Source organism: Malus domestica, chromosome 16 (genome assembly GCF_042453785.1).
Source record: "Malus domestica chromosome 16, GDT2T_hap1".
NCBI classification, from domain to species: Eukaryota; Viridiplantae; Streptophyta; class Magnoliopsida; order Rosales; family Rosaceae; genus Malus; species Malus domestica.
The window spans coordinates 33,882,189-33,953,646 of NC_091676.1; the positions used below are offsets into that span (position 1 = coordinate 33,882,189).

Here is a 71,458-nt window from a genome sequence, read left to right on the forward strand (position 1 = left end):
CTTAGAGACACCAAACTTTTGGTGTTTTGGAGATCCTTTCCTTACATCCACAAAGTCCAAAGGAGCACAAAAGGAGAAGGAAATCACAAGCAATATCCAAGTAGCTAGGAGGTGACTTGAAGGCCCTCCACTTGGGTGAATCTCTTGTGTAAACAAGGATGAGCTTCAAGGGTAAAGAAACTCTAAATCTTTACTTCTCTTTAATGTTGTTAAAGAGTTTATTGGTTCACCATATACTAGGCTTTGAAAGTCATGGGTTTAATGAATTGTTTTTGAATGCATGCCTACTTTAAAGTGTTAATAGTTTGCATATGTATTCAAATGTTCTTACTTGTTCTTAGCTAGGACAAAATTTTTCCTTCAATAAGTACGCGCCCAATGTCCATTGCCACCACACCTATAGCAAACTCTTTCAGGATTTCTAGGAGTGTTCATATAAGCTTTTCCTTTCTGGGCATTTTTAAAGCTCGGCCTAGATTATGCCTTGGAACCTGGTTGTGAAACTGGACACCATGGTTCTTGCCTTTCCCATTACACCGGCCTCGCTTGTGGCCACGTCCTCGTTTGTAATTATTGCCACGGGAGGATATGGTATTCCCTTCAAGGGAAGCAGCATTCATTTCTGGGAACGGTGCTGATCGGGTCGGTCGGGACTAATGATTTTTCATCAGGAGCTCATTGTTTTGTTCAGCTACCAAGAGCACATATATCAACTGGTTGTATTCAATGAAGCCTCGCGCTCTATACTGCTGCTGCATGAGCACATTAGAGGCATGAAATGTGTTAAACGTCTTTTCCAGCAAATCTTCCTCAGTAATAGTATCCCCACAAAGCTTCATCTGAGATGTAATTCTGAACAATGCGAATTGTACCCTACCACTGACTTGAAATCCTGGATCCTTAGGTGAGTCCATTCATAGCGAGCTCTTGGAAGAATCACCGTTGTCTGGTGATTGTATCTGTTTCTCAAGGCCTTCCAGAGGGCTAACGAATCTTCAATTGTTAAGTACTCGCTCTTTAGTCCCTCATCAAGATGGCAACGAATAAAAATCATGGCCTTCGCTCGATCTTGAGAGGATGAGATGTTTTCTTCCCTAATGGTATCTCCAAGATTCGCTGCTTCTAGTACCCATGTAAGGTTATTCTTCCCAGTAATGCTCAGGGCAGCAAAATCAAGCTTCGCCACGTTTGCCATTTTCTTTTCTAAAAGAAAATACGTTGTATTTAAACGTGGTAATTGGTAAAAGCAAGAGGGATCTAAGGAAATACAGAGATGAAAAAATACCCATGAGAATAAGCGGAGGAGATGCTGCCTAATGGAGGAGGAGGAAGGAGGAAGGAGATGCTGTCGAACAAAGAAGGCTGTTGTGGTTCGTGGTTTGTGGTTCGCAGTTCTGAGAAAGAACATGAGAGATCCTTCCGGAAACAAATGGAAAAGCCAAGCTTTTCCCTTCCCACAATAACCAACACGTGTAGACGTTCTTTATCATTGTTTATCATTTTTGTGCCATAATTCTGTGGCTGGGTTTAACTTCTAATATTTTTTAATCATATTTTCGTCCTACAACCGATATTTTATCAATTTTTATCTTTTTCTGTACCACAAACCATGTGAGCAGGTTTAAACAATCAAGAACAGGTTAAAAGAAAGGCTTCACAGATGGTGGACACGTGGTGTAGAAGAGCACCAAACCGGGCGCTCATGATTTTTAATCATTTTCTTTCCCTACATCTAATTTTTTATAGTTTTTTATTGTTTATCGTGCCAGAAAACCATGTGGCCACATTTAATTCACATTTTAAAATAATTTTGTCCTAGCACCCATTTTTTATCATTATTTTATCTTTTTCTGGACTAAAGAAGTAAAGAGGGGCAAAACGGCAAATCAAGTAAAAAATTAGGGGCATTTCTGTCCGCACACTATAGATCAATAGTGCCACTTGAAAACTCAGTTTTAGTATACATTAGCAACTGCGTCCGTGCGATGTTGCGAGTTTTTAAATAGCATATAACATGTAGAAAGTTATATTTGCAACTTTGCTTAACTCAATCTATTTACAACTCTACGTAACTCAAGGAATAGATAAAAGTTTGTTTCGAATAGATCAACGCTTGAAGTTGCAAGAAAAATAAAAGAATCAATTTATAAGCAGTTGGAAGAATCATTATTTGTAAAAAAAATTGTTGATTCAAATATAAACAAATGAAACCGACTGTAAAAGAAAGGCTTACCGAATGTTGCTCCAAACTGAGTTCAAAATGAGTGTAGTTGTGGAAATTTTGTGCAACATTCTATTGAAGAGATGTAAAAAGTAGATCACAGAATATTTACGTCACCGTAAACAAAGATGTTCGAAGTTGTTTATACATAAAATATTAAACTTGTACAATCCAAATACAAAAGATTAAAACCTGTTTACAAATGGACAAAAAATAATACAGTGATTGATTGGATTCTACCACTTGCATCTACCTCTCAAGTGGAACTAGCATTTATATACAAAAAATTAATGAATGCTGGTTTATGTACATGCAAAAAATATTATGAAGTTTAGACCAAAGAGACATTTACATGGCAGGCAAATATTATCAATATTGTTTGATACATATTAAAAAAAAACGGTTAATGCGTTTCTATATTGGAGATAGAGTTTTGGCACTGTATCGTTCATCCTTAAGCAAGCAAGCTAGGGAAAAGAAAGAAAATAATATAGTTAGATGGATATTAGATATATATATATCAAAATAAATGTAGAGCAAAAAAGGAAGCCATGTTTAACATATAGCAACCTAGTTGGTTTTTTCAGGAGTGGTATCAGGTTTTCTGCTAGTTGGTGACGATTTCTTTTTGAGCAACTTGATTGGAACTTGATCAAACTCACCGGGAACTGGGAAAACACAAAAATCTTCATATCTCGTCCAATTCTTAACCAAAATCAGTAAAACTTGCACCAATTTAAAGCTTAGGAGGAGTAGAACACAACCATACCTGTTTTGGGACCTAAAATCCACAGAAATTTGTTGTAGATCCTTCGATAATCCGACCAAACTTTGAACTCGTCGATCTCGACTTCCCAACGTCCAATTCACCTTGTTTTTCTTCTCCGAGCTTTGTGGAGAAGTCCTAAAGCTTCCTAGAAGCTCAAAAACCACTGAAACCTTAACATTTACGTGTGCATGAACAGTGCACCAAAACTGGGTATCTCGGGTTCTCGGGTTTTGAAGGTTTCATGACCAGAAAAGGGTATGGTTCAGCTTGTGACGATGAGATGAAGATGATGATGATAACTACGAGCTCGATTCGTGATGGGAAGTGAAGCTTCAAGGTTGTCAATACGACTTGTATGGAAGATAGAAGAAATCCGAGAGTGAAGAGAGAGAGAGAGAGTCAGCGGGAGAGAGAGAGAAAAGGTATGGGTGTTTGTGTGTGTGGTCCTAGTTGGTCACAAACCAAACAAAACTAAGTCCTTTTTAGTTCCCTTAGTTCTAAAAACTTAGGAAAATAATGGATGGATCCAAAACCTAAGTACACAATACACACAACACACTTTAACATCCAAGGGTATATAAGTAATGTCACGCTATCGAAAATAAATATTTCGGGACGGGTTGTCACACAACAACTGGGAGAACGAACAATACCGTTTCCTGAAAATACAAAACACAACCAAATCATACACTCATAATCACAACCACTACATAGAAGCACAAAAAAAAAAAAAAAAAAAAACAACAGAACACCGTTTGCTAAAAATAAAATGAGAATCAAACCACACAGTCACACTTAGAATCCCAACACAGAAAAAAAAAACCCTACTATTCTATAAGTCTCACCCCCATAAAAAATCCAAAGGAAATAGTTTACTCTAAACCTTCAAAATCAAGTAAACCCAAATTCAAACAAAAAACCTAACTATAAATACAAAAATAAAAACAAAAAAGGGCAACCAACTCGAAACCTTCAAAATCAAATAAACCCAAATTCAAACAAAAGACCTACCTCTAAATCCAAAATTAAGAAAAAGAGGCGAAAGAGAGAAGCAGAAAAACGAAAGGAAAAAGTGAATAAAGAGAGGAGTGAAAACGAAACAAAAAGGGTAAAATCCTCTCAACAGAAACATATCGATGATCAATACGTGGAAATCATGTACTGAAAAAGCAGAGCGTAACCCAAAAAAAAAAAAAGAGAGAGCAAACGTGGGGGAAAGAAAAAAAAATAGAAAACAAGAGCTGAAAACCCAAATGCAATAGAGAATCAACACGTGGTCTGCTCTACCCAATATATGTATATGTACATTTATTTTTCTCCCACTTTGCACTTCGCATTTATTATCTTTTTTTCGAGGAATGGGCCTTCGTTACTACCACCACGCAAGTGCAATCACACCCCTCTTTTCTGTTGTCTTTCTCTGAAATGGAAGAGGACGATCAACGCGTTGGTCTTCGTATTTATTATCTCTTTGTAGTTAGCTTTTTTCTTTTGGCTTTTTATTAAAGGCTTCGGATGTAGCAATAGAGGGGAGTACACATTTTTTAATATTTTTTTGGTCTTCCCACTAGCTATACATGGGTTTAAAAAATTAAGAAGGTATAAATTTTTATTGTTTGTTGTGCCACAAACTATGTGGCCCGATTTTAATCACATTTTTTAAATATTTTTTTTTGTCTTCCCTGTGACAGCCTGTCCTGAAATATAATTTTCAATGGTGTTAATTGCCTAAAATACCCTTAGACGTTGTGGTGTTGTGTGGTTTAAGTTGTGTTGTGGACCAATTATTTTCTTTCTAACCTTTTTGGACCCAATAAGAACTAAAGGTTCTAATTGTTTTGGTTGGTTGTAAGAGGATCAGGACCACACACACTCACACACTCTATCTCTCTTCCCTCTCGATTTTCTCCATTTTCGTACCATACGTGCAGATGAACCTCAACCAAACCATTTCTTCACGGATCAAGGTTATGGAGACCATTTTCAAATTCCTTAAGGGTTCTAATTGTTTTTGCTTGCAAGTGGTACAACTTGTACATGTGAACTCCTAGCATTCACAAATAATCAAAAACCCTCAAGCTTTACAACTCAACTAAGAGAGCACTTATGCCTAACAAGAGTTATAGGAACCAACAAAGTCTTATTGCAAGCCAACAACAACTTTAGTACATGGTATACGAAGATCAAGCTATTCAGCCCTCTTACATCTGCTTCACACATTTCTTCTCTATAACAATGCAAACACTACAACTCATAGAAAGCTTCACATACTCTTCATCAAGACTATTCGAAGCAAATTCAATTTATATGGTTCATCCAAACCTTCGACTATTACAAGGTGTGGCTTGTATATGTTGTCTCTCCTACATTTTCAAATTTCCAGTTGTCCCAAAAAAAATCAAAATAAAAAAAATCAAAAAAGGGAAATTGGGAAATTCAACAGAGCTTCATCAATGGAGGGCAACCACAATTCTCAAAAGCTTCACACACTCTTGATCAAGACAGTGTGAAGCAAAACCAATTTATGGTGCCAACAAGAGCTTCATCAATGTAGGGCAACCACAATTCTCAAAAGCTTCACACACTTTTGATCAAGACAATGTGAAAAGCTTCACCCAATTCTCAAAAGCTTCACACACTCTTGATCAAGACAATGTGAAGCAAAACCAATTTATGGTGCCAACAAGAGCTTCATCAATGGAGGGCAACCACAATTCTTAAAAGCTTCACACACTCTTGATGAAGACAGTGTGAAGCAAAACCAATTTATGGTGCCAACAAGAGCTTCATCAATGGAGGGCAACCACAATTCTCAAAAGCTTCACACACTCTTGATCAAGACAATGTGAAGCAAAACCAATTTATGGTGCCAACAAGAGCTTCATCAATGGAGGGCAACTACAATTCTCAAAAGCTTCACACACTCTTGATCAAGATAGTGTGAAGCAAAACCAATTTATGATGCCAACAAGAGCTTTATCAATGGAGGACAACTACAATTCTCAAAAGCTTCACACACTCTTAATCAAGACAGTGTGAAGCAAAACCAATTTATGGTGCCAACAAAAGCTTCAACTTCAAAGCTTCACCTACAAAAGCTTCAACTCCGAAGCTAACCTGCAAAGCTTCAACATAAAAGCTTCACCTACAAAGCTTCACCTACAAAGCTTCACGCTTCACCTACAAAGCTTCACCTATAAAGCTTCACTTACAAAGCTTCAACACAAAAGCTTCACCTACAAAGCTTCAACTCCAAAGCTTCACCTACAAAGCTTCAACTCCAAAGCTTCACCTACAAAGCTTCAACTCCAAAGCTTCACCTACAAAGCTTCAACACCAAAGCTTCAACTACAAATGCCAAAAGCTTCACACACTCTTGATCAAGATAGTGTGAAGCAAAATAAATTCATGGTACCCAACAAAGCTTCAACCTCAAAGCTTCACCTACAAAGCTTCAACACCAAAGCTTCACTTACAAAGCTTTTATATATATATATATATATATATATATATATATATATATTCGGCAATTTGAAAATTCGGAAATTCGGAAACTTAAAAAAAAATCGAAAAAAAAAATGGCCTAGGCCTCCTCTTCTTTGGGTCTAACAACTTTCATAACAAATATATATAAAGGAGGAGTTTTGGGCTACGACTTAGAAAGGAAAACGGTGAAGTTTTGTTACTTTGGAAACTTGGCTACTAGCAAGACACCTCTTTCGTCAACTCCCTCAACCAGAGACTTGGGGGACTCCTACCATATGCTACTGCACCTTGATACTCGGAAGTCTCACGACCACTCAGTGACTTGAATTTTTCAAGTCTCCAACCAAGAAGTTTTCCTCACTCGGGAAATTAAGGGAGCATTACCTCAACCTACATGCTTCACTCACAAAGCTTCAACATACAAGCTTCAACAAAAAAAAAAAATTCAAAGAACTTAGTGAATGAGGCCTTGGTGTATTTAACACAATACATTGAAATGAAGCAAAGCTTATTTATTGATATCTCTGATAAGTTGCAAATATGTACATATACATGAATCAAAGTAAACAAACAAGATGGAACCTTCACAAAGGCTGCTCATGAGAAGTCTCAGCAATCGGCAGAGCCCCAGAAAGAGAAGGCACCAGAGGGTGATCATTCCGAGCCTCAGTACTAGGCAAAACCCCAAAAGAAGGAGGCACCGAAGGTTGATCATTTAGAGCTTCATTACGAGGTACAGCCCCAGAAGACGAAGGCAATAAATGCATTTAGAACAAACCCACAGACCTCTGATGATCAAGTAAAATCTGACCATCAGATTCCTGTAACTGGTCAAGCTTCCTTTTCATGTTTGTAGTATAGTCATGTGCGAGCCTGTGCAACTGTTTATTCTCATGCTTGAGCCCTCTGATCTCCTGTTTGAGACTTATCACTTCAGCCGCCAATGATTCAACTTGGCGGGTTCGAGCAAATAGGCGTTAGGCCATATTAGACACAGAACCTGCACACTGAACACTGAGAGCTAGAGAATCCTTAACAGCCAACTCATCAGACCGTTTGGAAAGTAGTCTATTATCTTTGGGAGTGATAAGGTTCTTGGCCACCACTGCAGCGGTCATATCATTCTTCATCACAGAATCCCCAACGGTAAGAGAACCAGTAGGGGATAAGAAGGATGGGCACCATATGTTGTCTTGAGAAGGCATGGTTTCCTCTTCGCCAAAGTCCAAGTCAAAACGACGGTCGAATGGGCCAGACATTTTCAGAAATGATGAAGGAGAAATGAGGTCTAATAAATCTCTGAAGTACAAAAATAAGGGGAAAATTCCTACAAGCAATAACTCTTTGAACGTACTTCTTGCACATAATTGGTGCCCCTATAAAAGAAAGGGTAGTAGGGCAATTTGTTCAAAAATCGAAGAGGCACTACTCTCTAGATTTCGACAATCTCCACACGCAACATTAGCTTCTTGGGTACCACAGATAACTTTGCCAAAGATCTCTGACAAAGTTTACACACATAAATTTTGAAGGTCCAGCTACCCTACCATTACCCACAAGGGTAAAGGAATAGCACCACTGCTTGATAATTGGAAAGTCCCTATGTGTGTCAACCTCTGTGCTCCGTGGCTTACTCACATCGAGAAAACATTCCCAACAGGATTGCTTTCTCAAAAATCGAAGAGGCATCGCTATCCGAATCTCAAGAGCCAAACTCCCACCAGGATTGCTTTTTCAAAAATCGAAGAGGCACCGCTATCTGAATCTCGAGAACCAGACTCCACCAGGATCACTTTCTCAAAAATCAAAGAGGCATCGCTCTCTAAATCTCCGAGCCAGATCACCAATAGGATAATCGAAGAGGCAACGCTCTCTAAATCTCCGAGCCAGATCCCCAACATGATTGCTTATTCGAAAACCGAAGAGGCACCACTTTCCAAACTTCGAGAGCCAGATTTCCTTGGATAAAATTTGTCTGCAATCTTCACACGCAACATCAGCTTTCCAGATACCACATACTACTTTTTCAAAGTGCTCTGACAAAGTTAAAACACGTGAAGCTTGCAGCTCCCACTACATTGCTATGACCAAGAAGGGTAAAGGAATAGCATTACTACTTGTTGTTGGGGAAACTCCTATATATGTCGACCTCCATCCTCCACGGACATGTAGACCTGCAAAAATGCTCAACCATTCCTCATATCTGAGAGGGCACTCCCAACGAAGCCTCTCGAAATACTCAGCTTTCTTCCCCCCCCAATAATACCTCTACAAACCAGCCATACCAAACCAAGAGTATCTCATATCATCAGGGTCAAAAGCAAGAGTATCCCATATCATGCTTTTTCCCTTTTTTTTCCTTTGTCTTTGCTCTTACCTGAAAGACAAGGAGAAAGAAAGCAATCAGTCGGAACCTGAAATCAAACTTTCAATCTGGAACTGATTGCCCGGAACCTTTGCCTGGTTGCTCACCTAGCATTGCTCTTGAGTACTCATCTTCAACTGTTGTCAAGGTCGTGAATTCTTTAAAAAAATACCTCATAACAGTTTATACAATATTGGCTCTTTACATTGAAGCTGCCAAGCATGGATGAGTCGCTGAGAAGTAGTACTCTGAAGGACCATTTAAATGCAAAGGTTGTGTACCACTTCTGCGATGCAAAAGAATGAAGCAAAAGGTTCAACAATGAGCTGGAACAGATCACTATAGCACGACGCCCTCCCTATAGAACCGCATAATCCAGACAGATGAGTCTAAGTCAAATCCAAGCTCGTCATCGTTACCCTATTCGAATAGCTCGAAAAGCTTCAACAACCTTTCGCTGATACCATCGCCAAAGAGCACAGCCTCGCCATGCCACATCCACTACTTTGTCAACAACAAAAGTATCCCATATCATCAGGGTCGAACGTACTATAGATTTGATGGACTTGTTTTGACCCTCAAATTCTTGAGTTGGCCTTATACTCTAGAGGAAACCAGAAAACCCTGCAGCCTAGTTCAAGAATAAGCATGTGGAAAGTTACTTCTTCAAAAACAAAAGTATCTCATATCATCTCTTCTCATTTTTCTTCTTTTTATCCTTCTTGCTGCCTGCAAGATAGGGAGAATGAGAACAATCAGCCGGAACTCGAAATCAAACTTCTAATCTGGGACTAATTGCTTAGAACTCTAATTGCTTACCTTGTTTGTCACCTTTTTCGGCAGATCTCTTAGCTCGGCGACTTGGGGGACTCTTACTACATGGTTTGTATTGCGCTTGACCAAGCCTGAAACTACAAGTAAGCTTCAAATGAAATTGATACATTACCTTGTGCATCTCCACTGGTTACAGATACCACTCCTGAATGGAGGAAAAGTACTTCTAGAGAAGATGCCACATCTACCTATGAGACAGATAAGGCAAGTGAAAACGATACCACACTTCGATACTTAGAAATTTCGTGATTACTCAGCGGGTTGGATCTTGCAAGTTCCCAACCGAGGAACTTCCATCACTCGGGAACTTAGGGGAACACTGTTTGTACCATACTTGACCAATCCCGAAACTACTGAGCACCTGTCAACATTATACCGTCAAGGACCCAGAAGAGTTTCCCTCTAACCAAGAGGCCAATCACAACGTGACACGTGTCAACATCAGAAGCCAATCATAGTGCAACACGTGTCAACATTAGAAGCTAATCACAACACGACACGTGTCAATGTCAGAACAAAGCTAAAAACTCTATAAAAGGAGATCATTCTCTCATAATATTTCCTAATGTCATTTGTACTAAATCATTCACTAGTACTTACTAAAGAAGAGCTTGAACCTATGTACTTGTGTAAACCCTTCACAATTAATAAGAACTCCTTTACTCCATGGATGTAGCCAATCTGGGTGAACCACGTACATCTTGTGTTTGCTTCTTTGTTTCTGTCCATTTACATACCTATCCATACTAGTGACCGGAACAATCTAGCGAAGGTCACAAACTTGACACTTTCTGTTGTACCAAAGTTCTCGCTGATTTTGTGCATCAACATACCTGACCCAAAAAGGGCTTGCAAGCTCACAGAATAAAACCCTAAAATTCGAAGACGAATATTTCCTGCAACCAAAAAATGAAATCAAAAGAAAGAACCAGATGTAAAACACGAAGAAATAAAGAAAACATTGAGCAAAATAGGTGAAGAGCCGAACTTTACAACAATCAATTAAAAAAATTCCTTCCTAACCAAACAGAAAATAAAGCAACGCATGAACAAACACACCTGAACCAGAGCGATTCGTTCGTGGAAAACAGCGACAATAACAGGCCAAACACCGTTCCACACGATCCGATCGGAATCGAAACCGAAAGACAAACGGGGAAATCGATAGAAACAAAAAGACAGAAAGAAGAAAAGAAGAGGAAAGTGAAAATTGGAAGGCACAAAACGCACACACGGGAACAAAAATAAGAGAGGGGCAAAGTGGCCAATTCACCATACAACCCCACTAAAGCCTAAAAAACTTGAAGAGAATGAGGGGCAAAACTGGGTGGGCACTGTTAGTGAGCAGTAGTTTTCATCGGGTTTTAGTATATAGATAATAATTTGCGAGCAGGCATGTCCGTGGGTATAGAAGTTGCAGCAATAGAAAGCCCAGCCCAAATGATGGGCACCGGCGAAAAGGCAACAGAATGTTAGTTGTGGGTACACGTGGTTGATGGTGCACTTCTTATTTTTGTGTTACGCACTGACAGTTGCCAATCAAGCTCACGAACCAAAGTAACCTCTCTCTCTCAGTTCTTCTTCCCTTCCCTTCCCTTCACACTGCAAACCTCCTCAGTCTGATTCACTTTTTTCAACCAACCGCTCCCTCAAATTGTAAGCTCTCCCGTCTCCCTCTACCGATTTAGTTTTCTTCTGGATTATTTGTTTGGCTTTCATTTGGGTTGTTGATGCTTTTGCTGTTTTCCCTCAACTGATTTGATATTCCATTTTTGTTGATTTTAGAATAATTGTTGATGTTTTTGGCTATTTAGTTTGCAATTTTGCATTGATTTGAATGGGTTTACTTTTTTGAAGCTGCAGTGCACCCAATTTGATTGGATATTGAAGACAAGGGCGGAAGGAGAGGCATTCCTTCCTTGTTTAAGATTATTCTTGCTTGCAGGTTGCACCACTGGTTGGTTGGTAATTTCAAGCACTCAAATTTGTTTTTGTTTTTTTTTAATTTTTTGTGTGAATATGTTTGGTACCCTGCAACTGGGGAACTGGGTTACTGGGGTGGGGGTTTTATGTTCGAGTTCCGGGTGCTTGATTTTATAACTTATAAGCATGCTTAAATTCTCATGTGTAATACATGTGCTTGCTTGTTTCTGAGTTGACAGAAGAAATATATGTAACAGTTTTGATGTATATTCCCCGGAGAGGGGAGTAGTGGACCACTACTAGTGGTCAACCGGGGCTCAAGCAAAAGTTTAGAGGGTGAAAGAATGGAGGAGTGCTCGACCGGGGCTCTAGTCCCGGCAGTGAAACCCGAACCAAAAGCGTCAAGCATCACGGATTTGGCAGATCCAGGTAGCGGTGAGGTGGGTCGTCTGGTGCATGAGAAAGAACTGGCAGAGGTAGACAAGGACTTGTTATGCCCAATTTGTATGCAAATGATAAAGGACGCCTTCCTCACAGCGTGTGGTCATAGCTTCTGCTACATGTGCATCATCACCCACCTCCGCAACAAGAGCGACTGCCCTTGCTGCGCCCAGTTCCTCAGCGCCAAACAATTGTTCCCTAATTTTTTGCTGGACAAGGTTTCCTCTCAAATTCCCACTCCTTAAAGATGAAAAATGATATACTTAGAACTGCAGCTTACTGTTATATGTAATGTACTGTAGCTTCTGAAGAAGACTTCTGCTCGTCAAATTTCCAAAAGTGCATCTCCTGTAGAGCATTTTCGCCAGGCATTGCAGCAGGTGAGTCTGGCTGTACGAGTCAAGTAAAATAACATATGAATTTTCGTTTGCTGTCTGAATGTGGTGTTGTGCTGTGATAGGGATGTGAAGTGTCAATCAAGGAACTAGACACCCTGTTGGCACTCCTGGCAGAGAAGAAGAGGAAAATGGAACAAGAAGAGGCGGAGAGAAATATGCAAATACTGCTTGACTTCTTGAATTGCCTAAGGAAGCAAAAAGTTGACGAGCTTAATGAGGTTTCTTTGTATACTCTTGGCGTTATTTGAAATATTTGATTGAACTGAATTAAATGGTATCTGTTACTAATTCAATTGATTTTATGTTGCAGGTGCAAACCCATCTCCAATTTATCAAAGAGGACATAGGTGCAGTAGAGAGATGCAGAATGGACTTGTACCGTGCCAGGGACAGATACTCTGTCAAGCTGCGGATGCTTGGAGTGGATGATTCTATTTCTGGGACAAGAAAGCAATGGCATTCCTCTCCAGATAACAACGCCTGTGCGCTTAGTGGACGAGGAGGGATGTCATCTTGGAATCTTCCGAGAAGGGATGCTTTAAGTGCATCAGACTCCCAGTATCTAACTCAAACTGGTCTTGCTGTAGCCAGAAAAAAGCGGGTCCATGCACAGGTCAGTGACAGTCCTGTAATGATTATAGACTTTTGCACTTTGTGTGCTTCTATCTTATGATGAATACACTTGTCCCGGGGGATCATTGCTATTATTTAGACATTAGATGGTGGTTAATATGGGCAACCCCCTCAATCATTCCAAACCTGTTTCTCATTTGGTCCTCAACAAAAGCCACCTCAATTGTACTCAACAAATGCATTAATATAGCTCTCTGTCAATTTGGCATGAAATCAATACTTACACTGGGTTTTGGTTTATGGGGTTTCTGGACTTTAGTTGAGTTTACTTTTATTTTTGGGTAATTGTTATTAGAACTCCAAAATAGTCACTCCGCACCCCTCCCTACCTTATTTTTTTTCATTGGAGTGGAGAATGAATTTTTTTGGAGTGCCAGCACCTGTATTGATCAAGTTAATTGAATTTAAGGTAAGCTAGACCCTCCTCGTTTTTATGGTTGTCTTGGTTTGTTCTCATTCCATCCCTGGCTTGTAGTTTGATGAACTTCAAGAGTGTTACCTGCGAAAGCGGCGTCAGATGGCGAACCAACCGTACTCCCAGCAAGAACGGGACAAAAGTGTAATACAGAGAGAAGGTTATACTGCAGGTCTTGCTGATTTTCAAACAGTGCTCACTACATTAACACAGTACAGGTATGATATCAGATATTGGATCCCTTACAGAAATTTACTTTTCATTTGGGTCAACATGCAGATATACAGTTTTATTTACTATAATCACTATTCTGTTTTGTTTGCTATGAAACAGTCGAATGAGGGTCATGGCTGAACTTAGGCATGGGGATCTATTTCACTCAGCCAATATAGTATCCAGGTGATTAATTATGTTGCATATCATGTCTAACTTTCAGAATTAAATGTCTTGATTCATTATAGATGAACTATGTTCTGGAGACGTTGTTGCTGGTATTGTTAACCTCATACAGTTGTTCACATTCATTGCAGCATTGAATTTGATTGTGATTACGAGTTATTTGCTACTGCTGGAGTTTCACGGTGCATAAAAGTTTTTGACTTCTCTTCGGTATGATTTTGATTTTAAGATTGTTTTTACCGTTAATTCCAGCAACATTAATTTTCTGTCGACAGTCAGTATTGTTAACTTCTAAAAGAAAGGGTGTTCAGATACTTCTGGTTGCTTGAGTGCATTGCCTAGTCAACTACTAAAAGAAAGGGTTTTAAGATATTTTCAACAAAGACAAATTGCTTTATTTTTTGATTGTTTGAATGCCTTCCTCTAATATAACAATAGAGTATTGACTCAATACAAAAGTTGATTTTACTCGGTATATTTGAACAAATAGAATTAGATTAACCATTGAACAATTAGCCAATTTAAAGAAAATTACATAAATAATAAACATTCATGTATGGTTTTGCAAAAAATCTATCATAATTTTTTTCTTTTCCGGGAGTATGAAGAATATTTGTTGGTGAGACACAAAATCCTTATACCAAAATTCCATATGCTCCTACTTCCGTCTTTCTGGTAAAAGAAGTACTCTAGTCTATGATTAAGCTCATAAAACTCAAAAGTATTGTCCATGCATTAAAAGAGAACTCAAACATCAAATATGAATATTAATTAGTACTGAGCATTAAAAGTATAGATCAGACTAAGACATTCTCTTAGCCTTAGCTGAAAGATTAGAACCTTATGACAGAAGAGAAAATGGTTTTTTGTATGAAGAACCTGTATGAAACCACGAACACAAGCCTGTGGGAATCTACCATCTCTCTTTAGGTCTATCTGCCATCTCTCTTCAAATAGGATATCTCATGCAGTAGGTTTGCTTTTCATTTGTTAAGTCCCATGTCACTCTCCAATCCCTACGTCAAATTCAAGCCAGTGTCCAGTCCCTATTATAGAAAGTTCATTTTCTCTCCCAATTGAATTAGAAAATTCACATGCAGCTGTACAGTTTACCTACGGATAATGTAGATTTCCAGACTCCTGGTCTTCAACTTAAATGTGTAAAGCATTCATAGGATTGAAACTAAGAGATATGAACACAAAAAGTTAGAGATACGCAAAAGAATCATTTTTTTTTTTCAGCCCAAGTTGATTCTTGAAGTTTACGTTGACTGATTTACTTTATAAGTTACTAGCCTCTAGTCTCTCAGCACGCGCTGACGCACGCGCAAGAGGCATTTTTTCAATTACGCGCTACGCACAACATACAAACTTTTAATCATGCACAAAGACTTAACAAAACATTATTCTTGCGCCCGTTACGCAGATTTTACAAAGAAAACTAGTGAATCTTATATTTAATCATGGTTTAGATATAATTGAATAATGTATAAAAGAGATTGAACAAACCCTATTACTGGTTTTTGTCAAGAGACTTTAACCTATAACTTTGGTTGACAGAAATTGTTTTGAAATGCACTCGAGTCTAAAGGCCGAGCCACCAAAAGATTTTGTGATATTTGATATAACACAAGCAAAAACGTGTGAGAAACAAAGTCCTAAAACAAATAAATCCCTTCACCACTGCTTGCAAGCATCTTAAATATAATATTATTATATTACAATTAAATCTATTAGGTGAACTTTGAAGAAGCAACAATTGACATTACATTCCAAGGCTTTTCAAATTTGGCAACAAAAACATATGCTTCCCAGCAACTTCGGGATGAAGGCCTGACAAATTCCTTAAGTTTCTAATTTCTTCCAAATGATTGGCTGTGATTAGATAGGTTTGAGTGCGTCATGCGCCCTTCTGTAAACACAAACAGATAAGTTGTCACGGTATAGTTGAATAAAACATGTATCAAGGGAACATAATTAACCACAATTATTTGTCAAAAAAAGCACTTTAGTGCCTATCTACAAGAATACGGCGATATACAAATTGCATGAACTATAGGTGTTAGTTTAATGAGTCAACAATGAAGCTCTAGAAGAGAGTAATTGAGCATAGACTAAGGTAAGAGACATGGGTCTCAGCCAATCAATTCGGGCTCATGCCAGGAACTATGGAAGAAATCTATCTTGTATGGACATCGATGGATAGATATAGAGATATGCAAAAGGATTTGAAAATCGTTGTTGTAGATTTGGAAAAAGTGTACGATAGGGTCTCTAGAGAATTTTTTTGGAGCATTCCAAAGAAAGAAAGGAGTATGAGTAGCATATATCTAAGCAATAAAGGATATGTATGATGGAGCAAAGATTGTTGTAAGAACTCATGAAGGACAAACTGAAAGCTTTCCTATAACCATAAGGTTGCACAAGGCTCAACTTTAAGTCCATTTGATTGGTAATGGATGAGTTAACGAGATATATTCAAGATGATATCCTTTAGTGTATACTTTTCGCAGATAATATAGTGATGATAGATAAAACACAGGAATGAGTGAATGCGAAGCTTAACCTTTGGCAGGAAGTGTCGGAATTTAAAGGTCTTCGCCTAAGTAGGTCAAACACATAGTATATGGAGTGCAAGTTCAGTGAGAATGGGGATACAAATGAGATAGGGGTGATGATCGAAGATTAGGAAGTACCAAATAGTGAACTCTTTTGTTATCTTGGATCATTCTTGCAAAATAACAAAGAATTGAATGGAGATCTCAATCATAGAATACAAGATGGATGGATGAAGTGGAAGAGTGCATCAAGTGTGTTGTGCGATCATGGTATGCCACTAAAGCTCAATGAAAAATTTGGCAAGTAATGCTTTATGACATAGAATATTGGGTGGTCAAGCATGTGCAAAAAATAAGTGTAGCGGAGATGAGAATGCTTTGTTGGATGTGTGGCCAGTGTTTTCAAAGGCTCGCCTCAGGGCGTCCGGGGCGTTCATCTAGGCGTTTTTTTCTTCAAAATCCAAGTTTTTTGCCGTTCAAGTTTAAACAAAGAAGTAGAGACTCTCCAAATCCCATAAATTTCCATAATAATTGCTCTACTGAGCCTTTATTTCATTTTAAATACCCTATAAATACTCCACTCAACCCTTTATTTTCGCCATTTATTTCATTTTAAATACCCTATAAATACTCCACCCCATTTATTTCATTTTAAATACCCTATAAATACTCCACTCAACCCTTTATTTGCCTTTAAATTCCCATAATTATTGCTTAATATCATTTTAAATACCCTATACTACTCTTCTCAGCCTTTATTTCCTTTTAAATTACTTATAATTCCAACATTAAGCCTGTATTTTACTTGAAATTTTCCTATAATTGTGATCATTCATCCTTATTTTCCTTGAAGTTCTCTATAATTGCTTACAATAAAATAAATAATTATAACATTTTGAGACTATATGACATAGTTTCCAAGTACAACTAGACTTGGTACTAAAGAAGATGATATTATCTTTGATTTAGTTATAGTTATATTTGTTTTTACAAGGTATTATATTGTTATAAATATACTTTATATATAGTATATATTAAAATTTTAGGTTCCGTGAGGCTTCGCCTCACGCCTCACGCCTAGGCTGGGCCCATTGGACGCCTCAGCCACGCCCTCGGCTTTTAATACATTGGTGTGGGCACACAAAAAAGGACAGGATTGAAAACATGGATATCTCAGGTAGAGTAAGAGTGGCCACAGTAGAAGAAAAGATTAGAGAAAATCAGTTAAGGTGGTTTGGACATGTGAAATGAAGACCTACAAATACTTCGGCTAGAAAATGTGATTACCAGACAGAGGTTTGGGGCAAAAGAGGTAGAGAAAGACCTAGGGAGACTTGGAAAAGATACTTTAAGAAAAGACATGGAGCACTTGGAACTAACTGAAACTTGGTGCAAAACTGAGCTCAGTGGCGTTCTAGAATTCATACAACCAACCCCCCACTTAGTGGGATAAGGCTTTGTTGTTGTTGTTGTTGTTGTTTTTGTCCAAGGGTAATGCTAGTGAGATTAAATTTTCCGGCAAAATTTTAGAAACTAAGTGACATGATACTTAAGTGTTAATTAATGTGCTTATTTCTTATTGGTGACACATCATTTAGTTGGAAAATTTAGTTTACATACTCTTTGGTCTAAAAGACCAAAAACAAATAACCATCATCAAACCAATACCTCTTGGTTCAATCCCTGATGATTGCACACAGAGAAACATTCTTGAAACACCAAAAATTAGAACATGCACCTGTAAATGGCATAATGGCTAATGGGGTACAACCTTAAATCCCTTACTAACCAAAACTAATAGGTATACCGAAACAACCTCAACCAATGGCATATTCCAGCATTTACACGGTGGAATTGTTCGACACAAAAATGTCATTGTCTTCCCCTCTCTCTAATTGAAACAACATAACTTCATCACGTTAAAATTAAGTATATACCAAATACGAAGAAATAACATTGAATTGCTGATAAAAGAGAATGCTAAAAATTGAACAACCCAACAAAATTGAGCGAAGAATCAAACCAAAAAGTCGAATTTATGCTTGAGTTTTTGGGATATGGAGGCTTGGAGAGCTTCTTCTGAAGTGGAAGAGGCGACAATGATCCATTCCCAAAATGGCAAAATCAAAGATCAAATACCTAACAAAGCAGTGAAATACCTTCGCAAATTCTTGGAGCTTTGACAATTTCAATTGCCAAAAGCAATATTCTTTCAAGGTTGGACAATATGCAGTTTTCACCAAGCAGTTTGGATTTTATTTCTGTACTTTTGCGAAACTGTTTCCATTTACACATTCGTGTTTTTCCATCCTCAGTTTAGTCGTCTGCACCGTGTGTCGGACTTGCATTTGCTTTTCCTTTCTCTGTTTTCTTACTTGATTTTTTACTATATTGTCCCCATCTTATGAATTTTTTGTCTTTTCAATTCACTATAATCAAAGGGCAGTTTAGGTACTTTCTGAAAATCTAACCACAAGGCCTTCTGCCTTAATAATATAGATAAACAAACGTAAAAATGTCCTTCCAAATATCTAAATTTTACTTGAGTTGGGTTGAAGGAGGTACGTGTATCAACTTAACCTGTGACATCAGATCAATGCTAGCCCCAATTTAACTTTAAGTTAAGAGAGGTGATTTCACACCCCCGTTTAGCTTCTCACAAACCCCTCTTTATTTCTTTGCATCCGATTGAATACATCAAACGGAAACATCCATTCAATTGACATCTCATTGACTACTGTTTATGGGCTTTTGGAAATTTTGATATTAATTGTATGATACTTCTTCCCAGGTTCTGAATGATCCAGCTGACATGCACTGTCCTGTTGTGGAGATGCCTACACGTTCAAAACTTAGTTGCTTGAGCTGGAACAAGTTTACTAAAAACCATATAGCCAGTACTGACTATGAAGGAATAGTAACAGTTTGGGATGTAAATACTCGGCAGGTATATGATTTTACTTATTCTGATAGATTTGTCATGCGTGATTTGAATTTTTATACTTGTTGCATCACTTTCAGTTTTTTTTGCTCATGCTTAAACTTTTTCGACAGAGTGTCATGGAATATGAAGAGCATGAAAAACGTGCTTGGAGTGTTGATTTTTCATGCATAGACCCCACGATGCTTGTATCTGGTAGTGATGATTGTAAGGTACTCCGAAAATCTTTATAATCTTGAACCAAGTATTTTTTTTATGATTAGGTGACTGGAAATGTAGTACCTCTCTCTTTTTCGATAAGCAAAGAAGTATTATTCTATGTGCACCATTTTTTGCTTATAAAATCATTAGTAAGAAATTTCCGAGAACACCCAAAGGGGGCAAAATACTATATTTTAGTGTGGTAGTAATTATTGTTGCGAGTGACTAGGCAAAATGCTATATTTGCCATGCTTGTCCTAAGGTTGCCTTGGTTGGTTTACGCTTACAAAATAGTTGATGTATGCTTGTATCTAATTTATTCACTATATACAGGAGGCTAAATTGATGTGTTGTGTGTGTACAATGTTGATGTGTCCTTTGTGTGCTTTGGCGGTGCATATTGGTTGTGGAACTGTTTCCTATGTTTTAACTTTTAAAAGTACCAGTAAATAATTTTTTATAACAATGCCAAAACAATTGTATGTTTGCTTAAAATTGGCTTGGTTCAGGCTAACATGACTACAATATTTGATCCCCCCCCCCCTCCTCCTCCTCCTCCTCCTCCTCCTCCTCCTCCTCATACACAGCTTACCATCCGACCGTCAGAATTTAAGTGAGCAATTTTGAGTGACACGTACGTTTGCTTTCACCATTTTTGATGCTCAAGGAAGTGTGCATTATAAACTAACCACATCCTCTGTTCTTTGTATAAAAACCAGGTAAAACTTTGGTGCACAAGGCAGGAAGCTAGTGTTATTGATATTGACATGAAAGCCAACATATGTTCCGTCAAGTATAATCCGGGATCTAGCAACTTCATTGCGGTATGCACCTTTCATTGCCAATATTGGAGAAAAGTTATGGCACGCTATCTGCTTCATTGTTTGATCTTGTTTAGTTCTTAGATGATTTGAGTGCAAACTTGTGCTTTGCTGACTTAATTCGCAGTAATATACTGTGCCTGAGCAATGCACTGGACTTACATGTACATACGCTAATGTGTGCATGCACACATCTATTGAGTTTTACTTCGACATCCCGTTATGGGTGGGGTATGTCGTGTATAAAAGAGTCATACATGATATGTCCTGTTATTTACCATAAAGTAAAGCTGAAACCTTTTCCTCCTGCCTTTTCCAGGTTGGTTCAGCAGACCATCACATCCACTATTATGATTTAAGAAATCCGAGCGAACCACTCCACGTGTTCACTGGGCATGGGAAAACCGTGTCTTATGTAAAATTCTTGTCAAACTATGAGCTTGCCTCTGCATCCACTGATAGCACGCTGCGGTTATGGAATGTGAGGGATAATATTCCAGTAAGTGATTATGCCTTGAAGCAAACTCACTTTGGTACACTTAACATAGTTAATGGGTTATTATATGCTCTAATCTACATGGAAAATAAAACTAATTGAGAAAATGAGAATAGAATGGACTTGTTGACATCTTGTTATGAAACTTATTTATCGATTAGCTAAGTTGTACTCTTCATCTGTGTTTTGTTTGAAGGTTCGTACTTTTAAAGGTCACACAAATGAGAAGAACTTTGTCGGTCTTACAGTAAACAGCGAGTACATTGCGTGTGGCAGCGAAACAAATGAAGTGTTTGTGTATCATAAGGTTAGTGGCATTAAAAAAAAATACTCCATTCCTGCATTTTGTTAACTTGTGATTAACTAAAAGTTTCCGGTATAATTTGTCAGGAGATCTCTAAACCTGTGACTTGGCATAAATTTGGGTCGCCTGATTTGGATGACACAGAGGATGATGCGGGGTCGTACTTCATCAGTGCTGTATGTTGGAAGAGTGATAGCCCTACCATGTTAACTGCAAACAGTCAAGGAACCATTAAAGTGTTGGTTCTTGCGGCATAGACAACAACTAAATGGAAACTAAAAGAAGGATTCACGAGAAAGAAAGTTGATGCTGCGATTGTTTTGTAAGCGATATTCGGATGTTGAAGTGTAAATGCTAGGATTGAGTTGAGATGCAATGTCAGTGGAAAGTTTTATTATTTGTTATACAGAAGATACTAAATGTGCCAAAGAAAGTGAAAATATATAGCAATAATATCATTGATTACCGAGTGTCCTTGTGTATTATGAGCCTGTGTGCCCGGCTTTTCTTGAGTTCTACAGATTTATTCGTCCTCAACAGATTCATGAATATTTGCAGTAAAACTTTAGTTTTTTCAACTTCAGTGTAATTTTTATTATTTTGTTTTATCAAATGATTTCGTGTTGTAGTTAGGTTGATTAAGCAAACAAAAGCTAATACCGTTGGTGTTTTTAAGGTGCGCACCTTCAGTGTGGATGGGAATCTAACCGTTGTGAGTTGTTGAGCTCGTGCGTAGAGCCGAGTCTTTGTGACCCAGTGTCATTCATACTTTTTTTTTTCACTGGGTGTGTTTTTGTCAGAGAGAGGGAAACCTAAGGGTTTATTGAGAGGGAGCTGGTGTGAGTAGTCAAATTGAGGTGGTGTAGACAACGAAATTTCGGTAAATAAACCAACGCATTAAAGTTTCGATGTGTCATGACATACATGGGATGCACCACGTGTCGCACAATTGTACACATGGCATGTGACTCAATAAATTGGAAGAAATAGCCTTGGAGGATTAAACAAGTTTTTCTTCTCATTTTTAGGCAATGACAAAGGCAAGCACACTTCAATCCATTATGGATGAACACAAGTTTTTCTTCTCATTTTGGGCAATGACAAGGTAAGCACATTTCAATCCACTACGGATCAAAACAAGTTTTTCTCATTTGGGCAATGACAAAACAAGCACACTTTAGGAAATTAGGTCAAATATTAGACCACTTCAATTTCAATATTGCATTAAGTGGGAAAATTAGGTAATGGTGCTTGGGTGGGAAAATTTTGTGGTGATGATTCATTCTCAAAGCCTATAAATAGGCTTCTCCATCAAGGTATCAAGCATCATAAAATTCACAAATACATTTCTCTACTCCCAAAGTGGAAGAGAATTCCCCAAAACCTTCAAGCTTTGAAACTTTAAAGCTTTCAAGCATCCAACCTCCAAAATTCCCAAGAATCCCGAAGGATCGAGAAAGCTCTCTTCGTTCTTCGTCAAACCCTTGAAGAAATCCACACAAACGTTCATCAAGATCAAGCCTCGAAGGCCCTTGAAGAAACTTCCAACCGTTCATCCAAGATCAAGCATCGACGGCCCTTGAATCAACAACATCCACAGATCAACATCTTACGAAGATCTAATCAGAGGGTCAAATTTGAGAGAGATTGTAACCCCAAAAATCATTAACACCAAAATATTATTTTGTACACGTGTTCTTGTTTCGTTCAATTTCCGTGTTCACTGGTGGATTGAAGCTCCATTTCAATTGTGACTCGGTAACCTTATACCTTTTTTTTTTTTAATTTGGTTCACTGGGTGTGGCTTTGTCAAAGAAAGAGGGAGAATTGAGGGTTGTACTTGCGTGAAAGAGAGACAGAGAGGGAACTGGTGAAGGGTATGAGTGCTCGATTTCAGGTGGATTGAAGCTCAGTTTGGATTGTAGTTGACAAGGGTGGTTCGTCTACAACCTCCAAAGAAACGCAGATTGTGAAGGGCAGTTTTATGGCGTAAGTTCATCCAAATCCCACATATGCGAAGACGTTGTGCGAAGAAACTGTGATCAGAGTGTTGTCGTCGTCATGTTCGCTGTGACGGCAGCTAGTTCAGTCAATTGGTTGAAGTGTTGCAGGTTGTACATTTCACTTCCATTTTCGTTCTATTTTGGTTCTAAAAACCAACTTCGGGTACGTTTGTAAGATATTTATAATTTTGGGTTTTAATCCATAATATTGTGATGAGTTGTGGTAAATTGTGTAGATTTGTAACAGGTAGTTATTGAATTGTAATTTAAAATTAGTACCAAGCGGAATATCATGTATATGAAAATTATAATCCGCTGGACTGACTAATCAAGCCCGCCAGTCAACTAAGATAGATTCGTTAATCAATAAATCAAAGATTCAATAACCAATTTCAAATACCAAAAACTATCCTAGTCAGCAAGGCCTAAGTTCGTTTCAAGTTATTAATGTGTCAAGTTAGCATGTTGTGAGCATATACCAATTAAATATTCAAGTGATACATGTATCATGTATATGTACGAGAGATATGTGACACAATATAAATAACTTTGGACACAAGATATTTTTGGCCAGACATACCCACCTCTAAGTTAAAAAACCAGGGACTCTCCACTAAGTCCAATCCACTACTGTAAACAAGATTCTTACAAAGTAACACGTAAAGCCCAATTCCTAGACCTAGTCTACGGAAATGGAGTCATCTCCAGTCTTCCCAAGATGGCAGCTCTTCCTGAACTCTTCACCTTGTGGCACTGAGATCAACACCAACAAATGCTATGATGTTATGATATGCTTACAAAAATCTAGATTCAAACGACCAGTCATATTCTCCAGTCAAACAATTGAAGGAAGAACCTAATGTGAATCCAAATGCATGGTCTAAGAAGGATTTAAAACTTAAATCTAGACCAAGAATTTAATGCAAAACCTTAAAACAACGCAGCCCTAATATGCAATGATTTGGTATTTAATGCGTGAACTTGGTTTTGCAACTAGGGTTTCATAAATGGGGAGGAAGAAGGTAGAAGCATAAATGCTCTCTCTAACTTCTCTCTAGATAGAAATGTACTAGGAAACCCCAAAAATCAAAGAACCCTAGTTGGGGATCTTAAACCCAAAAGCATCAGTTTTTTTTTTTCACCTACCAAGGACACTTGTCAAACTACAAACTGATCAAAAATGATCAAGGGCTAATATTTGACCATCAGCAAAAAGCTATCAAAAAGCCCATGTGGGTAGACCTTAAATTGTGTGCCCAGCAGCTAGAAATTGGTGTGCAAAACAGATGAGACAACTAAGTTAGTCAGGAAGTAACAAGAATTTAAACATGAAATGCACATGCATGACCAAACCTTTTGAAGTAAGATGTGCCACAAACTTGAACGTTTATTCCCAGCAGTAGTAACCCATAATCAAAGAATAGCCTAAAGCAAGATTGAGCATCGGGTACGATTACAATGTTGATATGCAAAGCCATACCTAAAATTCTAGACTTCACATAATTCGATGAGGGATGAGTTAGAAATAGACGAAATCATCAAGGAAGGAGAAGATGTAGATGTAGGAGATCAATTTGCTGCATGGAGGGTTGTATTTGCGGTACCAAATATAAACGATGAGTTGAAACTCAAATTGAAAATAGTGTTTGATTCGTTGGATGAAGGGTATATTGTTTACAATAATTATGCACTTGCAGTTGGGTTTGCAATTTGGAAGTATAGTAATAAAAAGTGTAGTGATGTTAATTGTTTGGTTAGAAAGAATTTGTTTGTTGCAAACAAGGAAAAAAGAGAATGGATGCTAATCCCAAAATACAATAAATAAAAAAATGGTAGAAGGGGAGATACTAGAAGTAACTGCAAGCCGAAAATTGTGTTATATAAGAAAATTGGTTGTGATAAGTTTATTATTTAAAGCAGCCACATCCCTTTTGGTTATGAAAGCTGAATGGATTAACAGAGAATTGACAAAATGTTAATTTTGAGTTTCAATCCTAATGGATGTCAAGGTTTAAATCCTAATTTTTTTAGTACAGGACTATCTTCCAATTTCGTTATCAACACGCGGATCATTAATTCAATTTAGCCTAAATATTATTATTCAAGAAATGAGACGTGTGTTCTTACTTGGAGATGCAAGTATTATTATCCTAATTGTATTTAACATCATTTTTCAACTTGCATATAACTCGTAATATTAGGACACTAGCGAATATCCATCTTTCGTTTTTGTCTCTCTTCCTCTTCCTCTCTCTTTCCAAACCCATAATAAAATAGCAGAGGCGAGAGAAGAAAGAAGAGAAAAGGAGCTCCTTGATTTTCATTCTCTTAACTTTTCCCCAGAAATTGCAGAAATAGAAAAAGGAAAACGAAAACTTAGAGAGGGATGGGGAAAAGAGCCGACAGTTGGGGACGATATGAAGGTGGTTGGTGCAGAAGTGGTATTCGACAATAGTAAGTTCCCGTTGATCTTTTGGGAGGTGGCCGTGTCTACCACCGTCGTAGTGGGCTTCTTGTTTGGCCTTTGAGATGTTGGTATTCTACTTGAATCTAATTTTTTTAACTTAAAATTAATTTTTAAGTTTTAGGCTTTAAAAACTTGTTTGATATGACTATTTTCAAAAATTGAACTCAAGACTAACTCAAAAATATAGTATATCTTCTAAAAACATAAAAAGTGAGTTTTTAGATATTTTAAACTTAAACTTACTTCTTTCTTTTCTCTCCCTCCTCCTCCCTCACTCCAAATCTATCTCTCTTTTATTCTTTCTCTCTCCTCTTTTTTTACCTTTTTCTTCTCTCCTCCAATCCTCTTTCGTCGTTCTCTAAATTCTTTCTCTCACTCATCTTCCTCTTTATCTCGTCCGATCCTCTCTCTTCTTTCTCTTTTCTTCAATCATCTCTTACCTTTTTTTCCTCCTTTCTCCTATTTTTCCCTCTCATGCGACCCCCTCTTTTTAGATCTCTTTGTCTAGTTTAAGTTGTAAGATTTAAAATTTTTAAATCGCAAACCAATCAAGTTTTTTAGTCTTAAAGAAAATTGTTTTCAAGAAATATTCTTAAGAAGTGTTTTGAGAAATGATAAAAAACTTCAAATAGGATACCAAACAGGCCCTAAGAGGGGTATAGTTTTCATCGTTATGGTCACCAACCATTTCTTCTTAAGTTACGGTGCAAGGGCTCGATTGAAACAAATGATTAATTAAACCAAAGAGAGATTCCTATGCACATTTAGGCAGAAAAAGCATGCTTACAAATATATGGAACTAAATTTGCACGCAAGTCATAAGAGTTCCTCAATCCAAGATTTATCAACCAATTCATGTGGTTCTACCAACCCCTTCCATCTTGCCTAAAATTCTTTTTTATTTTCAATATCCCATATGCAGTCATGCAAATCCTTGAAAATGCCCTCAACCCAACCCTTGTCATTGAATTTGTTTATAATATGCCATATGCAGTACAGATGAAAAGTTGTTAGTTTGCTGCCAATCGCCTTTGCTGTGGCTCCATCTTGATCTGTAATTATGATTTTCGAAAGCTTACCCGTCATAGCTTTAATGAATTCTTCAAACAATCTCTCAAAGCTCTCGGTTTTTTCATTTTTCAGGAATGCACAACCTAATATCGTGGTTTGACTTGGCTATTAACTCCTAACAAATGAGCAAAATCATCTTGTACACATTGGTGTTGAACGTGGTCTCAAACACAATCACATCACCAAAATGACCAAAACATGTTGTGAATTAGAATCTGTCCACTAGAAATTGTCAAGTGTTCTGCCTTCCTCAATCTCCATCTTGAAATGAATGACTCATTTTTCTCTTTCTCATCCTCAAAATGCTCTTTGAGCAATCCTACATCATGCCCCAATTAAATGAGCTTGCAATTACTCTTGAGCATTATACATATCCTTGGAGGTGCAACCAATATTTTCAATTCCTCCACTTTGCACCTCCAATAAACCCACTTGTTTACTAATGAAATTTTTTGTATGCACACATTTCCAATCATTGCCTTCTTTGCCTCCGAAACTCGGCAATGAGATCTAAATAAGTGTGAGGCACTTGTCATAAGGTGGTAGTGTCATTCGTTAAAAACTATTACAACAAATTTTTCATGGCTAATTCCCTTATACAGCTCAATTTTCGCCTTACAGTCACTTCTAGCACCTCCCCTCCTACCTTGCCGATTGGGTTTGAGATTAGCATCCACCCTCTTTTTGCTTTGTTTGCAACAAACAAATTCTTTACTTACCAAACAATCACCATCATTGCATTTTTTTTTTAATATGCTCCCAAATCCCAAACTCAGCTTCAAGTGCATAATAATTGTAAAAAAAATACATCTTTCATCCAACGGATCAAACTCCAATTTCAATTTAGGTTTCTAGTCATTGTCTACATTTGGTACCACAAATACAACCCTCCATGCACCCACTTGATCTCCTACATCTACAACCTCTCATTCCTCGATAATTTCATCTATTTCTAACTCATCCCCAATCGAATTACAATTCAACAAATACCTGCTACAAATCTACACAACTACAACATAAATTATCACATCTTAGCACAAGTTTTACCCGTATATATGTAAAATCGATTCAAATCCCAGAATTATATATCTTACACACATACCCTAAGTTGGTTTTCAGAACCAAAATGGAAAGGAAATGGAAGAATGAGGGAAATGTACAACTTAACACGCTTTGACCAAATGAGTGAACTAGTTGCCGCCACGGCGAACGCGACGGTGACAAAGCACTGACCACAGTTTCTTCACACGTCTTCGCAGATGTGGGATTTGGATGAACTACTGAGCTTCACAATCTGGGTTTCTTCAGAGGTTGTGGACGAACCACCTTTGTCAACTTCAATCCACTTGAAATCAAGCTCTCACAACCTTCACCAGCTCCCTCTCTCTACCTCTCTTTGCCCGCGAATATAACCCTCAACTCTCCCTTTCTCTAAAAATAAAAATAAAAAATATGAAAAAAATAAAAAACCACTCAGTGAACCAAAAAAATTAAAAGGAAGCTTCAATCCACCTCTATTCGACTCATCCCTTTCTCTGCCTCTATTTCCCTCTCAAAGGCACGAATAAACCTTCAGCTCTCCCTCTCTCTGTGACAAAAACACACCTGGTGAACAAAAGAAAAGTAGGAATTACACTGAGTCAGTATGACTGGGTCCTACGCGTGAGATCGACAGCTCACAACCGTTGGATTCTCTTCCACGCGGTTGCAAGGTGAAGACTCATCCTGTGACAGCAGTCAAATCAATAACTTGGGTTAGAAAATGAACGATCTGAAAATGAAAGGTCTGCTCTATTCAAATAATGGATAATCTGGGAAATGGCAAAATTTTCTTCGCTTTGTGAGAAGAGTTTAGTTGTTGTATTTTTTTTTTTCAAATAATAGATATAGATATATATATGTAGGAATTGCTTAAGGGGAGGGATCCCCATTTTTTCAAAAAAATGGGGACACGCTCCCCACCGTTGGATTTGAATTAAATGAAATTCTGTGGTTGAGATTCTATGGCCTGTGTTTTAATCTCAACCACACAATTTCATTAAAGTCAATCTAACGGTGGGGAGCGTGTCCCCATTTTTTTAAAAAAAATGGGGATCCCTCCCCTTAAGCTCCCTGTTGATCCTGTATATATGTATATATATATATATATATATATATATGTTATGATCAGGAAACATCTATTTTTGGACATATATTTTAACGCCCATTTTGTAGGGATTTTTTTTCAAAATATTTACTCAAGGATTCAAACCTTTTATATTTCAATCATCTTTCTTGCAAAAATTTAGCAAAATTCAAAAACATTAATACATTAATTTGTTGCGAAGAAATTGACGAATAAGGTTTGACAAAAGAACTAAAATGACTATGATTTAATCCAAAGGTCATTTAGTTTTGGGTATTTTTTGGTAAATATGATCTTTGAGGGAAGACCTGATAGATGGTTCCTACAAAATAAGTGTCAAAATGGATGTCCTCAATTGAAAAGAAAAATATACTTGTGAGGAATGTAGAATGATTTTTAAAGTACTAATAATATATTCCTAAAATAAAAAAAATAAAAAAAGTCCATGTCATATTTCCATTCTTTTCTACGGATCCGTCTTGGCAAATCCTGCAGAGATCAATCAATTATTTTAAAATTTTAATTCATTTTCTCAGTTTATTCCTAGTGAAAATAATCTTTGTTCTTCTAATTCCTTTTTCAAGTAATCGGTGTGAACATCCCTTCCATTCTTCCATGGATCCATGGCTCCTTCCAGCTATCTGTAACTCGTAGAGTGATGCCTTGGTGTCATCGGATTTCTTCAGGAGGTTCTGTTATAGGGACGAAAGTGGTCGTAGAGCTTCTTCGAACTAGAGGATAGTGCAACCGGTCATGAGAGAGGTCGAAGCTCGCCCAAGTCAACTCGCCCGGGTCTGGGATCGACTCTATGATTGTCATACAGTGCAGCACAGCGGCCATAGGGGAAAAAGACGGGGATGCCGCCCAACTTTTGCCTTGTTTTGCATGAATTTTTCTCTATACATTGAAATTGCTTTCTGGTCGCAGGATTAATTTCAATGGTCGAGATTATTTGATTCGTAGATTTCGCATACAGTGATCCGAAGAAGAAGAAGACCTCCATTCCTGTTCTTCCTCATCGTCTAATGCCCAGGCCCCTCCCCTTCTCCCTATTCTTCCTCCTTCGTCCTCACCCGCGCCTCTCCTAAACTACGTCATTGCAAGAAAATAATTCGAACTCCTCTACCTTTCCCACTCCTGCGGCAACGATCTCCTTCCCGAAAATGATGATCGATGTCACCTATGTCGTTTGAGCCGGTGGAGGTGGAGATTGATGGGTGCTTGGGTCTGATTCCGATATAGGAAAGCGTGGAGGATTTTATGGTGAGGGAGTGAGAAGATGAGGGAACTAGGGAGAATGTGAAAAATGATGAGAACAAGAAGCGACGAAATGCTTAGGAGAGTTGAAAATAAGTGTAGATCCGGATATTCCCGAATAGGTTATTTATTAGCCAAGCATTCTTCTTAGGGCTAGATCCAATCTCCTAGTCCCTGCCGAAAGGAAAAAGAATTTCACATTCTTCCTTTTGAGAAGGGTGGATTAGGAAAATCCTATTGATTGCAGCTTTCTCCAGACCTTCGGAAAAAAGGAGCAGAGAGCTGTTGGAGAGGATGGCAAAAGACATGGAGAAGAAGATGGAAGGGTCCTTTAGGAAGAAAATTTTGATTCCGTACTAAGGCTTTTCTCAAGAATCCAAATACCACATCCATCTAGGTAATCCAATTCTGGGTAATTTCAGAATTTGATTCCGCATATTAGGTTGACCCCATCCATTTTCTAATTTTCGAAATATTAGTGGACACTGGAATGCTTAGGAAGTAAGGTCATCTTCAACCGAGGGCTGGCCAGAGGGCTCGTTTTAGCCCTCGGGCCCTCCAAGATATTAATATTTTAATGAATAGTATATGGTCATATTTGTCTCCATCTCCAATCGAGGGCCAAAGGACCATATGGCTCGTTTTAGCCCTGTCACAAAAAACCGTCTCCAACCAAGAGCCAAGGGTCCATAGGGCCAAACATAATTTATTATTTAAAAACTACAATTTAAATTCAATTTTATTACCTAATGTTGTATAATGGCTTTAGAAAGTTATAGGAAAAAAATATAATTTAAAAAAAATATGAAACAAATTTTATGAAATAGAAGTTGTAGGAAAAAATAGAATTTAAAATAAAATGAAACAAATTTTGTGAAATAGAAGTTATAGGAAAAAATGTAATTTAAAAAAAATGTGAACCAAATTTTGTAAAATAAAAGATATAGGAAAAAAAAAGAATTAAAAAAATATATGAACCACATTTTGTAAAATAGAAGTTATAGGAAAAATAAATAGAATTAAAAAAAATATGAACCAAATTTTGTAAAATAGAAGTTATAGGAAAAAAATAGAATTTAAAAAAAAATATGAACCAAATTTTGTAAAATAGAAGTTATAGGAAAAAAATAGAATTTTAAAAAAATATGAAACAAATTTTGTAAAATAGAAGTTATAGGAAGTTATAGAAAAAAATAGAATTTAAAAATAGAAAAAAAAGGTTTAAATTCATTAAAAAAAATGAATACAACGGCTAGCTCAATTTTCATATTATTATTATTATTATTTTTGTCAAAGAGTTAAATAATTTTCATACTATTCGTGTCGGTTATAACCGACACAATTGCAATTAATCAAAATCATTCATGTCTAGCCGTTACTATTCGTGTCGGTTATAACTGACACTATTGCGATAAAAAAAATTATTCATGTCGGTTATATCCGACAGGAAATCAGACAATTTTAAGCAAAATTCTGGCCAACTCGGGGCTCGCTGGCTGGAAGGGGCCAGCCTTTTGGCCCTTTCAGATTTCGTGGGGCCCACTAGCCCTCTGGCCTAGCCTTCGGTTGGAGACGGTTTTTGGGTTATTTTCGACCCTCTAGACCCTTCAGTTGGAGATGGCCTAAATATTTTCATCTAGTCCAACATTTTACATCAAACAATTATTGTACTTTTGGTAAATCAAAATATTTTCCTTCTATATTAAAAAAAAGGGTAAATCTCAGTTTACTACCCTCAAGTTTCGTGGTTTTCAACATTTGGTACATGAAGTTTTTTTTGTCCCAGAGTTATACCTGAAGTGTTAATTTTGGGACAGTTTTATACATTCGTTAGTCTGACTGTTAAGTCTTCTGTTAACTGATGATGTGGCACCAACGTGGACAATGACTAGGCGCCACGTGTCAATAAAGGTCCCACATGGATATTAAAATTTAAAAAAAAAAAGAAAAAAAAAGAAAAAAAAGATGTTCTTCCTCAACCTCGACTGTCCTTCCCTTCTTGGCCTCTACCCATATGTGCAAATCCAACCCTCTCCCTCCCTCAACCCCCGACCCACTCAATTAAAAAAAAAAAAAAAGGTTTCTGGGCACCCTAGCTCAACCCCCGACCATCTCCCTCCCTTTTCTCCTCTGCACACCCACCCTCAATTCCCAGATCTGGGTTGACCATGGAAGAGAAGCTGAGATCAGCCATCGGAATCCCAAAAGATGTGCTCGTGAACAAAGAGCTAGGTGCGTGGGGTGCGGCGAGGGGTGGAGCTATCGGCGTTCTTGCGGGCTCTTGAGATTCCCTTTACTACTCCAAGAGCTGAATGCATCCTCAGTGTCGCCAGATTTCGATGCTCCACGGTTATACCAAGGTTCCAACTTTTACTCCTTTTCTGTTCGCTTCCTCAGAAAGTTGGAAGCTTTTTTTTTTTTGGGTTTTCTTCTGCAATTTATCTTTATTTGGCAAAAAAAAAAAAAATTCCCGAGTTGGGATTTCTAATGTGATGTTGAAATTGAAATGGGTTAGCAGATATTTATGATTTGTGAGCATGGAGTGTGGCGAGTAAGAGAGCAAGAGTGTGCATAGGAGGGTTAAAGAAGGGAGGGAGAAGAAGAAGATGTTCGAAGAAGGAGGCGGCGGCGGAAGTTGGGTGGGTGGATTGAGTGGATTGCTGGGTGCGTTGGGTGCGGCGAAGGGTGGAGATTGGCTGGGCGAGAGGGCTTAATGTCGAGGTGGGATGAGAAGGAGGAGGCCAACTGGAGACATCGACGGTGGGTTTGTGACCATGTGTAGGTGGTGGTGGTATAGGCGACGGAGGGGCAGTTGCCATAGACGATAGTTGCCCTTTCTAGCAAGGTGAGGGGAGTGAGAGGGCAGAGATTTGCAGGATTTGGTTGGAGCTGCTTAACGTAACTGACAATGAGACTGAGAGAGAATGTGGGTGTGTGAGAGTAGGGTTGAGGAAAAACAACTTTTTTTTTTTGTAATATTTTTTTAAAATATTAACATGTGGCGCCTAGTCATTGTCCACGTGAGCCCCATGTCATCAGTTAACGGAAGACTTAACAACCAGATTAACGGATGTATGATACTGTCCCAAAATTAACACTTTAGGTATGAGTCTGGGATGAAAAAAAACTTCATGTACCAAATGTTGAAAACCATGAAACTTGAGGGTAGTAAATTGAGATTTACCCTAAAAAAAACTTTACCGTACCATTTAAATAGCTGATGAGTAGCGATAACCATGTGGACCTATCATACGTGTCCTGGTCAAAGTTATTTGGGTAAATTACACAAAATCACTTCAACTATAAGTAGGGATGGGCACAGTTCGGTTCGGTGTGATTTTGAGTGAAACCACAACTGAAATCGAAACTTTTTGCGGTGCAGTTCGATGCAATTTTAAAGCCAAAACCAAAGGGAAACCAAACCGTTTGGTTCGGTTCAATGCGGTTCAAACGGTTTTGTTTTGATTTTTGAGAAAAAATATACATTTTAAAATTTACACATTTACATGTTAATCACTAACATGGTATAATACCACAAAAATTGTATATAAATTTGCACCAAAAAAAGTACATACCATTGGTCAAAAATTTGTTTACCTTTTCCATGATCTTTATATTTACCATCCCCTCTAAACTATGTATCATCAAATTCATCATAGCAGGAACAATAAACAAAATAAATGACCATGATTCTGGAAAAGCTTGACACAAAACATACCTTCTGCTATAGCCTACAGAGAGTAAGGAGGATTTCGTCAAGAATTCACATCTTACCTTTGATAGCAGACCAAAGGTTGAAGCTCATCCTTGGAACGTTGTTGCTAACCACACTATATCAGTTTCCTAAAGAAATGCAGGATAGCTCTTCCTTTTCGAAAGGCTGCATCGATAAGTGATCATTGTTGAATAGAATAGGGGTGGAAAATGATGACATTCTAGTGTGGTTGAGTCCATACTAAATGTATGGACACTAACAAACAAACTATTAAAACATGAAATTTAATTTGAGGTGCGGTTTCTCACACAAGTTTTTGTGAGGCTTGCGTTACCATTGGACTTTGTTGAGTGGTACTACAATCCACAAAAAAATCGCCACGTGACGAGTCTTAAATATAATTTTTTTCCCATTCTTTTATATTTAGGAATCTTATAATTATATTTCTCACTAATTAATATACATCAATCTAATGGATATTTTTTTGTTTTCTTTCTTTTTTTTAAAAAGGGGGACAATTGGTACCAAACCACGGTTATCCACCCCAAATATTCCCTCCAATTTATGTTGCAAGACTCTTTCACTTTCTTCTCTCTCCCACTTCTTTGTCTCTGACTTTTTTCTCTCACTGTTCTTCAAAAAAAATTATGTACCCTAAACAAAATCACTTTCTTCAACTTTTGTCATAGAAAGCAATCAAGAATCTTTAAGTTTTTTCGTTATTTATACAATACTTGATTTGATCATGTGAACTTGACATGAATAACCCATATATATAGGCGTATTAGTGTTAGCCTAATTTTTTATTTGTTTTCGTTAACATGTTAATCTAAGATTAGGGCTCAAATGTTAATCAATGTTATGGTTAATATGTTGATACGAATTACCCACATATTTATACAATAGTTTTTTCCGTTCTTTACTATGAGTATTTTATTAATGTTGTAGTCTTTTTTTTTTTTTTTTCAATTGGTAGGTTGCTGTTGAGACAATGGAGTTTTAAGAAGATGTAAAAATTAGAATGGTGGTGAATTCTGACGCTGAAGCCTTTCAAGTACGCCATGCTTATGCTATGAGGAAAGGGTTCAGTCTTCGTAAAGGGCATATTCGAAGAGATAAATCAAATAATATTACACAGTGAGATTGTTTGGAAAGTTAAAGAAGGCAGGCATGCCTTGCAGTATAAACTGGAGGGAATATTTGGGAAAAAAAAGGGAGGGGGGAACGAACAAAATTTAAGCCATTAAATTGATGCATATTAATTAGTGAAAAAAATTATTAGAGAATTTTAAATATGGAAGAATGAGAAAAAAAATTATATTTAAGACTTGCCACATGGTGATTTTTAAGTGGATTGTAGTGCCACTCAGCAAAGTTCAATGACATGCCAAGCCCCACACAACTTTTTCTCCTCTACTTAAGTTCCTGCGGCACACCACCCACCTCCTTCCTTCCTCTCACTTCTCTCTCTCCCCTTCTCTTTCTTAGATGTACCCATTTATCTCTCCTTAGCGACCTGCTTACCATGGAGGCTGGTGGGAGGTGGGAATTTAGTTAGGATGAAATTTGAATGGTTGGTGGGTGGCGTGGTAGTCCTCGATGGAATCAAATTCCCTGTAATTCGTTAATTTGTGAGGGTTAGGGTTTTTAGAGGATGGGATTTGAATGGCATTTTGAGTTTCTGCGATGGCAGGGATTAAAGTTGTTCGAGAGGGGTGGCGTCGACGAGATTGTGGTCGGGTCAGCCGCTGAGGGCTTTGAGGACGGAATGGGTCTGGAAGACATTGGAGACGCCGTGTTGAATGGCTGCGAAGACTTTGGGGTCAGAGAGGTGGGGCATCTGGTTAAGGATAGGGTGCTGATCGGAGGGATGGGCGCCGATGTAGGATTTGTAGAGGTCAGGAGGGAAAATGAAAAACAGGGAGAAAGGAAAAACTAAGGGAAAATGAAGGGAAGAAAAAAAAAGAGAAAAAATTGTTTGAATGTCAGTCCACGTGTCAATCAGTAGGTTCCACACTTGTCACGTTAGCAGTTAACAGAGAAAATTGACAGAGAAATTGACAAAGGTCTGATATTGCAACGAATTCGTAAGATGAGGTATGACATTGCAATATTTAAAAGACGAGGTATGAGATTGTGGTGCAACCCAAGGTTAAGGTGGTTTAGTGTAATTTACCCAACAAAAAAATATTGTGGACCCCATCCCCAATCTTTCTCTTTTTCCCTCAACTAGAACACGAAGCCCTAATTCTTATGCAATCATCCTCCCCCTTCCCAGCCAACAACCACAGCCGTTTTTTTTTTCCAAGTCATCAATAATCCTGATCTTCCCAACAACCCCAATTTCTCCAATAGCGCATATCGACACTCCCCACTCTTTTTCCCCAAAGTTCCATGGACTTGGAAAGGCTCACACTTTCCCGAGAGAACCCCGCTTTTTCCCCTGCACTCTTCCACTGACGAAAAGGCCATGCCCGGTACTAAGTTAACTCAGAAGCCCCAACCTCTGACTCCAACAGTCGATCGATTCAGTGCTTTGTTTAAGCAACGAAGGAAGACCTGAAGGTTTCACTCAACGACGAGGTGTCCCCATCTTGAGCGACAGGACCAGAGGCTTGATCACTCCTGACAAAGCGATGAGCTCCTTGTTCTCATTGCACAGTGAGAGTTTGAGAATCATGGTGGAGATCAAACGACAATACGAGTGAAATCAATGGCCATGAGTTATTGAATCAGATTGTCGGAGTTGTTAAAGCGTAGGAAACCAAATAGTCTCGAAGTGGCTTTCCTCGTAACCCGAGAGGTCGTAGGTGAATGGCGGCAATGGGGGAGTGGGTTTTGATTTTGGTGGTGAAGGAAGGCTGGGGAGACGGTGGATTGGGGAAGAAGGGTTATGGGTTTGTAAGGAGTGGGTCTCATTTTTATTAAAATATTTAAATGATTTTATTTTAAAAATATTAAAATATAATTAATTTTTTAATCCATTTGGGTTAGGGAGTGGGTCCTGCCTCAAGTCAAGTGAGCATTTAACAGAGAAATTGACAGAAAAACTAACGGAGGTCTGACATTGCAACAAATTCGTAAGATGAGGTATGACATTGTAATTTTTAAAACATGAGGTTTGAGATTGTGGTTCAACTTATAATTGAGGTAGTTTTGTGTAATTTACCCAAGTTATTTTTGTCGATACACAAAACCGGATGGTCTTGGTACAACGTAAATCCGACCGTGAATCTGCATGAAATGTAAATAACACAAGAGTTATCATGGTTCACCCCAAGATTTGGGCTACGTCCACACTGATTGTATTATATTTCTCTGAGAAGTGAGGGAGAGAGAGAGCTCTGAGAGTGAGAGCTTTGCTCTAGATAGGAGAGACTTGGGGTTTGTGAAGGTGAGGAGGCCCTTTTATAGAATAAGGGCTCATCCCCTAATTACATATTTGCCCTTTCCTTTATTACATAATTACATTTAAGTCCCCTGAGTATTTATATGAGGTCTAAATACGAGGCCCTAAATATGGTATAAACAGTAGTCCCCCAAGTCTTCAGTCAAGAGAGTCTTTTGCCTGGAGACTTGAAATTCAGTCCATGTATAGGCCGAAGTAACGAAATGCTGTCTTGAACTGATGCTCGATATGAAGCAGTGTTCAATCTGAAATGACGTTTAACTAGAAGTAGTACACGCTGTGAGACTGTTCGGCTCATGGCTTATGTTGCCTTGGTTGGCTCGGCTTACGGCGTTTGAAGGTGAGGGAGTCCCTTTTATAGAATAAAGGCTCGCTCATCAACACATGAATGATGGGCTAAAGTTGATGCTCTTTAATGATGGTGAGGGAGTCCCTTTTATAGAATAAGGGCTTGTTCCTCATTACATAAATGATGGGCTAGAGTTGATGCTCGCGGTGAGGCGGTTGCTCAGTAGGCAGCGATGCTCTCTAATGGTGGTGAGGGAGTCCCTTTTATAGAATAAGGGCTTGCTCCTCAATACATAAGGGATGGGTTAGGAGTGATGCTCGCGGCGAGGTGGTTGGTCAGCTGGCGGCGTTGCTCTCTAATGATGGTGAGGGAGTCCCTTTTATAAAATAAGGGCTCGATCCTCAATACATAAGTGATGGGTTAGGAGTGATGCTCGTGGCGAGACGGTTGCTCAGCTGGCGACGTTGCTCTCTAATGATGGTGAGGGAGTCCCTTTTATAAAATAAAGGCTCGATTCTCAATACATAAGTGATGAGTTAGGAGTGATGCTCACGGCGAGGCGGTTTCTCAGCTGGTGGCGTTACTCTCTAATGATGGTGAGGGAGTCCCTTTTATAAAATAAGGGCTCGCTCCTCAGTACATGAACAATGGGTGCTATCTAATGAAAGTGAGGGAGCCCCATTTATAGAATAAAGGCTCGCTCCTCAATACATAAGTAATGGGCTAAGTCCCCCAAGTATTTTTCATGAGGCCTAGTTGAGGCCCAATATATGGTACATGATGTAGTCCCCCAAGTCTTCGATCAATAGAGTCTGTTGGCTGGAGACTTCAAATTGAATCTATGTATAGGCCGAAGTGGCTGTTGTTCAGAGGCGGTATTTGTATACCCTGCACTGAAGCTTTGTAGGTGAAGCTTTGCAGGTGAAGCTTTGCAAGTGAAGCTTTGAAGCTAGAGCTCTGTAAATGACGCTTTTGAAGCTAAAGCTCTGTAAATGACGCTTTTGAAGCTAATTGACATGAGTGATGCTCATGAATGTTTATGTTGATTGACATGAGTGATGCTCATGGATGTTGTCATGAGTGATGCTCATGAATGTTAGCATGAGTGATGCTCATGAATGTTGACATGAATGATGTTTATGTATGATTGTCATGAGTGATGTTCATGAATGTTTATGTATGAATGACATGAGTAGTGCTCATGTATAATTTGGAGTACTAGGCGTACTTTTGATCACTTGGTTAGTGGCATGAAGGAGAGTACGGGTTGTACATTTCATCACCTGGTTGGTGGCATGAATGGCTAGTTGCCAAATTAGAGTACGGGTTGTACATCTCATCACCTGGTTGGTGGCATGAATGGCTAGTTGCCAAATGATATTAGAGTACGGGTTGTACATTTCATCACCTGGTTGGTGGTAATAGTGGCGGGTTGCCGAATAATTGTAGAGTACTGGGCATACTTTTGGTCACCTGGTTGGTGATAATAGTGGCAGGTTGCCGAATAATTGTTGAGTACTAGGCGTACTTTTGATCGCTTGGTTTGAGCTATTTTGGGCTTATGGGCCTTCGCCCTCCACACAACATTCCAGCCCATTTATTTTGGGCTTTGCCGTTTTTTTTTTTTTTTTTTTTACCCTCTGATAGGGTTTATACATATTACCCTCTGATGGGGTTTATACAAATGTTTCTGAAAGATAAGGAAAATAAATTACATCATTCTGGTGGGGTGTTTATTCCTTGATTTTGCTTTCTCTTTTGCTTTGCACCTCTGTCTTTGCTTTTCTCCAGACATCCCTTGTTTTTCTTTTCCTTTTGTTTTTGCTTTTCTGTTCCCACTGCTTTTCTCTCTGGCTTTCTCAAAAAATGGGAACCTGCATATGATGAAAGTGTGGGCATGGTCGACAAAAGCAAAAGTAGGCAGGATAGCAATGCGACTGGAAATCACCATGCCCGAGCTGACCAAACAAGCCATCTCCGCACGTGAAAAGATCTCTGCATCCCTTCCCCATGTCAGTATCTTCCCACCATTCTTTTTTATACAATTCAATCACAATTTCAATTTGTGTTTGTTTGGTAACTCCGTCTATTGTCTTTACTTTTCTGCCTTTGCTTTTGCCTTTTCCTTTTTTACTTTTGCTTTCTTTTTTTTCCTCATTGAGCTGAAAAAGCTGATGATCCTGTTGATGCATCTCCCGTCTGTGATCAAGGTGAGTGATATGGAGTTGGAGTTCCTCAGCAGCTACCTTACAACCTACAAATACCCGTTGACTGTTGCGACGGCGGGGCCCGCGTGCTCCTTCGTCTTCAGTCCAGTAAGCATGAATATTCTCGCGCCTTTATCTCTACCAACTCCTGACGACCCTGCCATACAATGAACCACCATGCGAGAGCTCGAACTCAAAGCTCGAATTCCACCATAATGGTTGGACATGCTCGTACGGAATCGAATGCCTTCGGTTTGGAATATTCCGATGACTGATTTTCTCTAATCATCTCCGAAGTTCATGAAATGCACAGCGACGAGGTGGAACACCAACAAGAGGAGAGAGAGAAAGAGAATCTAAAGCTGAAGAAAGTTTCAGTTTTACCGGTTTGGAATATTCCGATGATTGATTTTCTCTCATAATCTCCGGAGTTCATGAAATGCACAGCGACGAGGTGGAACACCAGCAAGAGGGGAGAGAAAGATAGCGAGCTTGGTGAGTGAGACAACAACTTCTTGTGCAACTGAATGTAAAGGAAAAGAACCAGACCATGCACATCGGCTCTGGCCTCGTCAATCCCGTCCGGCTTGGCTTTCACGAACAGGTCAGGCTCTGAGTACAGAACCGAGGCTAGGGTATCGAGGACAACCTTTGCCTGATCAATGGAAATCTGGAGCGCCTCGGAGATCGCGGACGAGTTGACTCGGTGACTCGGCGACTTCAAGATCAGCTTCTGCTTGAGCAGAGGTCGGGTCGGTGAAGATGGGCTTGGGGATAGACAGTAGCCCGAGCTTGAACGACTCGCGGCATGGGTGAATCACTTGGGGATTTCCCACCATATTTCTTTTACTTGTGTTGACAAAACTTCACCAGTTACTAACTTTTTTCTGCAACTGCTCAAATGGGTTTCGCAATTTACAGTAAGAAAAATGAAAGGTTTTGGTGAGTAAAGAATTAAAGTTGGGTTCTTGACGCTCTTTTTAGAGACAGACAGTCACAGAGAGAGAGAGAATGAACCGTTGGGTTTTTTGTGTAAGCTTTGGGTTTTTTTTTTTTGGGTTTTTACAGATTCATAGTGGTGAGATTTGATGAAAAATTGAGAGAGAACTGATATAACTTTTCGTGTCGATTCCCACAGACGGCGCTAAATGTTGATACACAAAACCGGATGGTCTTGGTACAACGTAAATCCGATCGTGAATCTACATGAAATGTAAATAACACAAGATATCGTGGTTCACCCTAAGGTTTGGGCTACGTCCACACTGATTGTATTATATTTCTCTGAGAAGTGAGGGGGAGAGAGCTCTAGGAGTGAGAGCTTTGCTCTAGATAGGAGAGACTTAGGGTTTGTGAAGGTGAGGAGGCCCTTTTATAGAATAAGGGCTCCTCCCCTAATTACATATTTGCCCCTTCCTTTATTACATAATTACATTTAAGTCCCCCGAGTATTTATACGATGTCTAAATATGAGGCCCTAAATATGGTATAAACAATTTTGATATATCTTGGCACTCCAAACATTTAATTTTGTACTCTTTACGAGTGTATTTTATTTTTAAATATAGAAAGTTTGGAGTACAAAATGAGAATTTTATAGTGCCAATATATATATATATATATATATTTTTATCTTATAAACATTCTTAAATTATTTTTAATGGTCTTTAATATTTTAACAAATTTATAATCCACGTGTCACTATGTTACTAGATTTGTGATAAAAATTCTTTTAAAAATAAAAGAAAAAAATTGTTAAAAATAAAAAAGAATTAGCACATAAAATAGATTACTTGTTTTAAACTTCTTATTAAAGTGTGATTGTGTAAATCCTAGATTTGATTTTATTCTAGTTATCCTTTCGTGTTATGACTTGTTTTCCTTGGGGATGAAGGATTTCTTCTCTCCCTTATTGCTATAAATAAAGGCACTACGTAGTAGGGATAACATACACATTCCCCTACATTCCTACAAACACGAGCCCCTGACTTGTGACACAACAGGGCTCACACGAGCCCCTAGGGCTCTTCTAACCCATGACTTGTGACACAATAGGGCTCACACGAGCCCCTTCAAACTACGATGCACCGGAGTAGAACTCTTGCTCCATTTGAGACGATGTCGTTTTGGCATCGAACCCACAACCCAGCTGTAATACCCTAAAAATTTAAGTATATGAATTTGATATTCATAATTATGAATATGTGGAGAAGATTGAAAATAAGTCAATTTATGGTTAAGAAGATTTAATTGAAAAACTTTAGAATTTTGTTATCGGAAATTATTATAATTTACGTCGTAAAAATTTATCGATAAGTGAAAAAGATGGAAGTGCCCTTAGTTGGTTTAATGTAATTATACGAGGACGTATTTTATACTCATATATTTTAAATTATTTCTTGATAAATTTGGATAGAGCTCGGTCCTACGAGCGTGTAGGTGAAAACCGTTCGTGAAATGGAGTTATAATGAATAAGATATGAACGAGCAAAGTTAGGGGCGAAATGGTCATTTGATCATAATTTGGAATGCTCCAGAAAATTTGGAAGCGCCACGTGGATGGCTGTGATAGAGAAAAGAAAGAGATGGATGGTTGAGATTGAAAGAAATGAATAACATTAAGGGATTAAGAGGACCAATCGGGGGGAGGAAGGGGAGGGGGCCCAATGGGAAAGAAGAGAAATGAGGGAAATGAGAACCGGCCAACTCGGCCCCCTCTTTGACTCGTGACTCGACCCGGCTTCTAGGTGAAATTTCAACAAGAAATCGTCGATTTTTTTAGCCAATTGCACCGGGCAACTACCTGGAAATTCCTCCTCAATCTCTCATCTTCCATTTACACCAAAACCCCAGTCTAATTAACCCAGATTTAAAGAAGAACGGAACTTGTCGGTTCCGTGGGTGTCCCGACGGAGAACCGCTGATTCTGCAAGTTTTGACCACCACCACGACCGTCAAACCACTCCTATTGAGACCAAGAACAAAGCCCAACCAAGTTTAGGGGCGTCAGAGCATCAATGAAGCCAAATTGACAACCACCAAATTCAAGGGTTTCCAGCGGTTCAAGGGAGATTTGAGGTGTTTCTCGGCCGAATTGGACTTCGACCCATGTATGAAAATTTCTCCCCTCATTGAGATCTACTTGCCTATAAAATTTTGTAATTTTTAGAGTTGGTCGGAAAATGGGGACCTCACCATTGTCAGCGACGATGGGTTTTTCTCAAAAAACCGATGAACATTGAAGAATTCTTCGATGGATTCCTCGAATCCTCAATGTTTTTGGACCCCCCTTTCGACGTCAAACTTAGGTTTCCGTCCACAATTTGGGTTCCTAGTTGAACCCCCGTGCATCGCTGTTCTGTGACCTTGGAGGAAAGTCGCTTGAAGCGACACTAGAGTTTTTTTTTATTCAAATTCGATACTCAGTGCCACTGGGGTGTGCTGGTATTCTCGATCTGAGCCCGTAATGGGCCTCGGACCCTTGACCTGCATTGCACAGCACCATTTGGGCTACTGATTGCTAATTGTTGTCCCGACCCAGATCCAACAAATCAATTGGGTTTTTGTTGGACCTGGCCTGTATAACACCAGCCCAAGCTAGTTATTGGTGTTCCCCCATGTTGTGTCACACCTGATCAGCCCCCAGTCTGGGCCATCTATTTTGGGCCCGACTCACTTGCAGCTCGTTTGCTGCTACTGTGCCTACAGCCCACCATGTATTTTGGGCCTGATCAACCGAAGCCTTTTCCATCCCAATTTTGGGCCTGGGCCACACGGTTCTAAATTTGCTTAGCCCACTCGTGGGCTTTGGCCTTATTTTGGGCCCCAAGATTAATTGCCTAATTATTTTAGGCCCAATGGGTTTTATAATTTTTTTTCACCCACACTTCAAATTTGGCCCAAAGTCCAATAATTAATTCAATTATAATTATATACCTAAAGTTCTATTTGCATATTTTCTTGTTGCATATTTCTATATATATATTTGTGTTTGTCTGCAGGAACATATGAACCTGAAGTTCATAATACTTCGAAACCTAAAGTTTCTAGAAACATGCCTTGTTTGAAAACTTGAACTTTTCCTTAAAAACATCACCCATGAAAACCCGAATTTTTTTTCATGCAAATTTAAACCAATACATATCTATTAGAACCTGAATGTTCTACTCTATGTGAATGGATTGATTTTTCTCCATTACACTAACCACATTTTGTCCATCTATTTTGTGATAGGAACATGACGAATTTAAACAAACTGGACTTTACCGCTTTGGAGGTCTCTGGAAAGAACTACCTCAAGTGGGTCAAAGATGTGAAGCTTCACCTCACTACAAAGAATTTGCGTCCCACTATTGAAGATGAGATGGACAATCCAGTTGGTGAAGCTAAGAAAGCCACTGTTATGATCTTCATTCGAAGACATATTCATGACGCCCTGCAAACTGAGTACCTTGCTGAAGAGGATCCACAAGCACTATGAGTCGTTTTGGCTAATCGTTTTGATCACCAAAATGACATCTTGTTGCCTAAAACAAGACATGACTGGCAGCATTTGCGCTTCCAAGACTTTAAGTATGTGAATGAATATAATTCTGAAGTTTGTCGAATCCGATCACTTCTCAAGTTTTGTAACGAAACTTTGACCGAAAAGGATCTCTTGGAGAAGACCTATTCGACCTTCTCTGCTATTAATATTATCATGCAGCAACAATATAGAGCTCAAAAGTTCACTAAGTTTTCGGATTTGATCTCTGTTATACTTCCCGCTGAAAAGAAAAATCAGTTGTTAATGAAGAATCATCAAGCTTGACCTACTGGGGTGACTGCTTTGCCTGAAACACACTATAGCACAAACCAATGCCCAAAACGCCAAAAGAGGCATGGTAGGTCTATCAAGGTCAACAGAGCTAAGGCCCATCTAAGGGAGGAAACAGAGCCCAGAAGCGCCCAAACCTCGCTCCCAAGGCCCCAAACTTCAAGAATAAGGGCAAATCACCTGAAACCATGGATGTGGATATGTGTTATCACTGTGGTTCAAATGACCATTGGTCTCGTGTTTGCCGAGCTCCCCAAAAGGTTGTAGCTAAATATCAGTCTCTTTGTAAGAAGTTTAAATCAAACTTTGTGCAAGTGGACTAACCGGAAAGTACAAAGATGGAGGTTTCTGACTTTCAAGAGGTCGTTACTCTTATGGAAGATTAGAATATTAGACATAAACTATTTTTCTAGTTGAATTAGACATTGGGACCGAATTCCACAGTAGTGGCTGAACCCCCCTTTGTTTTTTGGTTAAATTTTGAACAATTTTCCTTTATGTTTAGATTATTTGTTGGTGATTTGTTTTTGGATATTAAGTTTTTATTTAATTACCACCCTTGAATACTTAAAATTATTTTGAATTGATATTTGTTTTTACGAACTTTTATGCATGTGACCGATTCAAATTAATTTTCATTCTATGTATGACTAGTGGGGAAGTTAGTTGTCTGGCAGGTAGTGCAACCACGCACACAGTTTTGTGTGAACGCATCTATTTCACTAACGCAACCACGCACACCGTTTTGTGTGAACACACACCGAGTGGTCTGTATATTATGACCATACGCCCCATAGAGAGCCACATATCGTTTGGGACACCCTGGACGAACAGCGATGGGCTGTATCCTAAAATCATCACGCGGGCATCCACTAAACCGAAGTTTAGGTTCAATTCAAGGAATCGCATGTCAAACTTGCTCCATGGGAAAACTTATTATTAAGCCTTCTTATGACAAGATTTGTTCGAATCCTACCATTTTTCTACAAAAGGATTCAAGGGGACATTTATGGACCGATTCACCCTCCATGCGAACCATTTAGATATTTTATGGTTTTGGTTGACGCTTCTACATGACACAGGACCGAGTGTAATGGTGTTCTAAGATTCATATAGCCGACCCCACTTAATGGGAAAAGGCTTTGTTGTTGTTGTTGTTGTTGGTTGACGCTTCTACATGTTGGTCACATGTGTGATTGTTGTCCACAAGGAACGCTGCATTTTCCAAACAGTTGGCTCAGGTTATCAAGCTCAGGGCTCACCACCCTAATCATTCGATCAAATATATTCGTTAGATAATGTTGGAGAATTCTCATCTAAAACTTTTGATGACTATTGCATGTTGGTTGGGGTTGAAGTTGAACATCCTGTACCCCATGTTTACATCCAGAACGGCCTGGCAGAGGCATTCATTAAGCACTTACGAATGATTGCTCGATCGTTGGTCATATGATGACGTCCCGTAGATGTTTCATTTGACTTTGCATTTCTCACGCATTTTTCCTTAAAGTATGGATTTTGTCCTTGCTTGGGTTTTGTCATAGCCTTAGGGTTTTTTTTTTTTTTGAGATTTACTTCCTTATGAAAGTTCCTACCTTATTAAGAATATTGTTGTTCCCAGAATTAGTGTCAACGAGTCGACTTTCTCAACTTCTACATGATGCTGAATCTACCTTGAGTATTTATACACTCAAGGGGGAGTGTTATAAACTTCCTATTAAAGTGTGATTGTGTAAATCCTAGGTTAGATTTGATTTTAATTATCCTTTCCTATTATGACTTGTATTCGTTGGGGATGAATGATTTCTTCTCTCCCTGATTACTATAAATAAAGGCACTACGTAGGAGGGATAACATACACATTCCCCTACATTCCTACAAACACATCTCTCTCTACCATCTCTCCCTCTGCCTTCTGCCCTCTCTTTCATTGTCAGATAAAATAGACCACAACATTACTTAGAATAGGGGCATTTTAATAATCACACTAGTTTTTATTCGATTCATGTGAGTTAGTATACAGTTGATATGGATCAATAACATTCATATTTCGATTCCAGACATTTTTAGTAAACAATTTCAACAAGAATCTTATCTTGATTGCACCTCATTCCAATTCATTCTTAATTCAATTCATCCTTAATTCATGTCAACTCAATTTGGTTATGGAGTAATTAAGGGGGGGGGGGGTAGTCAAACTAAGATTTTAAAAGATTTTAAGAGATTTTAAAAGTGATAGATTTGATAGGATTTAGGAGGATTTAAGACTCCTACAAAATTCATATGGATTTTAAAGAATTTGAACGGATTTAGTTTGTGGATTTTGGTGGATTGTGGTGGAGTTTCATATAATTTTTTTATTGAAAAAAAAAAGAAAAATCTCTCCCTTGGCCCTACTGTACTTGATAGCCACTTTATCCCCTCTCTTTTCAAGTCCCCTTTCACACAACCATGGTTCCATTTTTTTTCTCAATTTATAGATCAACATAACTTTGGTGAGCTTTTGAGCACTACACCACCAACAACCATCACCACCGATTGCCTTTTTGCCACAGACGTACACTCTGGTACTTTAGTAGTGCTTGTAGTACCACAAACATTAAAAATCAGAATGGCAAGAGAGTAGTATTAACCAAAATCCTAGATCGATCATGTCCTTCAATGATGTACATGCCTTCCTTCCCCTCTCCCTTCTCTCCTCTCTATCATCCCAAATATTCCCCCTTTCTCGCACCGTCCAAATTTTTCCGAGAAAATCATAACTTTCCCTGAAAACCCAAAACCCCTTATGCTTAACCCAGATCCAAAGATCCCTTCTTTCTTCCAAAAATTCATATTTTTTCCTTCTCTCACCGTCAATAGTCCGCAAGCGATAGATTCTTCTTCGACTTCATTCTTTTTCCAAGCTGAAATTTTTTCCCATTTCGTCTGAAAATTTGAAAATAATCATCCCGAAGTAAGCCCTCTAAGGTCTAAGGGTCATAATAAGATATTCCACCAAAGTATATGGTGGTCACCTATGTGTGGTTGGGGTTGATAGAGATTTGAGGACTACCTAGATGGAAAAGGATTTGAAATCTTAGGGGGTGAGGTTGGATTCTTTTTAGTGTTGGTTATATATACTTCTTTCTCTCAAATCCCACAAAATCCACAATTTATTGAAATCCTCCAAAATCTTAATTTTTTTAATACACTTAGATTTGGATGAATTTTAAAATCCTTTAAAATGTTTTAATTAACTACAACTAGATTTGAATGGAATCTAAAATCCTTTAAAATCTTTTAATTGACTACACTAGGATTTTAAAGTTTTTTAAAATACTCTCAAATCCGAGTTTGACTACACCCCTAAGTCATAAAAATTGATATGATTCTAAAAAGATTATTTGATATATTTTTTATAATTAAATGGTCGTCGATTTTAATAACTTTTTTTTTTCTCTGTTAATAGTGGCGATTTTTAGATAAAAATTAAGAAATTAAACGTTTTTATTATAAAAGTTATATATTAAATATTATTATTTACAAGAAATGAGGTACGTATATTCTTACTGGGAGATGCAAAGTATTATTATCCTAATTGTATTTAACATCGTTTTTCAATTTGCAAATAACTCGTATTATTAGGACACCAGCGAATATCCTTTCTTTCTCTCTTCCTTCTCTCTCTCTCTCCAAAACCACAATAAAATAGCAGAGAAGAGAGAAGAGAAAAGGTGCTACTCCTTAATTTTCATTCTCTCTTAACTTTTCCCCAGAAAATTGCAGAAAGAGAAAAAAGAGGGGAAGACTTAGAGAGAGATGGGGAAAGGAGACGACAGTGGCGGCGATGTGAAGGTGGTTGGTGCAGAAGTGGGATCCGATAATAGTAAGTTCCCGTTGAGCTTTTGGGAGGTGACCCTGGCTTCCACCGTCGTATTGGGCTTCTTGTTTGGCCTTCTGGCTGTTTACCTGACCATGCCCGCATCGGATTACAGCTTCCTTAAGCTTCCCCGTAGCCTCCAAGATCTTCGAATCCTCAGGTACTCTTGTTTTTTCTTTTCTTTTTTCTTTTTTCTTTTTCAAATTTCTTGTGCATTTCCCATGAATCTGAATTGGGTTTTTAGGATTGAATTTTCCAGGAAAAACCACAAATTTTGATGGGAATTTTTTTTGTTTTCGTGTGACTCTGAATTTTTTTTGTAAATTATGGATTTTTAGCTTTCAATCCAATTAATAGCAAACTAATTAGGAAACCCATAAATTTATTTGGATGAGGCCTGATTTTTGTTTGGATCCATCTTCTTGCTAGATGCCTGAGGCATTTTATTTTCATTAATGGATAGAATGCTTGCCTTCTAATTATCTGCGTTGGCCTTTGTATTTCTTAAACGTTATAGGTCATATTGTTAATGCACCGGGTTTTGGCCTAAGCGGGTTTAGATTCGGGCCTTCGATTTGTGTTCTGACACGAATGCAACTGTTACATTAGTTATTATAGTAATTTTGCATTGGTTATGACACAAATGCTATGCTGGATACGGAGTACTGCATTAGTCTGACCTTAATAATATGTAATAGGAGGAGAGATTAATGCTGGATATGGAGTATTGCATTATTGTGACCGTTAAGTGTTGATGACTTTGTAAGTGTTACTCGAAGATTTTGTGATGCATAGTTTTAAATTGTATTGTTGGAAAAAACTATGAACTTGGTTGCGTGTAGTTATGTACTCCGCTAGTATTATGACTAATGTATTGTGTTTTGTTCCATCTGCATGTGCTCTGTTTACAGTTACATTGTAGAATATGAATTTGATGGTATTATCCAGTTTTATTTATTTTGTTTTCTTGTTGTTATCTTCTTCTTGTTAGAGTTCACCTCGAGGACTACACAAGTGACTACACTGCTCAGGTTCTGTTAGGATACTGCATGGTTTATATATTCATGCAGACTTTCATGATCCCTGGTACTGTATTTATGTCCTTGCTTGCCGGTTCCCTTTTTGGAGTCTTCAAAGGTGTAGCTTTGGTGGTGTTTAACGCTACTGCTGGTGCATCTTCTTGTTTTTTCTTGTCAAAGCTGATCGGGAGACCTCTTGTCTTCTCTCTTTGGCCCGACAAGCTGCAATTTTTCCAAAACCAGGTACATTCAGATGTCTTCATATTTCTCATTGATACCTAACTTTCAAAATATGAGTGAATCATTTTATTGTTTTTCTAACAGGTAGCTAAAAGAAGAGAGGGACTATTGAACTATATGCTGTTTCTACGGTTAACTCCGACCTTGCCAAATACATTTATTAATGTTGCTTCACCAATAGTTGATGTGCCTTACCGTATATTCTTCCTGGCAACTTCAATTGGTCTGATACCGGCTGCTTACGTCACTGTCAGGGTATGTATCCTGCACCAAATCTGTTTAAATATTGAAGTTTAGTTGTTGTCTAAGAACATCAGAATATTATAAGAACCCTATGCAGATCTTGAAGATTTCTATTGCCGAACGATCCAGCTAACAATCAGTTATCTTATTTTATATATTTTTTCCCCTTTTTGTCATGGAGGAAGATTAAATATACCTTCAGCTCAACACCATCACTATCCACATTTTGACTAATGCAAAAAAGAATATAGTTGTCTTGAAAATGTTAGCTCTCTAATATCTGAAGACAAAAGAATCATTCTGGAGAATGGTTTTTATTTTGGGTCAATTACTGCGCGGGTCGAGCTCAAACACCTGCTACCAGCATGTTAAGGTGGTGAGATATAGTTGACCCTAATCTATAAAGGACAAATATATTAGCAATTTGTTTGAGTTGTCTTGTCTTCATATGCTCTCGATTGTCAATGTGTGTGCCTATGTAATTGACTCCGTTTTTGTGCTGCAGGCTGGATTAGTTCTTGGAGAGTTGCGATCCCTTGGGGATCTCTATGACTTCAACTCGATAGCCACCTTGTTCTTCATTGGAGTTGTCTCAATTACTCCCACGCTAGTGAGCAAGAGCAAATCATAGTCTCTCACTTGCAGAACTTTGCTTGGTGTACACGAGGCCCTTGTTCTATTTGCAGCCGTATGGGTATCACCTCTGTACAGATTAGCGTCAAATAATTGCAATACAAAGGTATATGTCCGCTATTGGATAATACTGCCTGGTTGGAGCTCCATCGGATAAATTGTTATGTAGAAGGTGTCTCCGCGACCTTGGATGGAATTTGGTTACTGTCATGTTTCATTTGGGTGGTGGGTTTGGGTTTAATATGTGTGTAATTTCAATTTCAGTGGTAAGAAAGTCTCTAATTTTATAGGGTATGTATATCATTCATTGTCAAGAAAAATGTAAGGGCAGTCTCTAGTGAATTTGTGACTTGTCTCAGCTCTTGTTGAGTTATCCAAAGTCCCAAGATGATCTTAGTATTGTTTTCCATAAACTTGACGACTAAAACGTCAAGATGAAACTCACGTTACTGTCTTTCGTCAGGTTAACAATTTCATCATAGTGTTTGCTGATGCAGGCTGTGTTACACCCACCCCCACTTGTAAATCTAATTATGTAATTCTCTCCAAATATTAATAGAATTATCAATTTGGACCCTATTTTTTTACCCAATCAGGATCTGAAAAAGGAGATTTGTTCTCATCCTCAAACTGCCACGTGGCAGCACCCCAACACCCCTCATGTTTCTCTCTCTCTCTCCCACCCCGTGACCCCCTTTCCTTTCTCTCTGTCTCTGCACTCACAACTCTCCTTTCCCTCTCTCGAAACCCTCTCATCCCTTTCCATTCCCTTCACCCATGAACACCCAAGTGCACCCACACCCTTACCATCGTTCAAGCATCATCATCGTCATCAGCATTCTGCTCTCTCTCTCTCTCTCTCTCTCTCTCTCTCTCTCTCTCTCTCTCTCTCTCTCTCTCTCTCCCGTCTCTGCGAGGAACGGTGGAACCCAGGAACTCTCCGGCGAGATCCTTTCGTTTTTCCGATTAGGTAAGCTTCGTGTTTCCTCTATCCGTGTTAGATTGATGCTTGGATGTGGTTTATTGAGTTTTACCTTGTTATTGCCAAGGTTTTAGAACGAGACTGGCTCAAGGTAAAGCTCACCCATATCCTACGAGCCCGTGGTTGTCGACGGATTTTCCGATCACCTCCGACCGTTCTACGGCAAACCAAAGGTATAAAAACACTCATCTCATCTAGCTCTTCATTTTGATACCTAGATCGCGGTCTAGGGTGTGCGTCTGCAGTCGGCCGGAGCTGTAGAAGCTCCGACGTTCTTCTCCGATTCGCACCAGGCCTTTCAGGCCTTTCCTAAAACCCACGGGCCTTAGGCCCGTTGTGAACCAAGCCCAAAACCCTTTCCCGTTCAGTTTAAAATTTTTGTTTTAATTCCTTAAGACCCAAAGGCCTTCGGGCCGTTTCCTTTAGGGCCTTTGGCCCGTTGACCCAACCCAAAACTTTTTAAGTTTTATTTATTTGTTGTTTTTAAAATAAAGGACCTTGGTCCGTTTCTGTTAGGGGCTCTAAGCCCAAACCAACTCATTTGATCCAAATCCCTTAGGGCCTAATCGGCCCAACCCTAAGCCCAGACCCGTTTGACCCAGTCTGACCGTTGACCGTTGACTTAGTCAACGTTGATCGTTGACCGTTGACTTTGACTTTTTCGGATTTCGTCCGGGACCTCTCATAGGCTAATTTTGACGTCCTGAACCCATTTTTAAAGTCCGTTTTCCCAAATTCAATTGTTTGAGTAGAGTTTGAGTAAATGTACCCTTTATGTGAATAGGTGCGATTATTAGTGGTGATTATTATTCCTTTTCGGTACGGCTTTACACCATCAGTGTACGGTGAGTGGACCTCTTAAAAAATGCATGTTTTAATAGTAGAAATGCATACATGAAAAACATGATTTAACGATTATGTTTTATGAAATGTTTTGTGAGATAACTTGCTTACTGAGGCTAGATTAAATTATTACTATTTTTCCTATAACCCATGCTCTTATAGAATATCTGATAGATGACGATATGATATATAGAACATGTTTCGAACACCTCTTTATAGTATAGATGATGGATGACTTTATACTATGAAATTGTTTTTTAATATATATATATATATATATGTTCGATGGTTTTGTACTTACCTAGTGGTCCTTTCTGCTACAAGATGTAGGGATAGATTCCGGTCCATCCTGGGCGACGGTTTGGTGTTGGCATAGAGCCTGGAGTGTGTTTCCTCTGGCTATTCAGCACAGGGAACGGGGAGTCGGCATGGGGCCTGAGGGTAATTTTCCTCTGACTATCTACTCAGAGTCAGGGAGCCAGCATGGGGCCTAGGGGATATTGAACATTCACTAGTGATTATTATATATACAAGTTATGATTTGAGACATTGCACGGCATGCTAGGTTTTGGAAAACCTATGTTTATCATTATATATGTGTTTTCATAAAACCTGGGGGTTAGTACGTTGATAACTGTTTTACTATATATATTTATCAACTTAGTTCACTCACGTTTGTTCTGCGCCCCCTTCAGGACCCTATAACGAAGAATACGATCTAAACTACAAGGATTTCCCTACCAGTGATTTAGTGCTATACCTTCTCTGCTTCGGCACCTATTGTAATAGCACTTCTCTATCTTAAATTCCGCTTGTACTCTGTATTAGACGTATGCTCTGAACATTTTGTGTGTTATCATAATTTTATTAATTAGCAATTGAACTTTAGTATTGTGTTATTAGTTCCTATTGCTTGTTTTAGCATATTTTCCAGCATTTGCTTAAATTAAATGGCTTTTGTCACTCTTCAGGTGTCGTCCAACACGTGACCATCCCGATGTCCGGGACATCGGGATCAGGCCGTGTCAAGCTGCCTGGTATGTCCAAGGGAAGGCCAAATGCTTTGTAACAATGCACGTGTGCCGTCTAATCTCCCAAAAGTTTGAAGTTGGTAAGGTATTTAAGCATCTAGAATTTGCTTGGCATGGAAGTTTAGAATTGCAGGCTTAGGCTTGGGAGCTCAAACAAGTCATCTTTGGGAACGAATATTACTTTTTCTGATAACGAGGATGCATTAGAATGAAGCCTGGAAGTACAAATTGAAACGTTTGATGCAAGTCTTATGGTGACTGTCTCGGAGGTGGCGGCAGCAGCGGCGTGCAGGGGCTCGTTGGTTTGTTCTATTTGCAACATCTGAAACCGCAAAAATCACCTTATCATGACAAACAAAAATCCAAAACCAAATTACCGCATCGGCATCTCTAAATGACTCGATATCCCAATAACCCAATAAAGTCATTAAGACATACTTTTTGTTTTTTTTGTCAAACGATATATATTGTTAGATTAGCCGTTGGCGAGTCTGAACTCACGTCATGATGCAAGGACAACATTCCTCTCCACTACTGTGATAAGAGGGTCACTTGCATTGCATTAAGACTTAAAATTTCTTTAACATATCCATATATTCACTTATTAAAAGACCAAAGAGCCCCATAGTTAATGAAGTTAACGTTTCTCTCGACCCAATTGAAGAATTGGGGTAATATTAGGGTTGGGCACTTGGAACCGAAAACCGAAACCGAAACACGAATCGAATTGGACCACACCGAACGGTTTGGTTTTGCGGTTTTGAAATGGTTTCGGTTTCGAAACCGAACTGCGGCAAAGAAAACGGTTTGGTTTCGGTTTTGGGTTTTCAAAACCGCACCGAAACCGAAACCAAAACCGCACCATATATTAAATATTATGTTTTAAGATCAAAATAATGTTGTCTCTCTGTTTTAAATTAGTTTATTGTATCATCTTAGTATAAATTCTATTGTCAAAGACTTACCAGATCAAGGCTTGATCTTCTTCACAATGTCATGAAAACCCCTATCAAAGTTTACCTCCTGCACAACGCATAATCTTTGTATTGATCAGTATTACGCAGTACAATCTGCACAACCTCTAGCTCATGTCATGCCCCTCTGACATATCCATGGTGACAGCCTAACTGCCTCATTCTTTGCAATCCTTTGGAATTCGGATCACACCATATTCTAAGTTCATCATTCAAGTGTAGTCCTTGATCATCGCATGGCTTCAATAATTCTGATAGCATTCTTGGCTTCAAAGAGAGGTCGCACTTGGTGCGATGGCAAGTGCCTTCGCCCATGAGTGGTAGGTCTCGGGTTCGAGACTTGGGAGCAGCCTCTCCATAAATGGGGGTAAGGCTAGCCGACATTCACCTCTCCCAGACCCTGCTTAAAGCGGGAGCCTTGTGCACTGGGTACGACCTTTTTTATTCTTGGCTTCAAAGGCACCAGAAAATGCTAGACTAGTAGCCACCAGAAAGAGTAGCTAGTGGCCCAATTAATGATTTCATAGCAGCTTAATATTTGTAATGTGTTTAAGGTAGATGATTGACTTGCTATCCCGGGATTGCACGCTGCGTATGTAGTCTTTCATAAGAACATATTGTAATACTACGGAAACAAACTCACTTTTAAGAATAGCATAGGGAAATTGCATGGAGCATTGTTTTGCCACTGTTTTTTGCTGCATTGTTGTTGCTGTTTTTGCTACATGTTCATTAATTAATATGAGGAAAATAAGACCGTCTTATGCATAAATAGATATATATTTTAAATTGTACATTTTTTTCTCAAAAACCAAACCGAAACCATTTGAAACCGTACTAAACTGAACCAAACGGTTTGGTTTCATTTCGGTTTTGGCTTCAAAACCGCATAGCAAAAAGTTTCGGTTTCGGTTGCGGTTTTACTCGAAACCGCACCGAATCGCACCGCGCCCACCCCTAGGTAATATCGGATAGAAATGATGAGTTGAGCGAATAAAGTGAGATTGAAAATAGTGCAAGGGTCGAAGTGGCTTTGTGTAGATTGTAGAGCACAAGAGCACGGCTACAAATAAGCCGTTTCAAGTATACAAGTGACGGTGAAGAGGGCAAAATCAATCCTAGGACTTCAAATGCTCTTAACCACTTAAATTACAAGTCGGTGTTGAAGATGCTTACGGAGAATGGATTGTCTGGTGCTCTTAACCACTCCTCTCTTCCAATCTCTTTATTACCACGGATAAACCTCATTGTAATCCATGTATCTATCAATAGATTGGGAACCAGTCCAAGGAAAATAAAATCTGAATAACCAAGTAAAACAATATAATCAATTTGACAATCTCTGACTTGTACAAGAAATACAAATTTGGAAAGGGTACACATTTCGTGTATTCCTACCTAAATTTCTTGAATTTCTTTTTCTGCTGGGAGCTATCTGGACTCCGGCTATCCAGCTTACGCTTTGTACCTGTTTGTTTTGATGCAGCACCACCTTTCAGTACTTCTTTAGCCTTTCTCGCAGCAACAGAAGGTCTTTTATCTTTACGCTCTTTCGGCTTCACTCCACTAGGGGATCTTGATTCAAACTTATCTGGTCTACTGCCTTTTGCATTAAACTTCTTTTGGACACCAGGCTTACCAGCACGCAGGCCCTGGTAAGATGCTTTTGAACTAGACTTGTTAAAATCTGGACTCCTTGAGTCCACAGCTCGCTTTTTGGCTGAAGACTTAGCTTCTGGTGCAGATGAGGGGTTCTTTCTCTTCGTTGGGGTTGACTCTGGTTTTGCATGAGACAGCCTGAGCTCCCGATCCCCAAGCTTCAAGTTTCGCCTCTTAACAACCAAATTTGCAGCTTCCTGGATGGCCAAATAGACAGACAACAGAAGATACTGGATAAGATAATACATTGAAACAGGTGTACCTTGAGAAACTACAGCATATACAAATTCAGCTACAGAGTTTACATGACTATGGCACTCCATACAGCAAACAATATGATTTATTTAGTCTAGTCAACTATGCACGTATTCAATACCACACATTCAACCTTAATTTTGAAGTAAAATATTTATGCTACAAGAATGTTCCGAATAAAATACAATCATACAGTCACAGAAACTACTGTGGCAACAATTCCATATTTCTCTCCTGAGTACAACTTTAAGACAAAGCAAATAAAGATAACGGCGGCAGCAGACACTTAGCAGCCACTATGCATAGTTCAAGAATTGATCAGAGTCATTCTTTTGCTTAATTAACGTCATCGTATACTTGCCAGCTACCATGGTTACAAATTCATAATTTTAGGGTTAAAGGAAAAATGTTTCACATATGTCCTAGGAGACAACTGGGTGTCAAATCAACATCCCCACGAGGACTCTCACTAAACGAGTACAGCACAGCATCCAAGAAAGTGAAAAGAATCAATTAAACAACCACATATCTGAGTTCAAAAGGCATGACATTGTTACAAAGAAATATCGATTGCAAATGGGGTTCGATAAGTGTTGGTGAAAATAACATACCCTTGTTCTAAACAAAACATAAGCAATGCCCTTTCCGATACCATAGTTAGGATCCCTGATTATGCGAATAGCTTCAACACTGGAACCGAGATTGTTGATACCACAAAACAACTGATAAACTTCTTCATCCTGCAAAAGAAAAGAAATTGTTATCCACTTATTGCAACTAATATAAATAAAAATTGTCAAATTGAGCGGGGAAAAGTTACAAAGAGAAATAATAATAATAATAAATCCTAGCAGAGTAATTCACCTTCACATCAAATGGAAGGTTACCCACAAAAACAGTTCTCGTGTGATCGTAAACAGTAGCACTCTCCCCTTTCAGCTTCTTACGAGGTGGGCATGCCCTGTCAACACGGATATGATGTCCTTCAACCTACATCAACATGCATAATAATTAATAAGTCAAGGCACAAGATTAACACTTCAGCTTTATGATAAGAAACAGCTTATGCAGAATGATATAAATCAGCCAACTTCATGAGAATAACATACCACAGCCATGTTATTGGACAAGGAAGTCTGTGCCGATTCCTCCGTTTTGAAAACAACGTAGGCATTAACGCTGCAACACAAAGTCTATTATCTCAAAGGCAATCATAAATTTTTTAAATTTGAAATTTTCTTGCCAACAAGCATCAAAAGTCTATTATCTAAATCATTTTACATGTTTTTAACAACTTAAAGTCACACGAAATGTAAATCCCTGACAACCTAAATGCATTGGTGAATAAGGGGGTCAATCTTCCACGGTAAGATTTTATTTGAGCTATGATAGATTACAATAGAACAGCTAGAAGCCTATACCCCTACCCAAATCTGATGGTAAATTATAAACAGGACCTTACGTGCTTAAAAACGTTTATAAATACAACAAGCAGTTCCTAAAACCAACTGGTCATGTGAGCGCGAAGTGATTACCTGTCAGCTTTATCGTGGATTTGCTTGGTGAGTATTGCTCCCTTTCTGGGTCTTTTCGTCTGAACAAAAAGAAAAAAAATGTATAAACCAGTAACAAAACAATATATTTAATCTCAAAACAGGCGAACACAAAGTACTCACATCCAAGATTGGCACGGAGCGAATCCTCACCGACTCCACCTCTCCAAACTTAGTGAACTCCTTCATCAAAGCCTTCTTCTTGACCTTCAAGGGCAAATTTCCAACAAAAACAGTCCTCAATAGCTTGCTCTCGTCATCAAAACCTTCGGTCGAAACCAACATATCAGCTGGGTTATCCACTGTCTTCCTCTTCTCCCCAACAGTCCTCTTCTCCTCCTTGTCCCCATCCTCCTCACCCTCCTTCACCCCATACTTCTTCACCTCATATTCCCTCTCAACCTCATCCCTTTTCCTCTTCTTCCCATCCTTCTTCTTCGCCGGGGCATTCCCTTTCTCCGAGGCTTCATCACTTTCCTGTCTTGACACCCCTTCAAACTCAGAACCCAAATTAGGGTTTTCAGAATCGGGCGTTTCCAGCAGCTTCTTTTTCTTCGTTTTTCTGCCCTCCAACTCCACAGGACCCTCTGAAACTTCTTCGTTAAGCGAACCGGAAGCCGCTTTCTCTTTGCTCCTCCTCTTCCGCTTCTTCACGTCACCGTCACCGTCATCGCCATTGTTTTCAGGCTCGACATAATTGATGTTTTCAGCAGGTTCAGCCGAAGGGGCAACAAACCCTTGGTCGGGTTCCTTGTTCTTCCTCCTGAAGGGGTTGCTGTCAGAGAAGATGGCAGGGGCGGCGTCGTGGCTGACGGAGTCGCCGAACAGGGTCTTGAAGACGTCGGACTGAGCTGCTGAAACGGCGTCGCTTTCTGGCTCCTTGGGTTTCTTCCTACCCATTGTATTTGGTTTGAAGGAATTCGAAACCCTAGAGTCCTCTTTTCTTACAGGAATCAGGAGGGAGCGTTTGGAAGCGGTTGCAAACACAGTGGGCCGGATCAACTTCAATTTCAGACCTTGGTGGGCTCAGAGATCAAATGGGCCCAAAGACAAAACTGTACTATTTTCTCGAGAGATTTTTAGTGTATCCAGAACATCGTTATGTTTTAGGCCTAATCGGATAAATGGTCCCCGTGGTCATAAGGTATTCGGATGATAGCCCTTGTGGTAAAAAAATTCGGATTTAAACCCCTGTGGTCTAAGTCTGTTAGGATTTAAACCCCTGTGGTATAAGTCTGTTAGGATTTATGCCCTTCTGTTAAATAATGTTGATGTGGCTGCCACATATATGCCACGTGGCTGCCAAATGTCTGCCACGTGGCAAAAATAATAATTTTTAATTTTTTTTTCAAAACCTGAATTTTTACAAAAAAAAAAAAAAAAAAAAAAACGCAGAAGCTCCCCCCTTCCCCCGCCCCCCGCCCTCCGCCCGTTCCCCCACCCCGCCGGACTTCTTCTTCTTCTTCCCGCCGGAGACTAGCTCCCCCCCCCGCCGGAGACTAGCTCCCCCCCCGCCGGAGCCCTCTCCCCGCGCGCGACCCTCCTCCCTCTCCTTCTTCCTTCTTCTTCTTCTTCCCGCCGGTCTCTCTTCCTTCTTCTTCTTCTTCCCGCCGGTCCTTCTTCCTTCTTCTTCTTCTTCCCGCCGGTCTCTCTTCCTTCTTCTTCTTCTTCTTTCTTCTTCTTCCCGTCGGAGACCAGCTCCCCCCTCGCCGGAGCCCTCGCGCGACCCTCCTCCCTCTCCCTTTTCCTTCTTCTTCTTCGCAGATCTGGTTTTTTTTTTTTTTTTTTTTTTTGTAAAAATTCAGGTTTTTAAAATAAAAAATTATTATTTTTGCCACATGGCAGCCACGTGGCAGCCACGTCAGCATTATTTAACAGAAGGGCATAAATCCTAACAGATTTAGACCACAGGGGTTTAAATCTGAATTTTTTTACCACAGGGGCTATTATCCGAATACCTTATGACCACGGGGACCATTTATCCGATTAGGCCTATGTTTTAAAATAACTTAGAAGTTGGACATAACAAACTTTTTGTCCTCTCATATTCTAACATGTACAAAATACCTTTCACATTTTCCACTTATGATGTGTCACGTGGACTCCACTATCACTTAAAATTAAGTATTTAATGCGTTTAAAAAGGAGATTTTCTGAAATATGATATGAAGTTATGAACTTATACACCATTTTTTTTATCTCAAATGTATCTTGATGAGTGTAAATTGTGCTGTTCATTTTGAACCGAGGACTACATTTTCTTGTGATGGTTTGCACTTGAATGAAAGAAATTACATGATTTTGTGTCTTGATGGCCAACTTGGTGAGATGAAAAAGTTTCGATTATTTCCTTTAATGTTTAGTCAAACGTGTGTGCTTGGAGCCTTATTTGGTATAAACCAATTAGTTAAATTAGCATTTAATGCGTTTAATTAGTTAAATTAGCAAGCCATATGTGTTTTGGCATATTGCCCATGTGCCATGGAATTAGTCATACATTTCCACTGTGTAAATGTTAATATGTTATGCAGGAGACAAAAAGGAAAGTAGCAAATGCATTTTCCTTATTCTTTTATTAGCACATGGCATTTCAAGCGATCACTGGAAAGGCTAAGAGCCTTATCCACACTTTTTTATTTTTTTGGAGTTTTAACGAAAAGTTCACGGTACTGTTCACTTTAATGAAAAATCATATTTTTACACTAAAAAGTCAAATATGTTATTATTCACTTTACCCTTTATTTTGTTCTTATCATTAAAACTCAAAGATTTCAACCCATTTTTATTAGTTTCCCCTTTTTTTTTTCTTTTTTTTTGTCAAATGGTGGATTTCATTACCAAAGAAAACATACAACCAAACGGGCCACCGCTAGATACTTTAAGCACATAAAAAAGTAGGGTCTCAAACTTAAAGAAGTGTGCCTAAAGCCAGCATAGGTCCCGGCACAAAACCAAACAAACCAAAAAACTAAAGTAATTTACATCCCTCCCATCACATTGGCAACATAGATCCACTACAGAGCAGCCTAGATTCCGACCAAACAAAGGCCCAGAAAGAAGAAAACACATAGCTCCACCATCCTTGAAACAACACCAAACAATCCGCTGCCACCAAACGAAAGAAACTGACTGGGAAGTCATTGGGAAAACTGATAGGAGCATATTTATGCAACTTAGTTAGTTTGTTACTTGGCATTTACATAGTTTAATTCTAGTTATTTTAGTACTTTAAGCTATTTTCGTATGTTTGTAGGTTCAAATAACAAAGTTAGCAACAAAGTGCTATTTAGAGCATTTTGGAGCATTTTTGGGCCAAGATTGGATAGTGCATGCATGGAGACATGAAGATGGACGTTTTTGAAAATTTGAAGGCTAGAAATCAGCATGTATGTGTGCAAGTGTGTTGACCTACAACTACAAACATCCATCCATTACACCCACTCATTACCAAACATCCATCCACTACACACATTAAATCCACTTATTACCAAACATCCATCCACTACACCCATTACATCCACTCATTACCACAACACTCACCCACTGCACCCATTACATCCACTCATTACCAAACACTCACCCACTACACCCATTACATCCACTCATTACCAAACATTCACCCACTACACCCATTACATCCACTTATTACCACAACATACACCACTACCACCTTAATTAGATGGTGATCCTCTTCCTAGCCTATAAATACATCCACCCTTCACCATAACAAGGGAGAAAAAATCCATCCAAAACACACACACATCATCTACACAATTCTTCACTCTTTGCCGCATTCAATACAACCTTCATCCAAACACATCCATTCATCTTCACATCCATTCCTCCATACAAACAAACCTTCAAACACTTACCAACACCTTGTACCGTAGCAAAGGAAGGGAAGGAAAGTGCTTGGACGTGCTTGCTGTCCAACTTGGATCGTTGGAGCATTTAGGTGTTTTCTTTCTTTTGTTTCCAATGTTTAAATTCATTTTCTTTTGTTTTGTTGTGAATATGAGTGGCTAAACCCCTCTTGGCTAGGGGTGATTTCAAAGCCATGATTATGTGTGCAATATAATTTGATAAATTCCAGTTATGAACTCTTGAATCGTGAATGCTAAGTGTGGGGGAATTTGATAAGAGCATATTTATGCAACTTAGTTAGCTTGTTTCTTGGCATTTACTTAGTTTAATTCTAGTTATTTTTGTACTTTAAACTATTTTCGTGTGTTTGTAGGTTCAAATAACAAAGTTAGCAACAAAGTGCTATTTGGAGCATTTTGGAGCATTTTTGGGCCAAGATTGGATAGTGCAAGCATGGAGACATAAGGATGGACGTTTTTGAAGATTTGAAGGCTAGAAATCAGCATGTATGTGTGCAAGTGTGTTGACCTACAACTACAAACATCCATCCACTACACCCATTACATCCACTCATTACCAAACATCCATCCACTACACACATTACATCCACTCATTACCAAACATCCATCCCCTACACCCATTACGTCCACTCATTACCATAACACTCACCCACTACACCCATTACATCCACTCATTACCAAACACTCACCCACTACACCCATTACATCCACTTATTACCAAACATTCACCCACTACACCCATTACATCCACTCATTACCAAACATTCACCAACTACACCCATTACATCCACTCATTACCACAACATACACCACTACCACCTTAATTAAATGGTGATCATTTCCCTAGCCTATAAAAACATCCACCCTTCACCATAACAAGGGAGAAAAAATCCATCCAAAACACACACACATCATCTACACAATTCTTCACTCTTTGCCGCATTCAATACAACCTTCATCCAAACACATCCATTCATCTTCACATCCATTCCTCCATACAAACAAACCTTCAAACACTTACCAACACCTTGTACCGTAGCAAAGGAAGGGAAGGAAAGTGCTTGGACGTGCTTGCTGTCCAACTTGGATCGTTGGAGCATTTAGGTGTTTTCTTTCTTTTGTTTCCAATGTTTAAATTCATTTTCTTTTGTTTTGTTGTGAATATGAGTGGCTAAACCCCTCTTGGCTAGGGGTGATTTCAAAGCCATGATTATGTGTGCAATATAATTTGATAAATTCCAGTTATGAACTCTTGAATCGTGAATGCAGTTGGCTTAACTATTTGATTGATAACTTATTTGTATTTGTTAATTAAGGGTCGACGCTTAATTGGCATGAATAAATCCGTTGCTAGAATATAAGGAAGTTTCACATAATCGTTACAAACTTATATTCACATGTAGTGAAGGTCGCTTATAAACGATCGTGTTAAGTTCAATTCCTAGCATGAGTGACATGATGTCATAGTTGCAAGTGCTTTGTCAATGCTTATGATTTTCATTAAACGTAATGATCTTTTATTGTATCTCTATTATGATGTCATGTAGGGAACTTTAGAAGAATGTTTTGGGTTGTCGAATGATGTCATCCAATCCAATAAAACAAGGAAAATCTGAGAGTTAACTAGTGATGTCACGGTTAATTTGGAGCATTGTCGTTCATAATTCAATGAAGTAGTAACTGGAAATCGAGTTATTTGCATACAAGTCATGTGTGGAGAAAAAGCCTCTAGCTATCCCATCCATCATCTTATTTCTCAAATTTGTTTTACAATCTGTCTAGTTTTTCATACTTGTTTGTTTGTTTCAACTTCGTCCAAAACTCAATCCCCCTTTACTTTAGTGTGTCTAATTAGTTAGAATCTGTTTTAATTTGTGTTTTTAAATGTTTTGATTCAAGTAAAAGTCAATTTTCGTCCAAAGTCATTCCTAGTGTCTTGTTTAAGTTTATTTAGTTGTTCTAAGCTGGTTTGAGTATTTTAAGTTTGCTTTGAGTCTTGTGAGTCTTGTTAAGTATTTTTAAGTTTAGTTTTATGTTTTTGAGTCAGTTTAGAGGTTATTAGCAAGCCCTCCTAATCCCCGGTCCAGAACGATCCCTACTTATACTTATACTACAGTTGTCAAAAGAGGGTTAAATTTGTGGGTTAAGATAATTTTCGCATCAAGTTTTTGGCGCCGTTCCCGGGGATTAGCAAATTGCTAATCCCTTGTTATTTCTTTTTGTTTATTTTCATGTCTTTTGTTTTTAGTTACTGACTTTGTTTCTGTTTGTGTTTTTTTGTTTGTTTTACTTTTGATATTTGATTTAGTTTTGTTTCCTTGATTTCAGGTACTAGAGAAGTAAGACATGGATTTTGCTACCATTCAAGCTCAATTGGCGAAACTTATTTCTCAATTGTCACAATATGCCGAAAGGACCACAATGCAAAGTGTCCCTACATGTGATGTGTCATATGGGCAAGGATATCCAACTCGGCAATATTCTTAATTCGCTGTGAATGAAGATGCTTGGGGTTATCAAGGCCATAGCCAATCATGGGACAACATGTTTTCCACCGCTTACAATTCGGATTGGAGAGATTATTCAGATTACATAGAACCTCAACAATTCCAACAAGATGGATATTGGCAGCAAGAAGAGGAGTTCCATTCAAGACCTATGCAACCATCACAACCTGATATACAATATGCTCAATCAAACTCAGGTTCATCAATAGATTATGATTGAATTTTTGATGATATAAATTCTTTGGTGCAGGGCTCACAAAATCAAACCAAGGAAGCTCAACAAGATGGATATTGGCAGCAATCTGAGGAGTTTTATTTAACACCTATGCAGCCACCACAGCTTCCCCTATAACAATTCCAATCAAATTCAAGTATGTCCACGGATAGTGATCAAAAAATTTCAATTACTAACCTCTTTAGTGTAGGGGTAGCAAAATCAAAATGAAACAATGCTCAATCAAGCTAAGGAGATGAGCGAATTGAAAAATCAACTTGGAGAGATTATAGAGTTCACGGCACAAATTCAAGAGCAAAGTGAACTCTCCAACTCAACTATTGAAAATTTGAAGGAAGATTTTGAAATCCATGATGCTATCACTTTGGGAAGTGCTATGGAGGTTGGAGGTGAACCCAAGACATCCAAACCAAGCCAAAACATGGATGAACAGCTGCTACTTGAAGAAGAGGAGAATAACAAGGCCACAGCAAGGGAAGAACCACCTTTGCCGCAGCCCCATATGCCCTCTATGCCGTCCACTACAACCAAGGTAAGCCTAAATTCAATTTGTCCTGACCCTGTTTCACCAAATGTCCTTATTCCTTGCAGGATCATGCAATCCAAGGAAGAAGAGGGTGAGAAAGGCATCTTCGAAACCTTTCCAAAGAATCAAGAGCAAGAAGTGGATGGGGAAAGTCTAGAATTCATCAAAGAAGATACACTTGAGACAAAAATTCCCAAAGAAGTTGGATTTTATGACACGGGAAAAGTCATAACTCTCAAAACACCAAATCTGGCCAAGTCCCATATCCCTAATGTGATGTTCGTAATTGAGTTTGTGTTGGAACAAGCAAGTAAGCCATCTTCTCCAACTTCGATTTTATTATATACTAACTTGCTGATTTTGATGATTCAGGCACCTACACTAGAATTTAAACCATTGCCGGATCACGTCAAGTATCACTTTCCATTCAAGGATCAATTCAATGCTGTGGGCCCTATCCAAGTTTAGAAGAAAGTTTCGTCCGGCTGGAAGACGTTAAAGCAAGTGCTTCTTGGGAGGCAACCTATGTATTCAAATAACGAAGATTTTTGAATTGCTCCACAATTGGTTTTGCATTCCTAAAAACCTTCCCTTTTCTGCAGTTTTATTTTGCCATGATTGTCATTTTTATTTGTTGCTTGTTTAATTGTTTTTGGTGTGGGTTTATATGCAAGGTATTTTACATTCATTTTCATAAAAAAACGGAACATTAAGCAGAAAAATACAAGAGAGAGCCTTCACAAAGGCTGCTTAGGAGAAGTCTCAATAGTCGGCGAAGCCTCAGCAGTCGGCGGAGCCCCAGAAGGAGGAGGCATTAGAGGTTGATCATTTGGAGCTTCATTACACGGTACAGCCCCAGAAGACGAAGGCAAATGCGATTGGAACAAACCCACAAACCTCTGATGATCAAGTAAAATCTGACCATCAGATTCCTGCATCTGGTCAATCTTCCTCTTCATGTTTGTAGCATAGTTATGTGCGAGCATGTGCAACTGTTTATTCTCATGCTTGAGCCCTCTAATCTCCTGTTTGAGACTCATCACTTCAGCCGCCAATGATTCAACTTGACGGGTTCGAGCAAATAAGCGTTGGGCCATATTAGACAAAGAACCTGCACACTGCATACTGAGAGCCAGAGAATCCTTAACAGCCAACTCACCAGACTGTTTGGAAAACAGTCTGTTATCTTTGGGAGTGACAAGGTTTCGAGCCACCACCGCAGCGGTCATATCATTCTTCATCACCGAATCCCCAACGGTTAGAGGACCAGTAGGGGATATGAAGGATGGGCGCCATATGTTGTCTGGAGAAGGCATGGCTGCCTCTTCACCAAGGTTCAAGTCAAAATGACGGTGGGAGGGGCCAGACATTTTCAAAGGTGTTGAAGAAAGAAGAGGTTAGACAAGTCAAGATTGTAGAAGTGCAAGAAGGGAGTTTCTACAAGCAGAAATTCAAGTGTGCTTTGAAACGTACTGCACGCCTTTATAAAAATCAGCACTCGACGAGATTTCAGAGATCGAAGAGGCGAGCTCAGAAATTGAAGAGGCCAATTCAAAAATCGAAGAGGCACTAGCTTTCTTAAAAGTTAGGCTTGCTCAGAAACCACAGGCTAATCTTCTTTTCCAGATTTGTCCGCACTTGTAACATGCAACCTCTGCACTCGATGGAGCTCAGAACTCGAAAAGGTGAGCTCAAAACTTGAAGACGCAAGCTCAGAAATCGGAGAGGCATATGCTTTTCTAAATGTGTCAGCGCCTGTCACATACACACTCAGCTTTGCGGAAGTCATGGGCAGTTTGTCGAAGCGTCGATTCCAGATATCGGAGAGGCAGCTGCTTTTCCAAACGTGTCAGCATTTGTCACATACACACTCAACCTTGTGGAAATTACGGGTAATCTGTCGAAGATTTCTGGTGAAGTAGAAAGCACGTGAAGTTTACTGTTCAATCATCCAACGGTTGCCGACAAGAGTGAAAGAATAGTACCGATTATTATTTCCTATAAATGTCGACCTTCACCCTCCATAGCAAGGCAGACATACATAACCTTCTATCATCTTCGAGAATGCCTTCCCAACGAAGCCTCTCGAGTCACTCAGTGTTCCTTATTCCTTGGGGTACCTCTGCAAACAACTCATCCAAAGCAAAAGTATTTCATATCATAAAGGTTGAAAGCAAGAGTATCTTATATCATGCTTTCTCCCTGTCCTTTTCCTTGTCGTTGTTTTCATCTGCGGGACAAGGAGAAAGAGAGCAATCAGCCAGCACTTGGTATCAATCTTTCGATCTGGAACGGACTGCTTGGAACCCCTTCCTGATTGCTTACCTAGCCCTGCTCTCGAGTACTCATCTTCAACATCTTATGCTTCCTCTTCGTCTACCACATCTACCTGGGGAACAGATAAGGGAAGTGAAAATGATACCTCGTTGCATGTGGAGACAATGTGCTAATTCGTCCTCAGCTAGGGACAAGGAGAAAGAAAGCAAGAGGTGGGCACTTGGAAAGATTGAAGAAAGAAACAGACCATCACCTCTACCTCGTGCCTACTTGCCGTGCAAAAGAAACAAGCAGAGAAGAATGCAGACTGCATAATCAAATCAACCCAGCAGAAGGATTCTGATTTGAAACCAATGAACTCTCGCTCAGAATTCCGAACCAGTTCGAGATCAAAGCTGTGGAATGACAACAAGATCATCTATCTCCAAAACCAGATTTACGTTCTTAAACTCTACTCTGTCTGGTTTTTACTTTTCCATACTTGTCATGTTTATTCATTGTTTGTTTGATTGTTTGCTTGTGTTTGTGTGAGTTTATGCTTGAAACAATGAGGACAATGTTCGATTTAAGTGTGGGGGGGGTAACCAAGTTGTTTTGCATGAAATTCGTGGAAGTTTATCACCCATTACTTCTAGTGTTGTTCCTTGTTGTTTTTAAGTGTTTTTATACTATTTTGGAGTGTTTTAGTGTATTTTGACATAAAAATCCGAAAATCTCATAAAAAATTGAAAAATTGTTTTGAAAAACCCCAAAAAAGTTGTTTTTGTGTGTTTGTTTGTGTCTTAGGGTACCTTCTAACATAATGATGAAGATTTGGTTTTTAATTACATGACTGTTAAAGAGAGTTATAAACATGGATGAAAATTTGATTTACTCTTTGGTGTATGCTTGGTTGTGGTTATAATTTATGAATTCACATGCAATCATAAAGGAAAAATCAGTTTTTGTAACATGCTTGAAAGAAGGAACTCAAATGAACGCTACAACCTTGTGAGACTTGAGCCTAAACGTTTATTTGGAGAGTTAATAATCTGTGCATCATTGTTTTCTAAAGTCGTTGCATGATCTCATTATTCTTTGCTTGGTTGCTACTTAGAAGGCGTTTCATCATTTAGTTCCAAATGCTAGAACTCATGCCTATTTCATTCAAAGCATGCTATTGATTTGCGTAACACATATTCAAGATGAAGTTGTGTAGTGACCACCAAAGCCAAATTGCCGTGCCCCTATTTCATTATGTGTTTAAGTTTAACCCCGTTGAGCCTTGTTAAGCCTATGTTCTTTGTTAACCCACACTATCCTTACCTAGCCTAGTGTTAGGACCATCCATACCCTTGTTCTTGAAGCATAGCAAAGCATGACTTAAAATGAACTCCTTTTTTTATCAATGTATTGCAGAAAGCAAGTGTGGGGGAAGTGATTCTTGTGTGTGTGTGTGTACCAGAGTCCTTAATAAGGCACGGGTAGAGAAAAGAAAAAAAAAGTATGAAAAAGAGCTCTAAAGTGTTGTTTGCTAAAAAAGGGTCCAAAACATTGAATTCGCCCCTAAGTGTTGCATGAATCTTCCCTTTGTATGTAAAAGTTGATTCTGCATTTTAAAGTGATTTCCAAGTGTCTATTTCATTGCTTTGCTTGCTATCGCTTTAAGAACGTTTGTTATCCCTATCCTTTCTTTGTTAGCCATTACCCTCAAGCCCTGTTACGACCTTTGACTTCAATCTTGAGTGTTGTGTGTTTCAATTTGTGGAGTTCGAAATTGGTATGAGCATATGGTGTCACTGATTCTCGCATCTAAGTAGTAGCATTCCATTCATGAGATCATATCTAAACATCCTTAATAACTTCAGAAAATTGCTTTCTTTGTTATAACATATGTGAGTCCTAATCTTTCATGTTTACATCAATCTTCTCACATATACTAGTGTAGGGTGTGTAGTCAGAAAATGTGTGTGAATATAGAGAATATCTTGTAAGGAATTGAGCAAACTCTCTAAGGCATGTTATTACATTCAAAACATCCTTTTAATTGGTTAATTGTGAACTAGTAAGTGGTGACTGTGATTAAATATGTGCTCAAGTGTAAGGATGATCAAAATCTGTGGGAATGATGATTTTTAACATGTCATGTTTCATTAAAAATCCCTGAGGCAAACGTTGGAAGGTTAGGTTGTGTTTTGTTTGTTTTGTTTCGTTTTGTTTCTTTTGTTTTGGTCGAGGACTAGCAAAAGCTAAGTGTGGGGGAATTTGATAAGAGCATATTTATGCAACTTAGTTAGCTTGTTTCTTGGCATTTACTTAGTTTAATTCTAGTTATTTTTGTACTTTAAACTATTTTCGTGTGTTTGTAGGTTCAAATAACAAAGTTAGCAACAAAGTGCTATTTGGAGCATTTTGGAGCATTTTTGGGCCAAGATTGGATAGTGCAAGCATGGAGACATAAGGATGGACGTTTTTGAAGATTTGAAGGCTAGAAATCAGCATGTATGTGTGCAAGTGTGTTGACCTACAACTACAAACATCCATCCACTACACCCATTACATCCACTCATTACCAAACATCCATCCACTACACACATTACATCCACTCATTACCAAACATCCATCCCCTACACCCATTACGTCCACTCATTACCATAACACTCACCCACTACACCCATTACATCCACTCATTACCAAACACTCACCCACTACACCCATTACATCCACTTATTACCAAACATTCACCCACTACACCCATTACATCCACTCATTACCAAACATTCACCAACTACACCCATTACATCCACTCATTACCACAACATACACCACTACCACCTTAATTAGATGGTGATCCTTTCCCTAGCCTATAAAAACATCCACCCTTCACCATAACAAGGGAGAAAAAATCCATCCAAAACACACACACATCATCTACACAATTCTCCACTCTTTGCCGCATTCAATACAACCTTCATCCAAACACATCCATTCATCTTCACATCCATTCCTCCATACAAACAAACCTTCAAACACTTACCAACACCTTGTGCCGTAGCAAAGGAAGGGAAGGAAAGTGCTTAGACGTGCTTGCTGTCCAACTTGGATCGTTGGAGCGTTTAGGTGTTTTCTTTCTTTTGTTTCCAATGTTTAAATTCATTTTCTTTTGTTTTGTTGTGAATATGAGTGGCTAAACCCCTCTTGGCTAGGGGTGATTTCAAAGCCATGATTATGTGTGCAATATAATTTGATAAATTCCAGTTATGAACTCTTGAATCGTGAATGCAGTTGGCTTAACTATTTGATTGATAACTTATTTGTATTTGTTAATTAAGGGTCGACGCTTAATTGGCATGAATAAATCCGTTGCTAGAATATAAGGAAGTTTCACATAATCGTTACAAACTTATATTCACATGTAGTGAAGGTCGCTTATAAACGATCGTGTTAAGTTCAATTCCTAGCATGAGTGACATGATGTCATAGTTGCAAGTGCTTTGTCAATGCTTATGATTTTCATTAAACGTAATGATCTTTTATTGTATCTCTATTATGATGTCATGTAGGGAACTTTAGAAGAATGTTTTGGGTTGTCGAATGATGTCATCCAATCCAATAAAACAAGGAAAATCTGAAAGTTAACTAGTGATGTCACGGTTAATTTGGAGCATTGTCGTTCATAATTCAATGAAGTAGTAACTGGAAATCGAGTTATTTGCATACATGTCATGTGTGGAGAAAAAGCCTCTAGCTATCCCATCCATCATCTTATTTCTCAAATTTGTTTTACAATCTGTCTAGTTTTTCATACTTGTTTGTTTGTTTCAACTTCGTCCAAAACTCAATCCCTCTTTACTTTAGTGTGTCTAATTAGTTAGAATCTGTTTTAATTTGTGTTTTTAAATGTTTTGATTCAAGTAAAAGTCAATTTTCGTCCAAAGTCATTCCTATTGTCTAGTTTAAGTTTATTTAGTTGTTCTAAGCTGGTTTGAGTATTTTAAGTTTGCTTTGAGTCTTGTGAGTCTTGTTAAGTATTTTTAAGTTTAGTTTTATGTTTTTGAGTCAGTTTAGAGGTTATTAGCAAGCCCTCCTAATCCCCGGTCCAGAACGATCCCTACTTATACTTATACTACAGTTGTCAAAAGAGGGTTAAATTTGTGTGTTAAGATAATTTTCGCATAAAAAACCACAGGCA

At 38.7% G+C, this 71,458-nt stretch overlaps 4 protein-coding genes and 1 long non-coding RNA gene across 18 annotated transcripts; 3 read left to right on the top strand and 2 right to left on the bottom strand.

Moving 5' to 3' along the window:
- Positions 1-653: 653 nt before the first annotated feature.
- LOC114822316 (uncharacterized) lies at positions 654-1,195 on the bottom strand. Its single transcript, XM_070816098.1, has 2 exons — positions 941-1,195; positions 654-839 (listed from the first exon to the last, which is right to left on the bottom strand). The coding sequence occupies exons 1-2, from the start codon at positions 1,193-1,195 to the stop codon at positions 654-656; spliced, it is 441 nt and encodes a 146-aa protein (XP_070672199.1).
- Positions 1,196-11,167: 9,972 nt separating this feature from the next.
- Positions 11,168-21,675, top strand: LOC103425753 (E3 ubiquitin-protein ligase COP1-like). 14 transcript variants are annotated; one of them, XM_029095506.2, is made up of 15 exons: positions 11,168-11,331; positions 11,533-11,636; positions 11,856-12,257; positions 12,342-12,419; positions 12,500-12,655; positions 12,748-13,050; positions 13,546-13,703; positions 13,819-13,884; positions 14,016-14,094; positions 19,234-19,389; positions 19,497-19,595; positions 20,304-20,408; positions 20,725-20,904; positions 21,098-21,208; positions 21,292-21,675. In XM_029095506.2, exons 3-15 carry the CDS (start codon positions 11,943-11,945, stop codon positions 21,460-21,462), a joined length of 1,977 nt encoding a protein of 658 aa, XP_028951339.1. In that variant the 5' UTR covers positions 11,168-11,331; positions 11,533-11,636; positions 11,856-11,942; the 3' UTR covers positions 21,463-21,675. The 14 variants fall into 14 exon arrangements, 12 of the variants coding, with proteins under 12 accessions (XP_028951339.1, XP_028951334.1, XP_028951336.1 ...); XM_029095501.2 differs by having other exon boundaries at positions 11,173-11,331; positions 11,533-11,640; positions 11,838-12,257; XM_029095503.2 differs by having other exon boundaries at positions 11,181-11,331; positions 11,539-11,640; positions 11,838-12,257.
- Positions 21,676-37,032: 15,357 nt separating this feature from the next.
- LOC139193230 (uncharacterized) lies at positions 37,033-41,199 on the top strand. The gene is made up of 2 exons (XR_011577645.1): positions 37,033-37,193; positions 41,061-41,199. It is a non-coding gene; the product is annotated as an uncharacterized lncRNA (long non-coding RNA).
- Positions 41,200-48,165: 6,966 nt separating this feature from the next.
- On the top strand, positions 48,166-51,053 carry LOC103404087 (uncharacterized membrane protein At4g09580-like). Its single transcript, XM_008342944.3, has 4 exons — positions 48,166-48,586; positions 49,418-49,688; positions 49,770-49,940; positions 50,434-51,053. Exons 1-4 carry the CDS (start codon positions 48,366-48,368, stop codon positions 50,557-50,559), a joined length of 789 nt encoding a protein of 262 aa, XP_008341166.1. The 5' UTR covers positions 48,166-48,365; the 3' UTR covers positions 50,560-51,053.
- Positions 51,054-55,679: 4,626 nt separating this feature from the next.
- Positions 55,680-58,835, bottom strand: LOC103404088 (uncharacterized). The gene is made up of 6 exons (XM_070815894.1): positions 57,982-58,835; positions 57,841-57,899; positions 57,415-57,484; positions 57,170-57,295; positions 56,917-57,045; positions 55,680-56,247 (listed from the first exon to the last, which is right to left on the bottom strand). The coding sequence occupies exons 1-6, from the start codon at positions 58,756-58,758 to the stop codon at positions 55,786-55,788; spliced, it is 1,623 nt and encodes a 540-aa protein (XP_070671995.1). The 5' UTR covers positions 58,759-58,835; the 3' UTR covers positions 55,680-55,785.
- Between the last annotated feature and the right edge of the window lie 12,623 nt (positions 58,836-71,458).

Bases quoted from the DNA above. Each gene is read 5' to 3' on its own strand.
- LOC114822316 (XM_070816098.1), bottom strand. From the start codon at position 1,195: ATGGCAAACGTGGCGAAGCTTGATTTTGCTGCCCTGAGCATTACTGGG. The intron at 840-940 runs GTGATTCTTCCA...ATTACATCTCAG, and splicing joins GATACAATCACCAGACAACG to ATGAAGCTTTGTGGGGATAC.
- LOC103425753 (XM_029095506.2), top strand. From the start codon at position 11,943: ATGGAGGAGTGCTCGACCGGGGCTCTAGTCCCGGCAGTGAAACCCGAA. The intron at 12,258-12,341 runs GTTTCCTCTCAA...AATGTACTGTAG, and splicing joins CTAATTTTTTGCTGGACAAG to CTTCTGAAGAAGACTTCTGC. The intron at 19,390-19,496 runs GTATATGATTTT...CTTTTTCGACAG, and splicing joins GGGATGTAAATACTCGGCAG to AGTGTCATGGAATATGAAGA.
- LOC103404087 (XM_008342944.3), top strand. From the start codon at position 48,366: ATGGGGAAAGGAGACGACAGTGGCGGCGATGTGAAGGTGGTTGGTGCA. The intron at 48,587-49,417 runs GTACTCTTGTTT...TCTTCTTGTTAG, and splicing joins CAAGATCTTCGAATCCTCAG to AGTTCACCTCGAGGACTACA. The intron at 49,689-49,769 runs GTACATTCAGAT...TTTTTCTAACAG, and splicing joins TGCAATTTTTCCAAAACCAG to GTAGCTAAAAGAAGAGAGGG.
- LOC103404088 (XM_070815894.1), bottom strand. From the start codon at position 58,758: ATGGGTAGGAAGAAACCCAAGGAGCCAGAAAGCGACGCCGTTTCAGCA. The intron at 57,900-57,981 runs GTGAGTACTTTG...CTTTTTGTTCAG, and splicing joins GCTCCGTGCCAATCTTGGAT to ACGAAAAGACCCAGAAAGGG. The intron at 56,248-56,916 runs GTATGTTATTTT...TTGGCCATCCAG, and splicing joins ATGTTTTGTTTAGAACAAGG to GAAGCTGCAAATTTGGTTGT.